Consider the following 72,089-nt stretch of genomic DNA (forward strand, 5'->3'; position numbering starts at 1 on the left):
TAAATATATCCAACTCTAAATCTTATTCTTTATATTCTTCTAAAATCTTTATATTCTTCTAGAATAGCAGACAAAATGTAAGTAGATTCCTGAGATATATGCAAACGACAATAAAATAGCTGCTTGTGTGTAATAAGTGATAGAAATGTTGCTATTGATAATATTTGAAATGAGGTTGGGCAAGCAAAGCATAAGGGTAAAACCAGAATCAGAAATTGATGACATAATTTGTTATTACTCTACTATACTTCCCATTTAATGGAGATGCATGCTACATTACAGAAGAGTGATAAGACAAATGCCTTTTCCTGAGATGCTCACAGAGATTTGTCCCACATGACAAATACTAAGATTTTGGAGCTGGTAATCTTGTTGTCTCTATGACCACTATAAAGTAATCTTGTTGTCCATATGCCCATTATAAAATATTTGAACTAGATGTGAAATTTAACTTTAGAGGTGATAAGTTGTGGTGAAATTCTCACATGCTTTTTAGAGAAAGGTTTGAAGTAAAAAAGCAGAAATGATTGCTGCTCAAAACACAACACAAGGAGCTATGGTATACCCAAATAGATACATAGAAAAAATATGTTTAGAGACAACACACGTGTATTTTCAGGAATGCAGTGCTGGAGTTTATGTTAAAATATAGAATAATCTTACATGCGGGTATGTTTTCTTCTAAGATGAGATCAAGCCTCTGAGTTCCCAGTTTTCACTAGGAAAAAAATAACTCCCTGAGGAACAGCTGGGCTGAGGAACAAAAGAAGAGGCCACATTTAAAAGATGCGATGATGTTAGAAAGTCAGAACTACCAATTCCCCTCTGCTTACTTTACTACTAGGAATAATGTGATTTGGTGTACAGGGTGATAAAATCAAACACACTGTCAGTCAAAGCATCTGACATACTTGCACAGTGAATTTGCTTCATAGTGAGAAATGTTTATGCTATTCTTCCTTGAGGAAAGGGAAGGCTGGAACAACTAAATACATTTAAAGGTTAAGAAGGTTAATGAGAAGAATTTAAATTCCAATCTGCATTCCAATATAGGAGAGGAAGAGGGCTCAAAGTCATTAAATAGATTTTACAGGACTGCAAAATATAATGCAAATAAAGCTGTAAATGAAATGGAATGTAGCAGAAATACAAGATCTTATCTAACATCCTTGCTGCGCACTTTGAGACTGTTACACTTCCAGAACTCTTTTGGGGCTGGATTTTGTACAGAAGGTAAGAAAAAGCAACCTTACAGACGCAAGGCTCAGCTCTGAGCTTTCCAAATTGAAAATGGAAGTACAAAAATCGAGGTTGCTTGGTTTTGGAAACTGAGCTGCTTCTCAGAGGATGCTGGCTGCAGACAAGGACGCTGCTGTTCTCCACGCTGTTAGTGGGAAATGTCATAATAGTAGTTACGTAATCTCATCTCGACTGCAACAAATCCTGGTCGGTCGTCAACGCTGTGGAAAGATGACAAGTATCACTGCATAGGAAGGACAGAACTGTCAAGGTTCATCAGCCTTACAGCCCTCCAAACTCCATCTCAGTGACAGGTCACCTAAAGATGCTCACAATATTTTAAGGCTACAAAAATGACACTACAAAATTAATACCAAGTGACAAATACTACTACAGAGCATCCAGTCCATGGATTTACTACCATGCCTTTTACTTTGTGGTTGGTGAATGTACTAGAAGAAAGAAATGGTAAATCAGCTCCATTTCATTTTCTACTTCATTTCCCTCAGTAATAATCTGGAGAAAATAATATTTGCCATGCAATATCTGCCTTATAATGGGTAGTACCATCACACAGAGTGGTTAGAAGCATGGAGAGGAGCCTACCCACACACCATATGACTGTACCATCTTTCTTTTATATCTGCAATTGTTTCTTTATTTGGAGAACACAATTAAACCAACAACAATCCCTTACAATTTTACATTATATATTGAGATAGTTACTCTTCCTAACCTGAACCTTCTTTTTAAAATTGATTTTCTTTCTAATAATAAAGATATTTTAGTACAAAAAAAGAGAAATCAGCATGCTTTATGATATGTTTGTTAATAATAACAAGAACTGATCCCTTTCACTGTAGAACTACTACAGCATTCCTTGAGTCAAACCAAAAGGCAGGAATTACTTTTTGGTTGCACATTCTTTCTAGAGTATGAGGTTTAATAAAGCTAACAAAGAAGCAAGGTACCTAAAATGAAGTACCAGTGCTCCTTAATGTAGAACTTTTGGACAAATTTATTCTCCAGATGGTGAAATGGAAGAATAAATGATATTACAGTTATTTTGGGTCCTTTCTGGAGACTTTCTACAGTTAAAAGTAACTTCAGCGGAAGAGTTTACAACAATAAATCATAAAAGAGTTTTAATATACTTTTGCAATATACTAATTAAAAAAACAGGAAAGCTTTCTTTTTTTTTCTATATTTCATAATTCTAATTTCTAAATGGTTATGAAACAGAAAAAAAAATGTTTCTGATGTATCAGGTATGACCTGAAAAGATGGTTTGCCTCTCACTGATAAGATGTCAGTGTCGGATCCAATTTGAATATATTGGAGATAAACAGATCAAAACAATTAAATATTGAGAAATAGAACAAACATTTTGGCAATATGAGTTTGAAATTTCAGTAAAGCTAAAGCCTTAGAATTGAAAATTAAACTAATCACAATTCAAAATGAAACAAATATTTGCTTACTTTCAAATATTGTTTTCAAAATGTATTAGACTGACCTTTTTGTGTGTTTATTTTTTATGCTACCCTGTATTTTGTATATAACTGTTCCGGCAAACTCTGTTCTACAAAATTGGCTTTTTGTAGTATACTCTCTAACTCAGATAATTTTCACCTGAAAGTTCAATTGACTTCTGAGCTTGAAGTACAGTTGTAAGCTAAACTCCAGCTGAAAAGATGTATTTTGAAGTAACCCCTACTCACCCCCTTTCTGGCTGTTAATCATGTAAATTAAAATGCACTTCTATCAAAAGAGCATCCCATCACACTCACTTGTATGTCCAACACAATTTCATAAGACTATAGACTTCTGTTGGGCAGACTTCAGGACGTTCCATTCGTTCTCCTCTTTCAATCATCTGTGCAACTTCACCACCTTTCATTCCCTGGAACAGAGTGACCCGAACAGTCATCCAAGTTGCAAATGATTACAGCACACATGATGGCATAAATTGAACAGAGGTCTGGAACTGATTTTTGGGCTATCCTTTGACTCATTTGTTGCAGCAAGTCTTTTTAATTAGGAAAAGATATTGGTTCAAATTTGCTCTGAATTTTTAAATAAAAACCATGGCCAAATAAAACCACTCACCTTATATGGTTTTTGTCCATAAGAGAAAGCTTCCCACATTAAAACCCCAAAGCTCCATACATCACTTTTGCTAGAAAATTTGTAGAAATTCATGCATTCTGGAGCATACCATTTGACCGGCCATTTTCCATGACTTTGTGCCTAAAATATGTCATAACGGAAAGGAAAAAAAGCAGACTAGATACAATGATAAGTAGTAAACAACATCTGAATGCACATAATTAACGTTAACTTAGATCTACACACATTTGCACTAAGTACCATAACATTTCTGATGAAGTTAGCAATAGACAAAATGGATAACAGCTTCTTCAAAAGTGTTACAAAATTTTTCTAATTTTCCACGTTCAAAATAATGCATTGAAATGAAATCTGTGGTGAAAAAAAGCATGGCTAAATGACTTTGAGTCAAGCTTTTAGTGGCGTTTATTTTAAAGTTGCTCTTTAGAATAATTTTTTTCCATTTGGATCTCACAAAGGCTCGGAGACATGTCAGGATGGTTGAAGTGGGTGCTCTATTTGAAAGCACAGTGACTTTCTTGTGGCAAAATGCAGTTTACATAAATTATGCCATAATACTGCTTTATGACCATTCAGCTGTCAAGCTATACCAGCACAGTGCTAGATCTAGTGACAGGACCCTACTGCATCCTGTGGAGTTGTAAAGAAAATCAACTTTGATACTAATTCTTGAGGCCCAGAGACTGGGATTGACAAGGTAGGCTAGGCTACTGGCAGTGATTTAAGATGCCTTTTCTGGCAGCAGTGACTACTGTTCCTACACAGGAAGGTCATCACAAGGGAGCATGGGCTTGCTTCTACTCTGCAGTGTTTCAGGGGTTGGATTATTAGTTTCAAATAGGTGATAAGAGGGAATAAGCAGAAGGAAGAAGTAATTTGAATCGCAAGAGTGATATATCAGGAAAACAAATACAGACATGATAGCAGCCTTTGTCTCCCACCTTTTACATTATTAGATGTTGCAATGATTTTAATCACTTCAGGTGTACAGAGGTCCAAAGAATTTAAAACCCAAATAAACAAATTTTACTTAGGTTAATTTATTATTTAATAATGGCATTCTTTCAAAAATCTCCCCTAATTCTGTTCTTTAAGACAGTGTATTAGTGCTAGCCTACATGCTAGCATACTTGGATATGAGGAGAACTGTTTTGCAACAAAAATATTTTCCCCCATGTATATAAGGTAGTATCTCATTTCCACAATAAGTTTCAATCTTCTAATGACAAGACTATCAAAAGTAAATAAAAGGAGACAACTAAAAGGAGGGACAAGCTTTTTCTTCCCTACATGTCTCTTAATGTTGATCACATATTTTAAATTTGGTAATCTAATATCAGATTATAAAATAATGAATGGTACATAAAATTTCTAATTTTCAACTGCATTTCAACTGAAAATACCCTTATTAAGCTATGATACTACACAATTTTCATGTTGTGCTCAGACCTTACCTTGTAATAATTTTCATCAGCACTAAGAGCTTTAGAAAGTCCAAAGTCACTAATTTTGGCATAATGTTGGGTGACTAACAGCACATTTCTTGCAGCCAGATCCCTATGAACAAAATTATTCTCCTCCAGGTATTTCATCCCCATGGAAACCTGATGCACCAGCTCTGTTATATTCTTCTCTGTGACATGTCTGAAAATTGAAATCGAAAATTTCAATTGAATTTTATAGAGGTCAGTAGTTCATTTTCACGACTTTTCATGGAGTTCAGATACAAATCTTTACTCTAAACTTGTCCACATTACACTGGAAATCTGATTCACTTACATTTAGCTAAGCTTCAATTTGAAATGGCAATCTAGGCTCTTGTCCTGGGAAGATGATGTGTGATCACATCAATAAAGAGAAGTTGAAGGATATGAGAAAAGTCTTTCATTTATTCAAAATACTTTATTTTGGCAGAAATATTTGACAGTTTGGAGACATGTTCCAGTGAAGAATAACTACAATCATTAATTATTACATCAACAACATATCAATTATAATTGTCCTTAAAGAAAAAAATAAAAGAAAGGAACTTTTCCATTCCTATGGAATGGAGTCAAAGTTTACATACCTATTTTTTTGCAAAAATTTGTTCAATGGCCCAAGTTCAGCCATTTCCATTACTAACATCCAGGCCTCAGCTTCACATATACCTATCATTCGGACAATATATGGGTTATCCAGTTGCTGCATTACATTTGCTTCTCTCAGTAACTCATCCTTTATGGCTGGATCATTACTCTCATTCTTCAGAATTTTTACAGCAACAGGCTTGGCACCCCTGCAAAAGAGAATCCAGTTCTGGAACTAGTTGCTGAAAAATCTGTGCACCAATGCACACAGTCTTCAATAGATATTTCCATTCACATAATACAAATTGTGACAAAAGACAGAATTGACACTCAGAGAAGAAAAAACCAGCCATAACAGGAACATCTCTCTATCAAATGCTCAGAAGACAGCTAAGCAAAAGAGTGAGAATGAAAAGAACCTGAGAAAATTACAGATTGTCATAACAATGCCTAAAGAAGCCTGAAAAAAAAAATACTGGACAAAATTTTCTTGTCCACTCTGTCTAGGATAGCATAAAGCTCTTCTGGCAAGAAAAGCTATAAAGAGCTTTCTAAGCACTGGGGTGTTTAGAGGGGTGAGACTGGAACATGCAGCACTGCCAGGTACCAAGGCAGGGCTCTGAAACCCTGAGAATTTAAGCCTGCTTCTGCAACCTTCCATTCATACAGCAAACTGACAGAGTGACTGATGAGATCAACATAGCTCAAGTGTGAAACACGATTAAAATATACACAAGTTGAGACCAGAGCCCTTCAAATTCCTACATCCTCTATTGGAAAAATAGAAATACTTTCTGCCTCTGAAGACGTCAGTTAAAGAAATGCCTCCAACTTCAAGAGATGAGAGTGTGTACATAATCAGTCCATGCACATATAGCATACTGACAACATTTCACAATGAAAATGCATGAAAAGTCAAGTATAAACGGGGTCTGTTCCTACTGAAATGACGTGATGGAAAATGTCACAACATGTTCTGTCGTCTTGAAAATCAACATTCCAGCTTCAGGAAACTAGTATTTATCACACTTCAGGTAAAACTCTCTTTGCTATAGTTAAACTGTCCATGGCATTCTCCATGTTTTCTGACACAGATGCTGTGCAGATGGGAAATACTGTGTAGCATTAGTACTTTTGCAAACTGTGCAGCAAGGCAGTGGGATTCCTACTCTACTAACCCCATCAGGGGAGAAAATAGTCATAAACAGTACTTTCCCACTTCACTACAAAAATGAGTGCCTAAGTGTACATACAAGGAGAGAAACTGGTGAATTTAGCTCAAATTAGTTACAGTCTGTCACCCCAAATGACACACAAAAATAACTGCTACTCAAAAAGGTAAACGCTAGAGCTTTTACATATTGGATTCCATGCAAACAGAAGGCAACACTCACTTTTTCATCTTATAGAACCCTTTCTTTACAGTACCAAAGTTGCCAGAGCCAAGTTCACCTTCCTCCAAAGTCAACAACTTCCTGTCAAGAGTGACATTTTTTGGTTTAATTTCATCTGGATCGGCATATGGACTTTCATAGACCTCGGTATCCATGGGTAAGGCCTCTCTCTGATCACCTGTAGTTCAAACAATGAAAAAATTAGATATGATTTCAGACATTTTTGCTGACACAGCTAATATATTCACCTTTTCTATGTTCAAGACCATCAGTGTGTGTGACTTGCAAGTGCGTTATAAAGAAACCGTATGCAAAATAAATATCTATATCTACATGCATCTATATGCATTTTAGAGCAGACCAAAAGGCAGTGGCCTCCCCCTGGTGATGTGCTGTAACTATTGAACGTTTGTGCAGGGTGAAACCAGGAGGTTCCTTGACAAAAGGAGGGTTAAAGTTTGGCCCTTCTCCTTGGTACTTCCCATTAGTTACCTCACACAATTCTTCACTCAGAATGCTGCCTTATATGTACTTCATTCTTAGGCATCCAACTTGTGACTGTCAAGTAACTGCACTGTGGATTGGCACTGTGGATGCAAGAGGGCACAATTCTTTTTGTGACATGTAAGGATTTAGTTTTTAGAGTCCAGGAAATAATACTCCAATTCAAAATGGGAAAAGGGGTTTCTGCTAAATGATTTTTGTTGTAGATGGTGACATCTGGTATCTTCAGCTACCAGGCTTCAGTTACAATAGTGGCTATGCCAATGCATAACAGAATGAGAAATATATGCAAGAAAAAAGAAATAAGGATTGAGAAAGAGCTCTGCCATAAGGAAGAAAATTGCATTAATGATATATATTACTCTGCCTACCTCTTTCAGCTCCTGCAAGACCTCTGTTCCTTTGCAACACATATGGATTAAAAGGTGCTTCTTCTGGTGGGTGGCCAATAGTTGACTGAAGCTGTAGCACACAAATACATTTTTTCTGTTTAACAATGCTTAGGTAAGTTAAAAGCACTTTCCCCCACTCAAGAATTTTGGCACAATGTTTGCAAGAGACACACAGGTGAGAATCAGAAAGAAAGGGATCCAAAAGAGGTTATTTCATTCTGGAGGTTATTGTTGGAGCAGGCCAAAAGTACAAAAAGATATTACAAATATTTCAGAGCATTAGATAAGAGAGAATTAACTGTAGTGGGTCATGCACAAATCTTATTCTGCAGATATTAAATTTACATGCTCTTTTCAAATTTGCCATGTAACACAAGTACTCAGAAGGATTTCTCTTTAATCTGTTCTTCCTCCTTCTTCAAGTTATTTCTCCCACTATCTAGGCCATAGAGAAATTACTTGCACAAATGAAAACAAAAAACAATTTCTTGTTTCTCTTGTGGATATTACAGAGGGGCTCTATTTTAAAGAAGTGGAAACAACTGTAGTAAAAAGTTATTACTTTAATAGGCTTGTGTAACATCGGGGACAAACATCATGAACCAGATATTAGGCTTGTCTCTCTGCTCTGAGGAGGGAAAAGATTAGTTAATTAAACATCTGGTTCAAATACAATTCCTCTGCCTTTACTCTTGACAGAGAAATAATATGGTGTACACAAACCATCTCACCCATTGTGTCTTCTGGAGCTCCTTACCTGGCACAATAAAGTATAGATGAGAGAAAAAAATAATCTGGTCACTTCTGTTTGTGAGCTGTTGGGAACATGGAATTACAGAATCTATTTCTGCAGCTTAGTTTCTTTTCAAGCAAAGAGAAACAAAGCTCTAGCAGAAGCTGTCCCTGACCACGCCAAAGGGATTGTAACAAAATAACCTTTAAGGTCCTTTCCAACACAAACTGTTCTATGATTCTGTGAAGTTTCCTATAGTCAGCATCCTATAGGATGTAATAGAAGTTTTATCATTTGAAAACTGCATTTAGTAGGGGAAACACCTGACCTGGGAACTACCCACTTTGAAATAATTTTGAAGTTATCTGCCCAATTTGATGAAATAGAAAAGGCTTCACTACATAGATTTTACTGCAAACCACGTGTAGGAAGCGAGTTTTCAGCAATATTCTGTCCTAGTATTATGAGCACATTGACATCAGGCACATTAAGGGTAATATTTCTGACTTGGAACAGTGTTAAAAGGCCATTTGCTGTCAAGGCAAGCCACAAAACCCCAAGACAGTTCTGGGATATGTCAAGGAACAAACTGAGTGATCTACCATTCTCAAGGCAAATGAAGGTATAAAACAAGATCCTTAGCTCTAGTTTTGTTTTTCTAGACTGATTCACCCTGACAGCTTTCAAAGACTTGTGTCACTCTATTTCACACAAGCAATTCACTAGCCCCAAACCCCTATTAAGACTAGAAGTCAATTGGCGTACTTTGAACTGGCCAAATGTAATTAATGTACACCAAATATTGCACACCTTAAGAATCCATACACCAGTGCAGAACAGATGGTAAAAACATAGCTCTGTCCACGACATAGCTGAGTCCTCAAATTAGACACACGAGATATTACTTTTCTTTGCAATTCAAGAACAAAAACAAAAACAAAACCAAAAACAAACAAAAAAACCACAAAAAAAATCCAAAAGGATCGTATGCACCTGCTCTGCATTAAAAAAAAAAAAATGCATCACTTCCATTCTTGTAAATAAAGCTCTGCAGCTGTGAACTGAAAAACACACAGTGACACCAGATATAACAAAGTTGGTTTGCTTTCTCAGAGAGCTGCTCATGTTTAAGAAGAATCATAGTGTCTTATTTATCATTACTTAGCTTGATTAATACATATAGAATTATTTCTAATTGTTGCAGATTGATTAAATAAATATGGCTTCTATGTTAATATTCCTACTTTCCTTTTTATTTAAATATCATTTAAATGCAGAGTCCTTTCTGCCTTATCCTTTTAAAACAGCAAGTACAATTCTGCAGATCTTTTTTGGACAAAAGGATTTTTGTCTTAATACATCTAAGGTATAGGATAACTGATTACTTCTTGTATTCTTACAAGAAACAGAGAATGGGAGAGATGACCATGGATTTATTCAACCAATAAAAAGGACTACAAGAAAAAAGTCCTCTAAAGGAGCCTTTTAAAAATGTGACATATGAATGAAATGGCTCCAAATACTCTAAATCTGACTTTTACAGTGACCATTATAGTTTTACAGTAAATAGCATAGTAAGATTTTCATGAAGGCAAGTTGTACAGCAAGTGCAATATTCTTTCAGGTTAATAAATTTGGTTTGAAAAAAAGGCATAGAGTCATCTTGTTTTATTAAAAACTAATGGCTAAATACTGCACGACAAACATCTCATTAGCCATGAGAGGAGAGGAGCTTTGGCCACGGCATCTCAGTTGCCACGAGGTGGCAGGATTTCACTTAAATTGTCCAAATTGACAATTTTACACTGGTAAAAACAGACTGAAAATTTTTTGCTCTGGATCTGAAAGTGTAATGCAAATAGTGCATTTGTGAAAAAAAAAATCCCAAAAGTGAGTAAATATAACATAAAAAATAAAATAAATATGTTTTTTATGGTTTACTGTCTGAAAGTTTTTGACATAGAAGTAATTGTGTAATTAACCAGATCTAAAGTAAACTGTGCTTATTTGGGTTAATGAATAGTAAATCTTTGAATAGTTCAGAGCACAACTTTCGTCTAGAGTCTAAAGTCTGGCAGTATGGTGTGGGTCTGAGTAGTCCAGGTAAAGTACATGTAAATGGTGATCAAATCAGGTTTCTGAAATTATTTTCCTAAATGTTTGGTTTTACTCTGCCAATATGCTTTAGTCTCTACTCTTGTATGTTGTCCAGAAGGCAGGAAATAGGTATTTGACAGCAGAAAGTGACCAGAGCAAGACACAGGTTTTACCAGGTTAACAGACAGCAGTGCGACCAAAAACATGTCTACAGAGTTTAGACCCCACACCCATTTTTCTGAATCAACCCAAAATGTGTAATAGTTTGGCATTGTATTTCAGATGGTTGAGAGCCGATTGTGAGACTGTGTCTCTATTTGTCTATGACAAACACACATTGAAAAAGAGGCATGGGTCCTGTAGCTGACAACTGCTGTTGGTACTTCAGCATAAAAAAGAAGTGAAACTCTAGGAAAATAATATTTGTTATTTATCTGGTTTATAAAATACAGTATATACCAAACACAGCTTTTCACTCTGAACAGTAGCATACCTCTAGGGCTTTTCATGCCTGCTCATTTTTGTTGAAGAGCCACTGGAAATAAATCAATAAACATACAGACTTATGGATTGAATAGGGGCATACATATTATTCTCAGTATGCAAACAAACTCACAGCTGCATGCTTCAGAACTACATCAATTACTGGACAGCACCATTTTCTGGCCATGCAAAAGCATTTTCACTAGCACAGGGCAGGGCTCCCCTTGGCTCCCTGGCATCTTGCCAATTTTCCCATTCTGCTTGGTCTTGTGACATCTTATACTTGCCTAAATGTTAGTGAATGCATAAGAAGATTTGTGCGCATAAGTTGTGTAAGTATGTATTTTGTTGTTTTTATTGTTCCCTAAATGTGTTCAGTAATAGCATAATTGTGTAAACAAGACAATTTTCTGATTAGACAGGAAAGTAGAAATATAATTTTGTTCTGAGTGGTTTTGAAAAACTATTTTATCACATTTCATTTGCAGAAATATTGAGATCTGCATTATTTTGGTATGCCAGAAATAAAACAAAAGAGTCCCTCTATTTTTAAAACCCCTTCAAACCCATTGCTTCAGTTATAAAATCAAAGCCCATAATTATGCAGATTATTAGGATAGATGCAGAAACTTACAAAATCTTAACAATCTAATTGTTAGTAGTCAAGACAGCAAGCGAAAAGAGGGAAGAAGAGAGTGAAATTAGTCATTTAAGTATTTTTAGCTCAGTCAAAAACCTAAAAAAAGTATATGAGGCACCTTTTTGCTGCCAGCCTTTGGGAAGGTGTACGATTTGAGTCTTGAGATAATTCCACCTCCTGCCCAACTCTAGAAACCACAATGTCAAAGAGGAACAGTAAATGTGTCATGAAAATAGCTAAAGGTATTTCACAAAACAAAAACACTCTAAAATAAGAAAACACTCCCAAACTTTCTGTTGCTTGTGCCTTCAAGTACACACATATGACGCATCAAAAAAACGTAGTACAGGAAATCTTAGTACTAAATTTTATTTCGTCTATATTACTGTCAAACCATCCTGAATCTGTAGACATACCTTAAGGCAGTTTTTAAATTCAAATTCACTACCCTTTGTTCAGATCTTTATTTATAGAGTATGTTGTAAGTTTCTCCTGCCTCTGTCACTGAACTTTAGTCCCCCTCCCCCAACCCCCAAGTGTATTTAGAAACGAGTGGATAGCTTTCATGTCTGGAAGTGTGACTAATGTATCAAGCAAAATTTGAAGCACACCTTGGTCATACAACAGTGTGATTAATAAAGCAGAAAGCATGCTAGGTAATATTAATTCCAAACAAAAAGGAACAGGCTTTACATTTTACACACACACTTATGTTCTGTGTAGAGGTGCCTTTAAAGGATATGCAAATATATTTTACAAGAACACATTAACTTAATTATATGTGACAAATTAGCATTTTTAGGGGTCACTGAAAGATCATACATGACTGTTAAAAACTGAGATGGAGCACTTATTGTTCAAACATTTAGTCTGATGCTGAGGCTAAAACAACAATCTGAACCACATTCTCAGTCACTTTAAACAGCCTTTGAACTTAGATATTCTGAACTTTTTAATAAGAAGCCCATTTGGACTTCTTATTTTCTGAAAAGGTATATTTTTTAATTGATAGGATTGATATATTCCCTAGTTTTCTTTTAAAATAAAATGTCTGATTTCATATTAAAAAGGTGTCTTTTGTTTCAAGACACCAAGGACAGCCATGTGGTCCCTATTGCTGCTGGAGAAACAGAAATATTTTTGATGCTTGACATTCTTCATAGCTGTGATGCATAAAAATTCAGTATACTGCATATTAGAAAAGGTTACGGAGTCAGCTATTTTCTTTTACTTCATGAAATTTTCTTTCCATATTGGGAATAAATGAAACCTGAAGTACTACTTAGTTACAGTTTTGCAATAGATAAATTCTCTAAGAGGTCAAGGGCTCCTTTGCACAAGCTGAGCATGGTTCTCAGTATACTTTTTCAACAAGAGTATCTCCCAGCACTTGGGAAAGCAACCACCTGTAGTTATGGTAATACTGCTTAACTCACATATTTTTATTAGGCCTACAAATGCATGTTGAGATGAATACCTCATGAAGCACAGCAACTAGTTACAGTTCAGCTGTACTCATAAAGTTTAGATCTCTTATTACCACCTAAAAGACTGTGACTAAACAAAATACTGAGAAAGGTTAAGAGGAGAATTTGGGAAATGGCCAGAATTTGGCAGTTTCACTATAATGTCATCAGCTGGAGAACTGAACTAAAGACTCATCTCAAAAGTTCCTCTGCTGGTTTAAATGTATATTGGGATGAAATTGATTGAAGGGAGAAAAAAGTAATTTGCAAAATGAAAGGGGTCAAAATCACCCTAAATCTAGCCATGGAGCCTCATGTGAAAGGCAAGAAACATCCCAGTCCATGCATGTTCTGGGAGAAGCAAGAAGAAGCATCTCTCCATATTCTGCATGGAAATTATCTTCAATACAGACATTTAGCATAAAGTCCTTTCTTTTGCAGAGGAAGCATATTAGTAGCACTAAAAAGGAGATGTCCATATTACATTAAACTTAAGCATTTTGTTACTCCAAATTTGTCCATGGAACAACAGCAAATATTAGACAAATCTGATGTAGATTTATGTCCCTGATGTAAATTTTACTCCAAGCTCTTATAACCAGCATTTTACAGATAAATCATTTGGACAGTCTGCCTTGCATATCATCCAGCAGTTGTTTCTACATTTCATTCATGTACCTTCTTAAATTCAAAATAACTTCAGATTTGGGCATTCTATTCCACTAAGACTTTGGAATAGCATCACTGTATTTTGGGCTGCAATATATAAATGAAAAAGATTTTGAAAAATTGGTCTGGATGGGAGCACTAGTATTAGACTGTTTGCTTAGAAATGGCCATTGTGTTTTGTTCCTCTACTTTCTCTCTTTTGCTTCTTTATTATAATTCTTTCTCACAAGTCATGATCATCCCTGTTGTCTTGCTCTGGATTATCTCCTGCCAGACAACATTCTTCTGTGCAGTGTCAAAAACAGGTGAAAGTCTTTCAGATGAGACCCTGCCAGACTCGAACAAGATGGAAACACATTGATGGTTCCCTTTCCTCTACCAGCATGGTGGTTGCTCATTCTTGTTCCCATCCTGATTCACTGCAGGCATAACATCCTCTGAAAAGCTGTGTCTGCTTGCTATTCTGTGATTAATATATGATTATTAAAAGTGCAGTATCTTTCACTAGTTTCTACCGAGCCTCACCCTTTTTATTTTTTTCCAGGACATTTCCCTAATTCATCACAATTATTTTTATACCCAATTCAAAAATTTACTATTCCAACTTACATACTTTGGCAATAATTTTCACAGATAAAAAGCCCCATGCAGTATACTAGAAATTTCAGAAACTCCTAAATGTTAATTATCATGATGTAAATAATATGAGATAGATTGCACATCTTCCACATAAGATTCTGTTTGTATTGTGTATGTTGGTGATTGTATTCCTTCTCTTCTAGCTGGTTTTATTTTTGATTTTATGTAATCTGAATAATTGTATTTCAGGCATATTAAAAATCTTCATGAGTTACTGCTTTTGCACACAAGTATTAATGCGTGAGAACCTGGAAATATTAAGTGAAATCTTTGAGCTCCATAAGCAGTATTAGTTATTTAAATTTTTCCATTTTCTATATTTATATAACAAGAAAGTAATTTAGCATGCTCATTTTTAAAAAGTCCCAAAGAAAACACAAAATTCAGATTTCAATTTTGAGAAATTCAAAATATCAAATATAGTGAAGATCAAAACAATGTTTAGTACACTCTTTGCAAAATATGCACTTTTACTTAGCTTTGGTGACTTTCTTTTTAGCTATAATGACAATTCTTAAACAGTAGAAGTTAAATTTACACTTATATTGTGAATTTTTCTGTGGATATTATGAAACGTACACAGTATCATCACACTGAACGTGCCTGCCCTATCTCTACAACTGCATGTATACCAGATGATACACATGTGGTCTTGTGAGCTTAAACTTCATGGACATTCTTGTAAATGGCACAGATCCAAACCTCAAGGCAGTATTTTTATATTTAATTATTTTAATTAAAATATTATTATTAATAATAAGTAATAGATTTTAAAATATTTTAAATTAAAAAGGGACTGACTTTGGTTGCTTAATTTCCAATTCTTTATAAAGGTACATGATTTTCAGAAGTGAAGATATGAGAGTAGCTGCTCACAGGCCTGCTAGGAGTCAATTTTATTGAAATAGAGGTAATTGCTTAATTGAATAAACTTTTTTTCTATAATATGGGACTGCATCAATATAATGATCTAAATGATCAAGTTATGCAGGGAAATGACTGAAATTAACTCCCTATTTCAGATGAAATCAACTACCTTGAACAAGACAGTATTATGTGATTCTGTGGATGTATCACACCTCAGATGGCTTTTGCAGTCAGTGGACTTTGAGAACTTAGGTAATTATAGTAACAGGTGGACTTGCTCCCCCTTCATGGAGTGGATGAAAGAATCACCCCTAAAGCAGTGCATAAGAAATGAAACGCTTGTGCAAAGTCTGATGTTAACTGCACAGAACAAATATGAAAATAAATTGAATTTCCATTTCCGCTTCAGTCAGCAGATTCTCAAAGTGAACAATGCAAGCAATGTGGTATCTTCTCCCCCGAGTGTTGATACAACATTATAGAATATGACCATCAATGAGGCATCTTGCCTATGGAAAATACTGTTTTATCACATACATTATATGTGTAAAAGAGGTTCACAAAATTAAATTATGATTAGCACACCCAAAACACTGATGAAAGCAATACCATGATAGCATATATTTTAAGTTTCTTTTCAAATCACTGTTTATAACCCAAGAAAAATAAACTAACAGATTAAATAATACCCAAGAATTAGAATTCCCAGAACAGTATGGGACTGTAATCCTCCTCAAATGAATGCTATTGCTATACCACCACATTCACTTACCTTAGGAAGCGTTCCAGAAGAAGGATGAGTATTAAAACCAAGATTATCTGCAAAAGAATCAAATGTAAAATGATACCGAGCAAGGTGAGAAATTTGTGTAAGAACACACAATTTTACAGAGGGAACCAACTGTGCAGTTTTTAGATCACATTACAGTGTTTCTCTTGGACTATCTTCTTTGCTTTTGTCTCTTATGTGCAGCAGACTCTGGTACTTCTGGCCACAGAGACAAAAGTAAGTGCAGAGCCTAAATGATTCAAAGGAGAAAGAAAATAATGGTGGAAAAAAAGCATGTAGTGATTCAAAGGATGGAAAAAATAAAAACTTCAGGTATGGACTTGATGATCTTAGTGTCTTTTCTAACCTAAATGGTTCTATGATTATATTTTATTATTCTATATCCTCTCACCATGGCACTGGCATCCAGTTAGAATTAAAGAAAGTGGCCTTAGAGAGAGAAAACCAGCTCTGGAAGAGCACAAGTTGGACATAGATCAGTCAGATGCATCTCTTTTCTCTTTTCAGACAGGGCAAGAGGGAGGACAACATCTCTTCAGTGTGACATGACATTAAAGAAGAAACAGGATAAAAATCACACTGACACTTTCCCTCACCTCTTCTCCTTTCCCACAAGTTATCAAGGAATACCTCTCTGACCCCATTTTCAGTGTTGGGTGCAGCCAGTGCCTTGTTCTGCCCTGCTCCCCCCAGCACGGGAACTCACCTGCTGGGTGCACAACTCACTGCACCCATCCTAATTCCTGCAGCAGCACTGCTGCTGTGCCTGCTTCAGCTTGGAGTAAGGACCACTGGAGCAGAGCTGGGAAGATCACCTTGTTCATGTTTGTGGTCCAAGTAACACACACTGCCACTTTGAGCAGCAAAGCACATTTCTGATCTAACAATAATTTAGACCCAGCAGTAATTTGCTTTGGTAGCCCTAAGCTACAGGATCTGCCTCCATCATGCACAGTCTGGCAGATATTACCTTATTTGAAAATGTGGAAAATCTGCACCCACCTATATGACAAGTCGAAAAAATTCACACATTTTTATCATAATTATCATGTCTTTTAACACATATAAAAATAATAGGAATAACTCACCATTTTCTGAGCAATGTTGTGGACAAGGAATGGTAAGAACCCTTAATAATCCATCTGGTTTGTATGAATAATGCTCAACTAACTAGCAGAATGAGAGAGGAGGGAAAAAAAGAAATAATGAAAGAAAAAGATATGAAAATATGAGGGTGGTATCATTAAATATATTGTCTCTTTAGAAATCTGTGCATACGTACAATAGTTGATATATATTACAACAAATGAGCTTGGAATACAGCAGATCTTTACTGCACATGTTCTTTATTTCTATTTAGCAGGGGCGCATGTTTCTGAAGTAACCTTGTGGATAAATGTGCAACGTGATCCAGGAATGGGATTTATAAGGCAGAGTATTCCCCACCCCCGGTTCTGCTACTAAACACCTTTGCAGCTCTGAGCAAAAAACTTATTTCTATGTCTCTGAATTCCCACTTTCTCTCTCTTTTTTTTTCATTTTTGGAGATAATTACAGTGCAAGAATTGCCCTAATATGTAATGCTTTCTGTGGACCTCAGAATTGCAATGGGATGTGCACAGTTAATAAAAGTACCACCAGCAGTTGTGGCTATATGTACTCCTGGATTGTCCTCTCCACATCATTTTTTACAGGTTTGTTACTGCTATTTTCCATTTGGGTATAAAAGAGAAGGTCTGTGAGTGTAAGAGTTGCAGACATGTTCACAAAAAATTTAAGATAGCAGAGCTGCTTTTAAAATTCCAGTGCCATCAGGAAAGAAATACAAAAATTCTAAGAATTAATATATGCAAGCGTAGATTCATATTTTAGATCTGTGACTCACGTAACTAATTTTAATAGATTTTTAAACAAGAGGACATAAGACATTTCTGCAGGGATTTCAATTCCCTTAGTAATTTCAATTTACACAGTCATTTCACCAGTATTCAGTTTTAGTATCTACTATGGCATAGTCAGCTATGGACTTCTTCATTGCTTAATCTTTACCAGAGTTCAGACATATTTTGGTGGTAAGCCTCAGCAAGCCATGCTTTAACAGACTTAAAGGTAGAGAATTTCAAAGCTTAAGACTGCATTATGTGGATATGCTGGTTGCCATCATAAAGGACATTAGCAAAAGACTAAACCAAGCATATCCATTATTTAAAATGGCTACTTGCAAATACGAACAGACTTTCATTCTAGACAATGTTCAGCTAATAATATAATAATTAATAATAATCACAGTTTTGAACTCGGCCAAGCTGCAACTTCACATTTAAAAATGATTAAACTCTCTACACTAACATAGCTTTCTACATTAACATGTATTTTCTTCATGTACAGAAACCACACAATGTTGGAAACATATGACAAACAACCTCTCAAAACATGTTGGTTTTAGCCAAAGACTATTGTCACAAGGCAAAATAAAACAACATTGGTCAGTTGGTCAGTTATATGGAAATGTGATGACAGATATCCATGTGACATGAATATAACAGACCTGCCAAAGGGTGTCAAATCTTTTTCCATCTGGTATGGAGAGTTTTCCTGTCTTATCTCTGTCAATACGATAGTGCAATACTTTTCCATCATTCAGCAGGCACAGGGCATAGGAACCATTGCTGTCCCTTTCTCGGATACTGTAGAAGTAAGAAAGACTTTCAGGATTTACCAGGAATGAACATTCATTTTTAATCACTCTTTCCTTAAAGCTTTTGAATTAAAACCAAAACAAAATCAGTACTGCAACTTCTGAAAACATTTTGTTAAGCCTTTCATTTACTTCTTAGTGTAATTAACTTTCAGGTAAATTGACTAAAGTTTCTCTTTTTTTTCTTCCAAAAAGGCAACAGATGAAAACAAAAAAAGACAATGATGTAAGGCACTGTTAGGCAGCTACAGAACACTGTACACTGCATAAAGCACTCTTTGTGCAAATATGCATTTTAAAGATTGTGCAGTACTGGCTTACCTCTCTTGTGTATTTCATTTTACAATAAAGAAATGACAGTAAGAACAGAAGATTTAATACTAAAAGAATGTAATGTGAAAAGCAAAATTTTTGTGTTTGAAATAGCTTGCTGTGTGGCTGGGAATTTAAAGAAAATAATATATTTCTGTAAGCATTAATTATTCTAATTTCAGGAAAGACATTAATATTTTGTTGCAGTTTTCACATAAAATTTATATGAAACTTCACATGGTACTGAAGTGTACATATCTCATGTAATCATCACCATGGAGAGATCGCCGAATGTAATATAAAAACTTAGTCTAAAATTCATAGGTAGGATGATCTCCTCCTTCCAGGAGACCTGCGAGTGCCCTCTGAGAGGCCCGTAAAGCGTGACAGAGATGTTATACGTGTACTCAGGGCTAGCTGACACTGAGATTAGGATATTCTGATTACTGGACTCAGAGTAGATGGGAATTTGTTACTAGCTCCATCATAGTTGATGCAACATTTCTGAGTTTAGGAAGAAGGCTTTTTCTTCCAGTCGGGTTCCCATGCTCACTGGCAGCTGACAGTGTGACAGCAATAGAGTTAGAATAAAATTGATTGGCTTTTTTTCTTTTTTTAATGAAAATCCTAGATTCTGGAGCACGAAAACATTTCTTGTTCTGGTGTGCACAGAAGTCTACTTACTCTCCCTCCAATTTTTGAACAGCCTTGAAAAGAAATATAGCAGTAAATTCTCACTAAGGTATTAAGGAACTTTGCTGGTGCAACACTGGCATTTGCTATTGTATCTCAGGAGATTTCAAAGGCAAGTATTAAATTATTCTCCTCAGCTGACTCTTTCAAGGCTGAAGTAAAACTGTGTTTTGTCTGAATTATTTTTGCACCTTTTTCTTTCAAGTAGCATGATTCTTGTTGCCTAAGATGTGAACAGGACGCTGGCTAAAAGAAAAGGGAAGTAGGGTCAGTTTTTTGTTTTCTGAAACAAAAGTAACTTGTGTAAGCCCCTGTGGTTTCTTCATGGCATATAGGTGTTTTCTCAGCATGCTGATTTCCTGTGCTGACTGACCAGTGAAGAGTATCAGGCTCTGCTAAAATGAAGAGTGACTTTTACTTTGTCTTCTTCTGACCTGCTCAAAGCAAATAAAGCTTAGAAAAATATTTTCAGAGTAGAGGACATTGTTTCTAAAATGCAAACAAATGGCATTTCATTACAATCAGGCTTCCGTTCAGAATAGCACAAATAAGATAATAAAAATGCAATGAATTGTTTCTCAGTAACAAATATCCTTCATGTTTCACAGGAAGAAATGGATGAATGAATACAATTAAATTCTACTGAAACTGGTTCTCATTTGCAAGAGTTGTTACTCTCACGAGAGGCATTGCAAACATTTATTCAGAGCACAGGTACCCATAGGAGGGGAGAGTCCTGATTTCTGAAGACTGTGGCACAGACTCAAACAGCTCTATCATTCTTCAGTGCAGGATTTAGGTGGAGTTCAGGTTTATATGGTTGGAAATGCATTTTGGAGCTTTTCCCTTCCCTAATCAACAGCTACACAGCTCTGGAGCCATCTGCAACTCACAGCTATGTCAACTTCTGTCAGACATCTCTATCACTGCACATCCTGAAAACACTTCCATTCCATGATCAATCAGGGTCCAGCAGGACCATTTTTCCCTTAGGGTTATGGAGCAGGTGGGTTTTAAACTGCAGTCAATCAACTCCAGCACAACCTAGATCTCTATAAAAGACAAAAACAGGAGGTACACAACCTGGATCCCCACAAAACATGAAACCAGAAGATGCTACCATCTTTCAAAATATGTCTGAAATGCAGAAGTATCAAGGACATTGAACTGGCAGTGGAAGTCTTAGTTTTGGCAAACTAAACCCTTACTGGGTGACATGGATTGCCCCAAGCCACATTTCACAATTTCACTTTGGTTTTGCAGACTGTGATAATGGCTGTCTCGGTTAGGCTAAGCATCCAGAACTGCAGCTGGATAACAGTATCCAGTTTTATGTCAACAGTTGCTGTAAAAAATAGAATGAAAGGCAAATGCTATTCAAACAAAAAGGTTGTAAATTGAAACCTCTTTGAATGGACAGAAAAGTTTCACATCTTCTTGATGGTGCTGCCTGTGTTACCCAGAGCCTTAACATCAGATCTGGCAGCTCTCTTCATGTATGGAACTTTCCTTGTATGGAAAGTAACAATTTTTAAAATGTTGAGAAAAAAATTCAAATATCCAAATGCACTCTCTGCTTTAAAGTGCTCTGAAATTAAACACAATATTTACTGTTCTTCAATAAAAACTGCTAAATAAAAAGGTCTTAATTGTAAAATTTTGGCAAGGAAGGAAGCTGGCAGTGAGGTATCACCTGGTCTTCCATTTCAAGCTATTGCAGAGAATTGTACAGAAGAAAAACATAAAGATAATAAACACCTGTAAATAAACAACACTGTTGTTTCATCCACTGAATTAATCACAAATATGAACAACTTCACTGAGAACAGATTTGAGTACATGGCTATATTAGAGAAGTGCCAAGGTATCTAGAATTTTTTGTGACATACATCTTTAAAACAGCAGAATAGGGAATGTAGAAATTAAAATTGTTACCTGGTGCAATGCAGAGAATATTTAGGCACTGATATTATATTTCGTGCAATGTGTGTTTGAGTACTTTTTGTGGTTTTGAGAGTGCAACCTAGACAACAACCATTAACAATTTGGACCACTATTACAGACAGTAGAAAGAGCTATGATTTCCTTCCTTTGGTATTTTCAAAAAGAACAATGTCCCATTTTTTTATGTTTCCATCTGAAAACCAAAATTATCCTTCTCCTTCTAAAGAAAAATATCCCTGAGGGTCAAAGAAATAAATTGCTATTAGAATATGCCTCATTGACTGTGTAGAAGAAAACAGAATTAGGCATTCTGCAGTGGAGAATTATAAAGAAAATAAACAAGCAAGATGCTTGCTTTAGGAATGGTGTGAAATTATTCTTGCTTCTGAATCCAAAGGCATGCTAAATTTTATTCTTGGCATTGCTTTGCCTTCTCAGCAATTACAGCTCTGTTGGTATCAGAGATATTGACGCTCCCCATGATGGAGTTCCCCATGATGACGTTCCTCCTGATGGAGGTCCAGCCATTCCCTGCTTGTCTTGCCCTCTCTCTTCATGAGCATCTCTCTGGTAATGCTATTAACAACATGGCTACTCATTATTACTTCAAAGATCTGCGGCACATTGCATATGTTCCAAGTTTGCAGGTAATAAGAAATGAACTTGGTGCTATCTGTAAAAGGATTATATAAAGGACAAAATGGATTGACTGCTGTCTTGATTTGCACCATTTCTTCTCCCCTGTTCACTAACACATCCAAAGCTGTTTTAGAAATGTCAGAACACTACAGAATTTAGGAGACATCTCAGCTTCACACCACTGCTATCTACAATGGAACCTAAAAATTCATCTCCTAGTAAGTCTGCTCCACAGTTACAAAATACTTTTGTGAGAATGATTGCATCAAATTAGTCTATTTAGATGACTTCACCCTGGCAGCAAAATACAGCATGCTCCACCAAACCCCTAACAAACAGCTCTGCAGTAAAACTGTACCTGAAATAAGGGATCTTCTCAGTACCGCTATCTCATTAGGTCGCAGCTTTTCTTCACAGCTCAGACTCACTCTGCTGCTGAAGCACCCAGTGCAGAACCCGTTTTGAGAGGCCACAGCCCTGCTGCACTGGTCTGCAAGTGGCACCTAACACGTACCTAACAGAAGATCAGTAAAAAGCTCTCCCAAAGCATCATAGGCATCATCGAGGCTGCTGTGGAGAGGAAGACAGCACCTCCAGAAACACAGTTCGTTGTCTGTGTAATATCATTTACCTTGAAAAACTTTTATGGTCATCTAAGTCTAGCACTCCTTGACACTTTCAAGAGGACCTTCATCATTAATTAATATCCCTGAATTAAGGTCACATTTAATAGGACTGTTTTCATCTTCTATCCTGTCAACAATGTCCAGTCCCTTTTATGGATAGAAACTTAATACTGATAGAATTTTCTAAAGAATTCTCTACATGGTCCGAAAAATGACCTAGCTCAGTATGCAGTCTGGTAGCAGCAAACTCCTAGAAGGAGGCAGCAATATTAATGTAAATATATACTGCTACATATACAAGAAACATAAATTTTTGGCCAGACAAAAGACAAGAATATTCTTACAGATGAATTCACTTCAAAGTTTATTACTTTGAAATACTGTTACTAGTATTAAATATTGTGACATTTGAGACAGTTTCGTTTCTAGTTGTCGTGGCCACAATGTGGCATATTACTGCGACTCATTAAAATTGTCTAAACTAGATTAGTCCTCTTTAATATTCTCATTATGAACTGAAGACACTCATGTGACACCAAAATAGTTTTCTATTTTTCTTTTAAACAACTGTTCATATTTTATGTGAACTACATACAGCTATGAACAAATGTAAAAAGTTTATATAGACTAAACTGCTAATTTGCAATGCCTTCACTCACAATTTCCCTAATATTGAATTTTTAAGTTTAACACTATATCTGAATAGTCTTTATTCTCCTCCAACTTAAGAACACTTGGTTTTTAACACAAGATCACATGCTTGTTTTAACTTAAGTGGTCATTACTGATGGCAAGATATGCCAACCCTTACCACATACCAGAGGTGTTTCTTATGTGAAACTACAGAGGAAACTAACTTTTCTGCTGTTTGCTTTTAGCAAAGTTATAATTTATTTTTCAATTCTTCCACACATCCATGCATGAACTCACATAGATATCAACAATATTATAAATATTTAATGATGCATTATTAATAAAAATATTATTAAAACATTAATAAAAGTATTACCAATATTACCAGTTTGATTTATGATCAATGTTTCTTACCAGGCAAAATGCAATAAACCCCAGAAGGTTGGTCAAGAACCATCACCCAATAGAGAATGTAAAAATGTTAGTGTAGTTAAGTGGGGCTGCAGATATAAAGTGGGGCTTCAGTTCATGCCTAGAGTGGCAATCTTACATAAACATTCTTCATGGAATAGGTAGAAAATACTTCTCATTTCATGTCATGGTTTCTGTGTTTGGTTTTGAAAAGTAACTCTCTAGCATCCACATACATACTTTACTGACTTTTAAGCCATGAAAGAAACTTTTAAAATATCTTTGAAAATGCCCTGGTAAAACATCTACATTTAGCTCAGAATTTTTCCTTGGATGCATTGTAGTATTATTTTTATGGCGCTATTAATGATATTTTGAACTGCAGTCAGGAAGATTTTCTACTATTTCCACATTTAAACCATTAAAATAATTCTAGATTGGATAGTCTTGTATTGCTGCACAGCAGTGCTAAAGAAATCTACATGTTAGTTGTAGTATTACACAGACTGCTGTACTGGATTTTGTTTTAAGGTAGGTAGCTCAGATGGATAGCAAATTTCTGGTGTAATGAAGTTTTGGAAAGCCTTGTTAAAAATATATTGAAATATTATATCCTTCTAATATTTATTATTTTCTCCATAATAAACAGTATGGTTCACTTGTGCACTTGTTAAATAACCTCAGAAGTACCTAATCTCTTTAAAAATCTAGCTCCTCTCTTTGTTCCCAGGTTCCAATCCTATCTCAACAGACAGACATCTTTTAGACTTACATGTCTGAAAGTTTTACTTTCTAGTCAGCTACTGGGCTTGATCACCTTGACCAGTGTTAGAAAAACACAAATTCACAGTCACAACTTCAAACCTTCAATCCACAGAAGTACAGAATATTCTGACAAGCACTGCTGCTAGGTAGGTAGAACTATGTGATGTCTGTGCCTGAAATGTAAAACACTGCACCACACTCACACTCAACAGTTTTGGTGCTTCTGCTTCAGTTAGACAGAAATGAGTGGTTTATTTCTCAACACCTGCTGAGCAAGTCCATGTTAGGCAAGCCACTGCAGAAAGCAATAAACCTCTCTGAATTAGACAGTTCTTTTCTTATTTGTGATGAGCCTCTAAGTCTATGGGTCTGAGAGCTAGAATGGCTCAGGAATGTAGAATAACTGATTTCAACACAAATTAACAACCCATTATTTCTCTTGCTGCACTGGCTACTGAACTGTGAGGTAGATGAAGTTCTCTCCCTGTGTCTTCCCTGAGAACATAGGAGCAAATGGCAGCTGGGTGGCTACTACATTCTAAAATGGCCAGATAGGAAGTCTGTGCAAGAACAATTAATACATCAGAAAGCATCCTACAGATGCAGAAGTAAACAGTCTTGTCCTTAATAAGAGGTACCCAAGATCAATATACTAGCAGTTCATATTATTTAAGCTCCAGTGGAAGTTCTCATGGTTTAAACAGAGCCTTAAAATTAGCATTTTCTCCTCTATGAGTTTCTCTTCCCGATATGAAAGTAGCCACCCGAGTTCCATCAAAACTATGTAAAATATGGATCCATTGACATATCCAGTCCTGTGGGATAAGGTCTGAATGCTCCCCCACAACTTGTTGAGCATGTCACTACAAAGAGCATCAGAAATGCCTCCTAGGTAATCTTCAAGGAACACAGGAAAATTCTGGGAAAATATTTCCAGTCAAAGCAGTAGGACTGCTTACAGAATATTAAAAAGAGACCAGTGTTTATAATAGAGGCAGAAAATGTCAAGTTTCTTAACAAATTTCACTCCCTTACTCCAAAACCTATCCCTGTTGTTAAGAAATGCTAGCTAGTGGATCCTTTTCCTTGAAGAAAACCTAGATTCCTTCCCCCTGTGTCCCCCCTCCCCTCCTTGCCCCAAAGAGAAGTATTTTGGCCACAGAGTTTGGGCCTGAGGCAAACTGGAAAAGCTGCCAGTTTTAATATGTGATCAACATCATGACTCAGCTAATACAAAGTTGGTTTGGTAAGGTGATAAAACAGAAAGCAAAAAAGCAATATATTTTTAGGTATAATATTTTCCTTAAAAGAAAGGATTGCTTTTTGTTTCAATTACTGGACCTTCTGTTTAAAAAGTAGAAAAAGAAACTAGCAAAATCACAGGGTAAGAAAAAGGAGAGGTTGTGTGGCAATGCTGGGCTGGTAATTGGTAACAGCAACTATGTTCATCAAATCCTCTAAACTCCTATGCAGCAGAAAGAAATATATCTGGCTCCACAAATTTTTGTAACTTTAGTAACAGTTTTTTTTTATTACAACTTCAACAAAATATGTGACAAGCTTATTACAAGTTTTGTTACACATGGCAACAAAAGCAACTGGGTAAGCGCCCCTCTGGATGTGGTCCGCACCAATAGGGAATATGAGGCTGAAAATAGGCATGTATGGCTACTTGGGTGAGAGTGCCTATGAAACACAAGAAATTCAATTACTGAGGGAAGAAAAGAGAGTTCAAGAAATGAGATGTCACTACACTCAAAGTGTTTGTGGACCTCATAGGAATTCACTCCACCGGGAATAGGATTTAAAAGAGTTACTGGTTCCTTTCAACTTAGACTGAAACATGGAAATAAATGAGGGTTGCACTCACATTAGCAGCTAGTATGGCACAATTACAGAAAATCAGTAAAGTGAAAGAATTGGTACTGGAGAACCATATCCTTCCTGCACTCGCTTGTGGGGTTTCACTTTGGACTGCCTCTAAAAAAAGCCTGAGAATGCTGAGTGCTAAAGAAAACTACATAGGTAGCTGATGAAATTTCCCTCAGAAATTATCCAATTCTAAGTGATCCTTACTTGGCCTTGACTTTTAAACCTAATTTTTCAAATTTTTTATCATTATATAAATACGTTCTGGGTGGGGGTGGGAGTGACAAAAGACAGCTCTGTTAAGACATTGGTATTTTTCAAATGAGGATTCTCCGAACAAACCCCTGGCTCTAGTCCATGATGGCTGTCAGTCACTATCCTAATGCCACATTTGTGCTCAGAAAACAAAAGATCATTAGGCTTGGTAAATGCAGAGGGTAAGAAGCAGACACAAAATAGTGCTGTCAAGGTAGAAGCGATCATTTTATTGCTAACTACAAAACAAAGCACTCCCAACTGTCCCTGGGAGACTTGACAGATACAGATCCCAACAGCTGCTAACATAGCGAGTTTGTCTCTAATTGTACTAGTTTAATAAGCCTGTGTATTGGGTGCAGGTGGTCAGGCTTTGACAGTGGGGCTGCAAAGGCCAGGGGGTGCCCTAGGCTGGTCACAACTGGTGCCAGCAGGCCCTAGTGGACACCTCTGCAGGTGTTCTAGGCTTTTGTTATAGTTTTCCATCTTTAGTTAAGTGAGGGCAGGAGACATCATGTAAATTATGCTGAACTGGGTGCCCTCACTGTGGATGAACCACGTTTTAGGGCATAGTCTCATTTGACATTATTCAAAAGAGCTGTACAGTAACACTGGAGGCAAATAGCAATACCACAGAAAAAGAAACTCACAGAAATTTTCCATTGTTTCTTGACCCGATGAGGATACGGTGTTCTGACTCCTCCCGAGAGATCCTCCCATGGAACCATGGCATCTTCTCATGGGCTGTAGTGGCAATCAGCTTTTCCAGCTGAGGCTTCTGACTAATGATAGCTTGTTCAAGAGCATGCCCCTAGAGAGCAGTATAAAACACGGTGAAACAGTCAAACTATCTTCTGCAACAGAAAGATGACAGGAAGACTCAGTCTTTGGGACTGCTTTTGGGACATCCAAAATCTGCACATATTTGTTGTGTGTGAAGGCCTGGTTCCTATAAAGATTTTAAACCAGAAACTAACATATGGTAATCTAAACATCACAAAACTAGGGTTCTCCCTTTACCTCTGAGAAAAAGAAGGAAAATTAACAAGTAAATAAAACCACTGATATATCAGTATTTAATCTTGAAATAAAGTCATACTGTTATGCTAATGAAGTTAGTGTCAGTCTGCGATTTCAAACGTACCTACAAATTACATATCCTATGGCAGTGTACTAAAATAAACTAAATGTGCTTTGCACTGTTGCAGCATGTCTATGTCAAAGACATCAATGCAAATTTTCCCAGACAGAACTGTCCCCATTTTAGAGTGAATTATTCAGAGTAATATTAGACATTAGACATTTCTAACCTTGTCTACAACCTACCACTTCTAAATTGGGCTCAGAATCTGAGGGCAACCCCCACTAGTTTCACCAGCGTTTAACCAGAGTTCATCAACTTCCCTCTAGATTGAGCTCGGACTCATTAGAAAAGACACTGTGAAACTCAACAGTTATAGAAAATGTTGTGTAAGTTTCAGGTTTTCCCAGTTTGGGGGTTGCTCCACATATTTTACAGAGCAAAATTCATAGGGTTACTTGCTAGCAGCAAAAGAGATTAGAAACCCTGAGTACCTTCATGGGTTCAGAAAGGTAACTCATGACATCTCAAGGTGAAATGATATTCCCTTTGCAGCCTCCTACACTAGTATTTCCATGTTAAGACTGGCTTCTTCATAGTCATTCCCAGGAAAAAAATCGAAGATCTTGTCCTCCACATGGAGAATTCCTGCTTGACCCCTGCAGCACTGAAGATGTATAGGCAGTGCTCTGCAGTGCAGAAACTGTTCTCTTTCAGGAACAATTTCTGTTTTGGACATAACTTAAATTAGCATCACAGAGACAAGGCAAACTAAGAGAGTAAGATGTAAAAAAACATCATGTCACCATGCCTGCCTGCATATCAATCAATAAAAATCAGAATTAAAAGCAATGAGACAAACCATTTCTGTATCTTGTTCACTACATGTAGTAGTTTTTGGTCCAAGTCTGATGACATATGTTAGTGCAGAGACAGATAAGATTATGCTAGACCAGAACATTATAGAAATTCTAAGGGCTTAAATTTCAGGAAAACTACACTTATCACCAAGTTACTGCATGTACTGGGGAGAAAAACCCCTCACTGTTAAATCTCAAACAGCTATGATTTCATTGTAAAAAAATTCTACCTAGCAGCAGCAACAGCTGGAAACAAACGCTGCAATCTCTTTTTCTCCTAGCTCAAAGATTACTTTATGGCGAGATCAGTCTGGTTTTACCTGCAAATTCCAAGTCTGCTTGACATACTCTCTGATGAGGTTCTCTTTCAAATCTTCGAAGGGTCCTGTTTTGGGTTCAACGCCTGGTGGCCGGTTGAAAGGTTTTCTCAGTAGACAGATAAGGCCATCCGCTTCCCCTGAGTGATAGTTAATGAGTTCAGCAGGACTGGCATGCGACTTGCCTCCTGCAATAGCATAGGAGCCACTCAGCTCCCTCTCAATTGTATAGTGGTGAACCTTCCTTCCATGGGCCAAGGATAGGGCAAAGCCCCCCAGGTAATTCCGGCTTTGGCGGAGCAAGTATAGTCCATCACTTGCTCCTCCCTGCATTAGATACTCCTCAGCATCTTCACGTGTGATATTACCAAAGAAGTAAGGCAAATGGTTAGCAGGGTTTGATGTGTTGGAAGCCATGATTTTTTCTTTTTCAAGTAGCAAACGTAGAATACTGTATCTGAAAATACAAAGACAGAGACATGAATGTCAGTAGAATAAAGAGGATAAACCAGTAAGACGGCAGTTCACCTGCACTATGTTTGCAGAATCACAGAATGATTTAGGCTGGAATACACCTCTAAAATCATTGAGTCCAAACTTGAACCAATCACCACCTTGTCAACAAGACCATGGCACTGAGTGCTCTGTCCACTTGTTTCTTGAACACCTCCAGGGATGGTGACTCCATCACCTCCCTTGGCAGAGCATTCTGATGTTTAACAGCCCTTTCTGTGAAGAAATTCACCTGACATCCAACCTGAAAATCACCTAAAGCTATGCCCCCTTGCATAGCTTGAGGTAATTTTAGTAATGCATTTGTTAGTGATACATATGTTGACAATTAAAAAAAATATTTTAAAGTGAAGATCACATTTTCATCTTGTTAGAAGTTTTTCTAAATTCCAGCAGCTCTCTTTTCCTGTTTCTCAGAACCTTGGCTAGAAGTGGACAAAGTGATCAGAAGTTCAGTTTCTGTTTCTATCATTGTGAAGCACATAGGAGTTAAAATATGAGCTCTTCACAATAAAATGAAGCATCATTTTCGGGAAGCCATGCAGCAATCTGTGGAATCAGCATTAAACAGTTCAGGCTACATGGGAACAGGGTTAATACCACATTTGTCTTGTAGCTGGCCAAAGTGTGCAACCAAGATACATGAAGAAAAGTGCAGAAGACTTTATGGATAACTATGTAAAGAGGGAGAGTCCCTAATGCAAAGGTGTAACTGAGGAATGGGAGTCTTAATGTGGGGCCTTTTAGCACACAGCACTTCAGAATGACACCTTCCTTGGCAGTCCTGAAGCAGTCAGAGCTGTTTGTGCCTACTGCTTAATTCATATTTGATCCATCAGTGCTGATTTGCTCTCCCTTGTGCCCATGTCGAAAAACAGTAGAGAAATACCTGTGCTATGCTGTGAATATGTAAAGGGTTGATGTGGGGAAGGAAAGAGAGGAACACAAAGTCAAATCAACAAGGCTCACACAGTATAGAAAACTAGACAGGGCACAGTCATGTAAAACCACATGCTGTGCAGATCTTCTGGTCTTCTCCCACCATCCCAAATAAGGGAGATCTCAAAGCTGTAAAGACATTGCATCTACAAAATAGTGTTTTGTGCAGCTCTATTTTGAATAATATTATTTATTATTCTTGTGATCTGCAACTAAAAGTTACTGGTTTAAGTTCCCATACTAATCTAATAACATAACTTTTGCTTGTTAATTGCAACAAAGAAAAGTTATAACTGAAGAAACAGAAGGCAGTCCTTAGTTAGTCACCGCCAAACATTTATTCTGTATGCAAAATGACCATTCTGACTGTACCAGACAAAGCTTTCTTCAAATGGAATAGATTCATTCAGTAACTTAATGCAAGGTCAGAGGATTGCGATCAGCAATACAATGACCATTTGAAGGCCAGTTAATAGTATTGTAAACCAGGGTCAGGACTGGGGTCAATATTATTTAAGATTTTCATTGAGCTGGTGGACAGCAGGGAGAGCACAGCCCCAGCAAATTCAAAAATAATACAAAACGGCACAGTGGCTAAACACCACAGGGCTGTGATACAATTCAAAGAGACCAGGAAAGGCTAAGGAATTTGAATGAAAGTAATTTAATGAAGCTCAACAAAGGGAAACATCCTGCGAAGCAGACTTTGCCCCTTTTGAAGCATCTGCCTTTCTGGTTAGGTGGTGTCTCACACCCTTGTGATGTCACCATGGAAGGAAGGTCTGTGACCAGGATGTTTTTCAGCAGGGTCTGTCTACCCACAGTTTGTCCAGGACCCCTGTAGGCGCACACACAAGGCATGCAGGCTCTATCAGAACTCTTGGCTTGCTCTGCCAGCTTTGGCATAGGGGACAGCAGCAGGTCTGGGCACTGCACAAGGGCAGCCACTGCCGGTGCTTCCCTTCCCCTGCCCATCTGCACAGTCCTGCGGGTTTCACAGGAGCCTGTCCTGGGACAGTGGGTGCAAGAATGCCAGTGCATTGGTAGCAGGGAACACTCCCAGAAAATTCTTCTTTCTTCCCTAACCACCTCCCCGAGGTACACTGTGCTAAGCTGGTGGTGGCTGGGGGAGGGTATGGGGGCTTAGGGTCGTGGATATACAAGCTCTTTTCCCAAGCCCTCCTGACATCTTACCAGAGCCTATCATATGCAACATAGATCTCAGCCTGAGCACTTTGGAGATGTGGAGAAGATCAGGGCTTTCTTCCTGCTCTCCATCCCTGCTATCTCTCCCTGCCCTCCAGTGGGGTGCAGAGATAGGGGCACAGACCAGCTGAGTCCCACATCTCACCGCCCTGTCCCAGGGCTCAGCTGCTGCTTTCAAGCCTTCAAGGAGAGCCAGCAGGAGGCTCTTTCATCATCTCCCCTCTCCAACATGCCTTTTGATGCCCCCCTGACTTTTCTACTCCTAGCACAAAGCAAGCCCCATCACTTTGTATGTCTCTCGTGGTAGAACATGGCATTGGGCACCTAGGAAGGCGCAGGGGAGAACAACTCTGCTGCAAAGGACAGTGGCACGGGGCAGACAACCCAGGTACAGCTGGAGTCAGTCTCTTCCTATGCATGAGATGATGAGAGGAAAAGGCCTTGTGTAGTACTGAGGAGGTTTAAATTGAATAGCAGCAAATATTTCTTCATTGAGGAAGTTATCAAGTATTGGAACAGGCTGCCCAGGGAAGTGTTTAAATCACCATCCCTGAAGGGATTTAAAGACCTACAGAATGGTGGTTAGGGTCATGGTTTTGTAGTGGATTGGGTAGTGATAGGTTTACCATTGAACTTGATAATCTTAAGGACCTTTTCCAACCTGAATATTTCTATAACTCTTTGATTCTATTATTCCGGAAGTCATTACAAATATGGATGTTTTGAATGTTCTAGTTCCTGTTTCCTACACTCTGGCTTACTTGTTTCCTTCACACACACCCATGTCTTTTCTTTTTCTTTACTCCACTGTGCACCACACATTCTGGTGGTGAGGCCATGAATATACATCATCCAACTTCTAGGAAAATGGTGCTGGAATCAGGCTGTAACTCTTCAATGCCACTTTCAGGAAAGATGAAAGAAAACATATTTACTAGTAGGTTTTTAGTAAGGAAATAATTTGGATGCATGACTGATCAACAATGGCTCTTCACCAGCAATGTACAACGTGCAGAAAAAGCAGAAATAATCCCATAATGTGTCTCATGCCAAGAATGGTACTGCTCTGCAGTGCCTGCTCTAAACACCTCAGTAATATATCCTGAACAAATATCAAACAGAAAAATATCACCACTCTTCATCTGTAGAAATTTATTTTAATGAATGTATTTCATTAAAGTTAATTTTTGCCATACTTCTAGTTTCAGACTTAAAAAAGATAAAAAACTTTAGAATGAAAGTAACAGCTAATAAAATGAAAGTCGGGTGGGGGACAGGGTTAGAGGGGGTAAACACATCATCCCTGGCTACAAAAAACCTTTATGGTTACTGAAATTTAAATTCAATTTGACTATGATGTGTTTCAGATCAGGCTACTCTCCAGAGTATTGTTTTGTCTCTTATTAATCTCAGTGTTTTCTACATACTCTTCAGGATGATTTGCCCAGAAAAAAAGTTCTTAAAAGGCGGAGGGACGGGGGGGAATCCACTGGTTGCAATTTAGATGAAATATCAGTGATGGCACTGGTGAGGGACTGTCTTTTAAATCTTCAGAATGAGAAGGCCTGCTATGTAACAGGTTTCTAAAATATGAAGAATATTTCTCAGTCATGAAAAGAACAGCAGCAGAATTCTTATGATCTCTAATATTTCACAAATTATTTTTTTATATGTGTTTCAGAAAACAATGGCCTGATTTACTTTCACAAAATATGTTACTGTTAGTAAATTTCAGGCCAGGTTTCTTTACCCCACTTTCTAATATGTGAAGAATATTTAGTGTTTAGCAATGGTAGGAAATGTTTGGACTGATGCAGCATCTCCTGGGCATGCACAGAGACAAATAATCACAAAAAAACTTTAGATAATGATTAAAAACTACTTAACAATTTTGGAAGAATGTCTGAATTTGGGATGGGTGTTGTCTTTGTTTAGAATTTCAAAATCTTGCCTTCATTTTTGGAGTGTAATACCCTGCTGGGATCAGTAATGGAATAGAAGAAAATGCTTGAATTCAGAGTTTCCTCCTCCTCTAAATTTTTCCAGGTGCACAAACAGTGCAGCATTTTTCAAGCCAGTACAGTTACAAATGTGAAGCCGTGACATGGAGATTAGGTCCCCTAAGGCTGAATGCAAGGCTTTACCCTTATGAGTGCTGAAGGAAGTGTTGCTGGCTACCCAAGAGAGGCCCTTGAGCATAACAGCCATAGAGGGTCTTAAGTGCAACTCTCCCCTTAGTCTTTAAATATGACTTTTAAGGAAGCTACAAAAGCATGTAAATATCAGGCTTATCCTACATGAAAGAAAAAATATTACATAAACACATAAGAAAATTAAGTACCCACTTCCTCTCAGGCAGCTTCCTCATCAACTTTTCAGGGTACTTCTGACATAGCACAAGAGTTTAGTACCTCACACATTTCATGCATACTAGGAAGCAAAAAATTGTCTCAGAACAGATGAGCAAAACTAAGGAAAACTCACCTGGAAGTTGTTAGAAAAAATCTGTGCTTACCACACCGCTACACTTAGCTTAATTCTATTTCATCTCATATTTAGACAAGGATAAAGGGAGAATAATTGCTATATTGAAAAGTTTGCCTAGAATGCCTGTCCATTCTGACATTAAAAAAATATAAATAGGAATATGAATTTTTCTAAAAGGACCAAACAGTATCATGGTGAGAGTCTTAGGGATTTCTGATTGATTAGTTTACTCCTCCATGGGTAAAATGACTGAAATGTGACAAAGATCAAAAGCTGTGTAGTGGTGAAACAGTGTGACAAAAAATGTTCCATATTGAAGCAGTTATTTTTTCACCTTTTCTTGTTTTTCAAGGTAGTATTCTGTGAGCAGAGTGTGAAAATAAAGAAGTAAGGTTTAAAGCAAATGTCTTGCATGCATGCATACATATAAGGCACATTAGACAGTGTCAAATGATGAAAATATGCTTACTGAAACAATTTGCTCTAGAACTGGGTGATATTTTAAGCACACACAGAACATCAACAGTTCTCTAATTATACACAGGAAAACAATAATAAAAGAATAATATGAATGTGCATTTTTCTGAAGCTCCTCTTTTATTAGCATTCTAGGGATAAAGATGCGTGCCTCTGAGAAAAGCAGTACAAGTTTTTTTAAGATTCTTCTCCACATTTTCAACTTATGTAACACACCTGAAAGCTAGAAGAAATTCAGTATGCATAGAATTATAAATACATTTTTGATGGTGACTTGATATACTATATTAAATATTTTGGTACTTTCATGGTTTAAGGAGAACCTTAAAGGTATACTCCAAACTGATGTACACTCGGAAATAATTAGCATTGAGGTATTATAAATCCATTGTAACTACCTCACTTTTAAAGAAACTAAATTTTAAGAAGTTTAACAAAGAAAATGGATTTGAATTACTGTTCTATTCTTATTCTTGCACCTTTAAAATCACCTTACAATGTGTGTAGGCAGCTGAATGATGGTCTTAATTTGATCATCAGATTCCCTCTAAATGTCTCCTTTACCTTTTTGTATAAACGTGAAGATTTAATTTCTATCTACACCTTAGGAGAGGAGTTTTTATGAGCAAATTATGCAGAAACAAAGGAAGAACACAGCAAGTGTCTAAAAGGAAGTCCTCAGGGCAGGAAATGCAGCAGAATATAATTTTATCAAGTAATTCAAACAAACTAGAGTTTGATCAGGACACTAGAGTGAACTTACTGACCTACTGAAAAACATTTTAAATCCTGTGTAATTCAACTGGTAATGCCGGTGATTTTACAACTTTTGTAGACATCTTCAAACAATGTCCCACTCATCACACTGAAGGGGATGTACTGTAGTAGTGTCTAAAAGGGAAAAGTGACACTTACATTTCTTGGAGTTGCTGACCTTCCTCAGGGAAGTGCCCTTGCTTAGGTCAAGGGCACTTCAGGGAAGTACTGATGGTTAGGGCACTGTGTCTCAGTCTGCATGTACTGCGTCTCTAATCAGCTTACAGTCTACAGCAACATTTCCATCACTCATGATTGGGCCGCCTTCTCCATGCGTTTTCTCCAGCTTCTCCATGAGAAGTTTTCCTCGTACAACGAAACACTCATCTCTGAATTCTGCAACGTTTTACTGACAATCTAAACTATGCTGCTCTGTTTTTTGCCTTGTACTTCAGACTCTAAGAATGCCTTTTTCATCTGCAAAGACTTTCCTGTTATTCCACACATGCTTCTTGCCAATGCTAACAGATACACAAAGCATGTGTTAGTTTTTAACAAGTTTCATATTGCTATATGTTCATACTGTCAAGTCATATTGACAATAATTCTAGCAAGTTCATGTTGTCAAATTTTTATTATTTCTTCAACACTGGGCTCTTTCCTTAGCACTTCTATCCAGTAAAAATACTTGTCTTGGGTGTCAAGTTCTTGGGTGTCAGTTCGGTTTCAGAAACATTTTCTTTCTTTCAGATATTTTTGCTTTATTGTGATAATTTCAGGATAACAATGCTGTTTCTGCTAAGGTTTTTAAACACAGCAATGTACTCTTTACCAGAAACATAGCTTAATTAAAATCTGTCTGGGAAAAATAGGGAACATGGTAGCTTTGGCCCAGAAGACTTTTCTGATGGGGAATTCAAAACCTGGATCTAACAATATGATCAGTGAGCTTTGGGATTGTCGAATCTGTAACAGGTTCATGTTTTATCATTATTATGAAAGTTAGTGGCCTAGCTAGCCTCTTTCTCAGCTTAAGAGGAAACAGCTTTTGCCCTCATTCTTGTAAATCCTCAGCATTTTAGCCATATCAGAACAAACATGTACCTACTAAACAGATGGCATTGGTATTTCATCTACTAGGTTTAGGGAAAACACCATTTATCTCCTCTCCTGTATCAAGGAGTCATTTATAAAATGAACTAAAAAGGAATATCACAAACACACGTAAAATCCTCATGAGCTACAAAAACTTTTGATTATAAAAAATATTTTCCTATAGATTTACTTTCCTCATGAGCTACAAAAACTTGTGATTATAAAAAATATTTTCCTATAGATTTACTTTCTGGAGTCATCTTAATCAATACTGAGTACAGACAGATGATTTTTTTCTCCATTGAAACATGCCAGAAATGCCCTCATTTACTCTAAATTGCATCTGACATTCTGATATCATCAGACTACTCCAGGCACTCTAGCTGTTGAAATATTTCCTGAGGAAAAACTACTTGACCTGTCAACACAATTACTGCCCTATTACAAGGCAAACAGATGCTTAGAAAAAGTACCATAGCATTCATGTTCTATTCAGGGCTTTTATAGAAAAGCTTCTGAACTGAGCTCATGAAGGAGTATTCATCACTAAAAAAACATTCTTCACTGATGCTAGGAATCTCTCTAATACACCTTTCTTTTGGGATTCTCATGTCTTTGGTAATCTTTTCATATGACATAGTTTTCCTCTAATAAGGTCTTTCTGCTTTGATCTTTTATAAAGCTCAGAATGCTACTGTGAAAGAAGAAAAAAAAAAAACCCAACAGGTGTTTATGGATTACAGTACTTCTTTCCCTGGAAGTAAAAAATCCTATGATTTTCGTACATATTAAAAATAGAAACAAAGAACTAAAAAACCCAAAACAATTTTTTCTCCTTTTAGAAAGGAGAAAAGAAAAAACAAGACCACTTACACAAAAATGTGAGCACTTTCTTCTACATCTTTACCATGCTTTATCAGTCATTCCCTTACATCCATTTCCACTCTTACACTGTCACAAATACAAACACTGCCTCTCACTAAATAGATCTCTTGTCAAATCAAGAATTTCAGACTAAAAGTGGATGGCATCATTTGTATGGGGAAGCCTGCTCCCTTTTGGACAAAGTACTTGACTATGATTGGTCCCTATTAAACCACCCTATAAATAATGGAGCCACTGGGATGAGGTACAACTGCAGGAAAGCGTATCAGATACTGCGGGCAGACCCGTGTCTAATCTCCCATTTTCCTGCTGTGATAAGATGTGAGCAAACTTCTCTGGGCACAGACAGATCTTCACTAAGACCAGCTGTGCCTCTGTTGTGACTGCAGAATAGTACAGGTATAATTGTATCTTCCAAATGCTGGGGAGGCGGGGGAGGGGAAGAAAAAAAAAAGCCTGTGTTGGGGTGCAGTTACAAAAATCCTACTCGGGGACCCCCAACTATCTCCCTTCAGGAACTACTGAGGCATACATAAATGTATATACATGCACACACACACACACATATATATATGCATTGTTCCTTTATGGTTGTGTTTCAAACATGTATTTACTTCCCAGAACTACAGTAAAAAGTAAAACTCCTTTGCATACCATAGATCACACTATGATTGCACAGAGGGAGCTGTGAAATGAATGTATAAAGTCAGTGAAAATACATGAAGAGCAAAACAAAAAAATTATCCTCTTTCTTGCAAGAAATCAATGAAACCACTAAAAAGAGACTGAACTGCTTAGCCAACGGCCTGCATATTTTTAGGGTCAAAGTTACAGTGATATTAAATATTACAGTACAGCGTGTTGCCAAGAGGAATATATTTTTATTTTTACAGAAGAGTTTTTACAGAGACAGCAATAACAAAACTGTTATGGACAAGATAGTGATAGCACAGTAAAACAAAGACACAACTAACTATTTTTTCCCACAACTAAATTTTACCCCAGCCCCAAAATCTTCTTTCAAGGTTCACTATGGTCTATTGTTTCTCATAATTCAGAAAGAAGTTGCCAGAAAAAGATCTATCAGAGTGTTATGCCAAAAACATTGATTCAAAACATTATTCTTTTTCCAGGAAGTCAAAACCTGGAATATCTGTTCAATTTCCAAACACACACAAAAAAGTGCCTTGGACAGAGAGTTGATGATACTGTAAATTTTCATTACCGTAAGACCTAAGAAAGTCTGGCTTCTTCCAGAAGGATCAGGGTCCAAGTGCAGATGGATCCACAAGTCATAACTTTGTTTTTCCTTCCTTTTGACATTTTTAGCAAATTTGCTGCTAAGCAAGACATCTCAGAACTAAAGACCATGAATTCTAGAAGGAAGTTGCCACAACCAAACGGAAGGTGAATGAAAAGATTCATCCATTAAAAAAAAAAAAAAAAAAAATCCAGGAGAAATTCTACATTATTACAGCAGTTTCAAAGTTCTATAGCCTTACAGGATTAAGACAAAATGCCACATTTCATTCAAAGTTTCAGATAAAGATCACTGTGGTTCTACTAGGTAGCAGACCCACAAGATAGGTTATTTTACATTCCAGTAAGTGTCTTCATTTGACTTTTTAAAAATCAGTAGTTGTGGCAGGCTGGCATTTCCAAAGCTAATACGTGGGGATTAACTCCCCTTCGTTGTTCAGGTCTGTCTCTACTCAGTTCCAAGTCTAGAGGCTACAGTTGTATAAATTATGTCAGTTTCTCAGCCATGAATATTAGCCTTCACTTATTGTTAAGCAAGAACACTTGGACCCCATTATACTTCATTCCTTATCTGAAATTTATTGGTCTATCTTTAGAATTGCTAAAACCTTTGCTGAACGGATGGCTCAATGGACTGGCTCCATGAGTCAGAGTGGCAAAATGAGGCAGGTTCCTCTTTCAGACCAAGGTTATTTTGTCATCTGAAACAGTCTGCAGTATTCTGCTTTAAATATAAAGCACAGAAATTATTGCAGGAACAAAAACAACTTGCTTATCATACTCCTAGAATAGGCAAGCTTCTATAAAGCTGGCCAAGCCTTCCCAGTGCCACATTCTAGAGTCTATAAAAACCATGTCATGGTTTTTTTTTTTTTTTTTTTTTTTTTTTTTTTTTTTTTTTTTTTTGAAAAGCTTCTAGCTTCTGCTAGGAGCACAGACCAGGTAAATGTTTTGCTACAGACACACTGTAAGCACGATCTCTCAATGGAAATTACACTCACAAAGAATTGACACCCACAGAGGTATGGGAAAAAAGGTACACATTTCTGTTTTTTGAAAGGAAGATGTGATACTAGCTCACACAGCCAGGCTGACAACAGTAAGGATGACTTTCTTAAAATCTATCTAATAATTAGAAATATAGAAGCACAGCATTGTTCAGGTTAGAAGGCACCTTAAAGACCACTTACTTCCAAATCCCCTGTTATAGGCAGAAATACCTTTCCCCAGACCAAGTTGCTCAGAATCCCATCCAATATCACCTTGAAGACTGCCAGGGACATTTACAAGTTCTCTGGGCAACCAGTTCAAGTGCCTCAACACTCCCCAATAAAGCATTTTTAATTTAACAGCGTTTCTGTTAGGAAAGGAATGCTTCTCTTGAAAAATACTGTCATCCAATGATTGTCCCAGCTCTTCCTGACTATGTTTTATGAGGACACAGACATCATAAAAGATAGACTGCTTTGTAAAAGAGACTCTTCATCAGTGCATCAGCCATTCAGAAAATACTAAGTCTGTATCTCTCCCCATATCAGCCTTTATCATCAGAACAAGCAGCACAGATAAAACTTACTTCTCATTGGTATAAAGATAGAACAGTCTCTTAACAGGCAGGAACTAATTTTAACCAGCAAACAAACTGAAACCTAACCTCACCTCTCACATAAAACATAGAATGTTCCAGAAACACTACACAGAGAGAGAGAGGTATGACCCCACTCTTCCCATCCGGCAAAATAAGCCCATTAGCAACCCCTGGACCAACTAAATACTCTTGATAAGGCAAATTTATCACTCTGGGCAGAAAGAGGATGCACCTGGCCTCAGTGTGTTCTGGGCCAATAGGCAGTATTTCCCTATCTCTTGCATGACAAACTGCCAGGTTGGAAATAACAGCTGGTAGTCAGGCCTCTTTTTTGATGGTGTGCTGTTCTCTGCACAGCATCAACAGCTACATCTCTAAATGGTCCACTGGTAATTGTCACTATGGATCGTTGCTGTGTCAGGATAACAAAAAGCTACTTCCATTTGATGAAATTTGTCTCTTGAGAGCTGGAGGTAACTGGATTTCCCACTAGCAACATCATGGCCTCAACACACTGCTGCTTCCAAGTGAACACAGCTCTGTATCCTTTTCAGAAAACATGTTCCACTAGGTTTGAGTTTACTCATCCCATACTGGGGGGTTTCCCCTGCACTTTTGTGCATAGAAGTACCTGCAGAGCAGATCTTTGATGCCTTTACTGGATGATGACTGTCACACAGTTATTGCCTGCACCTGAGGCAGCATGAGATTTCTTGCCAGCTGCACTGATAACTGAGAATGGAAAAAATACCCAAAACCTCCCTTAATGACCACCTCAATTCTGGGGTGTCACAACTGTTCAGAGCAATGCTCTGGTACTTATCTTAAGTAAGTGATCATTTTCACTTCACAGCAGCAAGATGCTCGCTGATTTAAAAGATAGCTAATCTGGTTATCCAACTTGGAAAAATAATCTTTACTTAAACATCCTTGCTTGCTTTACTAACTCTTGAGCAAAACACTGTGGAATTCATATGAATTCTATGAAATGCAGCGGTGACATTTATAACTTTTTGCCAAATTTGACAATACTAGTGCTGCTTCCTTTGCTCAACATCCCACATATTTCAGATATTGAGCAACAGGGTTTAAAAAAAAGTATCCCTGCCCATGGTAGTGCAGTTGAAGATAAATTATCTTTAAGGTCCCTTCCAATCTAAACCTTTCTGTGATTCTATGGTATCAAAGATTGCCACCTTGACAAAATTTTAGGTTTGTGGTTTTTTGCATAGATTGATCTTCTTGATTCAAGTTATCAAATTTGGTCTCTTTCCCAGAGTAAGAACTTATCCATAAGCAACTGTTTATTACACACATATCAGCTACCTTTTCTATGTTCTCTCCAAACAAAATAACTAAAAGATTTTTTTTTCAGTTGAAGCTTTTCTGTAATGCACTTTACAAGAATTTTAGGGGGGGAAAGATTGTCTTTATAGCATATTTCTAACCTCAGGTTTTGAATGAAGAAAATCAACTTTTCAGGCAACCCTATAAAAAATCAAGAAATCAATTTTGTAAAACTCAGGTAGATTGTTTTAAACTGAGCCAATCTTGAAATTGACACTAGAACTTTTTAAAGCAGAACTACATACTCAGTGGTCAGCAACACACATTTTAGCATTTAGATCTAGCATACCACATGTTCTCAGTCACAGGGGCTTTAGCTAAAACACATACTGTCTCTATATGTTCTGGATTCTATTTCTTCTATGGTCTTAAAAGTTTTGTGGTTCCTTCCTCTTTTTTCCCCCACTCATTTACTTTGTTATTTTATAGAAACGGCGGGGGGTGGGGGGGTGGGGGGAAATAAGAGAATGTTCCTCCAAGATGGTAGGGATGGGCTGTGGGTGATGCATGAAATGGTGACACCTTACTCATTTTACTGAATCTGTTGTTTAAGATAAGGATTTATGACATTAAAATATTTGAGCAATTGTCTGATTCCTTGGTACATATCCTACTCTAACACTTCCTGAATGTGTTTTCTCTAGTTTCCTCCAATCATGATTGTGTTTCCTATCAATTTCAATGCCACCCCTAGCCTAGATACTGTCTCAGGGATTTACATGGCTGGACTTCCACACTACCATGCCAGAAGTCCTGCTTCTTTATCACAGCTTTTAGCACCTTATATCTTACTTCTGTTCAATGTCAGTGCTGAAAAATTCCTTCTGCTGCCTCTTTCAATTTTTAAAGAAGGCAAAGTTGTTGGAATTTTTAATCGACATTTTTTCCACTCAAGCACCTGGGAATCTGTATCTGTTTGGAGGAACACTATCTCAAAGCAAATGAGAGCAAAACTGGAGAAATGACAGAGTAATCCCACCTTGTCAAACAACATATTCTAACATCAGTTTACTACAAACTGAGTGATAGTGAAACTGGACAAACTATCCATAATCATACTCCTGTATCCTGGTTATTTAAGTTCTAATACATGTAAATTTTAAATTATTTGCTCTGGTACCTGGTACAAAGGGAAGCAGCATTTTGCATATCATGGAATCACAGGGTAGCTTGGGTTGGAGGGACCTTAAAGATCATCTAGATTCAATCCCCCTGTCACAGGCAGAAACACCTTTCACTGGACCAGGTTTTCTCAGAGCCCCATCCTGGGGGGCCAGCCCCGACCTGGCCTTGAACACTTGTGGGATGGGACATCCACAACTTCCCTGGGCAAACTGTTCCAGTACCTTACCACCCTCACTGTAAACAATTTCTTCCTAATATGTAATGTAAACCAACAGAGTTTTAAGCCATTCTGCCTTGTCCTGTCACTATATGCTCTTATAAAATGTCTATCTTTTTTCTGGGTTTCCTTCAGGTACTGCAAGGCTGCAATTAGGTAATCCGGAATGCTTCTCTTTTCCAGGCTGAGCAATCCCAACTATCTCAGACTTTCCTCATAGGAAAAGTGCTGCATCCCTCCAATCACCTTTGTGGCCTTCTCTGGACCCACTCCAGTAGTTCCACGTCCTCCCTGTGCTGGGACCCCAGATCTGGATGCACAATTCCAGGTGGGCTGTCTCCAGAGCAGAGCAGAGGGGCAGAATCCCCTCCCTCCCCTGCTGCCCACACTGCTTGGGATGCAGCCCAGGACAAATTTGGCTTTCTGGGCTGGGAGAGCCAATGGTTGGGTCATGTACAGCCTCTCCCCTACCAGCACCCCCAAATCCTTGTCCCCAGGGCTGGTCTCCATCTGCTCATCCCCCAGCCTGTGTTGGTACTGGGGATTGTCCTGACCCAGTGCAGCACCTTTAACCTTGTTAAATCTCCTCAGGTTCCTATGGCCTCACTTCTTGAGCTTATCCAGGTCCCTCTGAATGGTAGCCTATCTTTCAGGTGTGTCAACTGCACCTCTCAGCTCAGTGTTATCTAAAAATTTCTTGAGCATGCACTTGATCCCTTTATCTGTCATTAATGAAGGTATTAAATAACACCGGTCTCAATATAGATATACTGAAGTCACTTTATAACATTAGGATCCCTGTAAGTCTCAAAAGTATTTTTACCTTTGTGGCAAGCACATTTCTCTCTCTCTCAGGATTTTTATAAAGGTGCACAGAGAGAAGTGAAAGAGAAAACAATTTCTATTTCTGCTCCTTGTTTTTCTCTTGTGGAATGTGTTTGGAGATTGTTTACCTAGAGCGAATGCCTGGTTGGATCACAGTGGATTGTTTGGGCCTGATGGCCAATCGGATCCACCTGTGTCTGGACTCTGGCGAACAGGGTCACAAGTTGTGAGGGAGATAGATATGATAGAGAGAGTAGCATGTAATTTTTAGTATCCTCTTTTATATTGTATATTAATGTATCATAGCATAATTATAATAAAGAAATCATTCAGCCTTCTGAAATAAGTCAGACATCATCATTCTTCCCATTGGGTTCGCCGACATCTACAACATACCTTTTCTTTCATTTTCACAAGTGCAACACTTAAGAAGTATCATTAATCATCGTATGTAAAGGCACAGAAGACATAATCTAATCTCAAATTTGGAATGCATACACAAACTACAAAATTGTATTTTATTTCTTTGAGGCAGGCAATGTTTCTGTGTCAAACACAATTTTTATTTGTTAATTATCATTTGCTACAGCAAATCCTGGAAATTTTCTTTTTGGTTCAGGGTCATACAGGCTCCTTCACACTTCCTGCATTTGCAGTGCTGATGTTTTCCAATCACCCCAACAATGAAGAAGTCAGTGGGAAATGTTTTCTTCTGCTTAACTGTATGCCTTTACATTACCCTGTGTCATGAAATTAAAAGGTAAACAGTATCTGCTATGTACCCTTGCTACTGGAACCTTAAAATACAATGCAAATACTAAGCAAGAGCTTTGTGATCAAATGATTTTACCATGCCTTAAATAAATATTAATAATTGTGTATTGCACTATCCTACACCACACAAAAGACTGGGGAAGGATACTGCAAAGACCAAAGTTTCTTTTTTTTCATGAGAATGATTGAAAGGCTAAAATCCAACTGCAGAAATTAATAATGTTTTTCTGTAAAAGTAGTACAGATATTAAAAACCCTTTTTTCTAAAAGCATTTCTAGAAATGCCAGGTGAGACATCTAGTGAGCTGCCCTCTGCTCCTCCACCAAGATTTTCTTCTTTCATCAAATGCAAGCAAAACTACTGTTAAATAGAACTACAAAATTGTTTCTCTACAATGAATTGGGATTTTACTTTTTCTTAAATTAGAAATTAAGAAGATGATACTGTAAATCCTTGGAAGATGAGAAGTCTTCATTCTTATGGCTGAACCTTACTACTGACACCCACAAACACGTGCAAGTCCATCTTCAGCTTTGTAACAGATACCTTGAGTGGTACAAGCACTCTTGCCCCACTGGAACAACTCACTTAAGCACATGTTTACATTCAAGCAAAAAAACAGGTAGTTTTTAGAAGCAGCTAGTGGTTTATTTTGAGCACAACATAACAGATTAGAAGACTCATTTAGAATGATTTTTCTTTGACTATCACTCACATTTACAGATGACTCTTGTATTCTTTGTAATTATGATATAAACCCTGACAAGTTCCCCTTTTCAGCTGTGCTATTCTGGAGCTAAACACATGCAACTGAAGGCAGATTCTGTCACAGTTTGTGTAATGTGTACACAAAGGATCTTGGGGTACTGACCCAAAAGTCTGTAAAGCTGGAAAAAGGATAATACTACCTAGAATTTTCAGTAGATTCAGATGCAAACAGATTTCTTACACTTATAGTATTCAAATCAGCAATGGGATTGGACTCATTGTTTTCTGCTAAATATTGCATCTTGAAAAAGGATTAAGAAGGAAAAAAGAAGCGTAATTTGCAAAAAATGAGAAAATTATCATTGAGAGACCATGACTTATGAACACAACATACATTTCAGAACTGATTTCTCCTGCTTCCAATACTTCTTTCCTAATAGATTCAGAAGATAAGTTGGGAGACTAAAGAAATTACTCTGGATTTTTTTTTTTTGGCCATTGGTATCTTCAAACGTGCTTAAGACAAGCTTATAATTTCATCGACAGTCTTTGAAACTGTTATTTTGTACTCAACATAAACTGCTAGCTAATTCTAAAAATAAATTTGTTTTTGTCTTCCTGTGGGTTTGGATCAATTCTGCTCTTGTATCAGATTGCAACAATGTGCAAAAGGGAAAGCTGCACAGTGCACCCTTGCTTTGACAGAGTGCTAATGTTTTTTAACTGAAAAAAAACCTGAACATGTCAACTGTATTTATCATGGTATTTTGTAGTGATTTTAAGTGATTATGAAAACCAAAAGAATGATATACTTTTGTCTATTTCAGCCATTTTAAAAATAATTACATCTGATTTCAAACTCTTTAGTTAAAATATACATATCTATGACTATAATCTTTCTTGCTCATGAGATAACTGTCACAATATAAAGAACATTCAAACTTCCTTATTTATCTCTCAATGCTCAACAGAGGGATGCAGAAAAAAAAAAAAAAAAAAAAAAAAAAAGAAGAAGTCACAGTTCCTCTAAAGGGACTGCCTCAATCGACACCGCTACACTGCATGGCCTCCAAGCCTGTAAAAATACAGAGCTTTGCATGCTGAAACTACATGCATCTGTACCGGATGGCTGTGTCCATGGATTACTCCATGGATTCAACCCAAGGACTCAGGAGATCTACACTTCTGTGGATTAGAAATAAACCTAATGGAAAATAACATTTAAAAATCCTATAAACTGTTAATGCCTTAAAGATGAATAATTTAATTTTAAATTTACCTTAAATAATTGTTTTACAATATATCATGTAACTTGGCCAGACTCAGACTCTACTTGCCACTCTTCTAATGGATTTTTTTCATCTAACAAAAGTCTTGTTTTACTTTGTCCAAGAAAACATCAGATAACATTACTTCAAACTAATCTAGACAGCTACAACATAAAGTGCATGCAGTACAGTGCTAACAAAGATATCTGAATAATGCTGGCAGAACACAAAACTAAGAGAAATTTCTAGGGCACCCAGGCTCGTAGAATCGACTACTAGTGATACAATAACCACAGCTGTTTTCTTGGAAACAAAATAGGGAAGTTTGGTAAGAGAACCCGCTTTTTTAAAGATTTTTTTTTTCCAGGCATAAATCCTTCACAGACTATGCACCATTCAGATAGTCGCCCTACTTTTGTGTATACTTGGATCTGTTTAAAACCTGCCACCACAGTAACGTCTCGCAACAAAGCAAAATCAATTTTCTTTTGCACCTAAGTTTTAGATTTGAATTCCTGAGACGCTGGGCTAGTGGTATTTATTTTTCGAAGCACCGCAATAAAGGAAGGTTTCAGGCTGGTGGTGCGTTTCCAGCCGCCCGCTCCCAACGCGAATGCTCCAATCTGCCGCCTCTCCTTGGGACTGTGTCCCAGGTGCTTCAGCCTCCCTCCCCCTCGCTGCTCAGCGCTCCGGCTCTCCTTTCTGCCGGTGTCCCGGACACCTACAACCCCGCAGCGGGGACAGCAGCGCCGCCCGCTCCGGCTCCGTCCGCGTCCCTGGCCCTGGCCCCGGCCCCGGCCCCGGCCCCGGCCCTGTCCGCGTCCCTGGCCCCGTCTACGTCCCTGGCCCCGGCCCCGTCCGCGTCCCTGGCCCCGGCCCCGTCCGCGTCCCCGGCCCCGGCCCTGTCCGCGTCCCTGTCCCCGTCTACGTCCCTGGCCCCGGCCCCGTCCGCGTCCCCGGCCCCGGCCACGTCCCTGGCCCCGGCCCCGTCCGCGTCCCTGGCCCCGGCCCCGGCGGGGAAGGAGCGGTGGCGCCGGGCCGGTCGCCCTCCCGCTCCCTGTGCTGGCGGCCGGGAGCCGCTGCTCACCGCTGCCTCGGGGTCACTCGGCTCCGCGCCGCCGCCTCCTTTCGACAGGCAGCACTCGAGCGGGCGGCTCTGTTGTGCCGAGCCGTGCCGGGCTGCGGCCGGAGCGGGGCCGGACCCTCTCTTAGCGCCGCCGGATTCGCCGCTTCCTCGTTTTCGCTCGCAGCCGCGGCCGCTTCCTCAGAGCGGTGTGGGCTAGCGCTCCCTCCTCTCCAGCGGGCGCGGCCGCCGTACCCCGGACCCCTCTTTCGGGTGGCGGCCCCGGCGAAAGGGCCGGGCACCGCGCCGCTGCAGCCCCGGAACCGCCGGCGTCTCTTCTCCAGCGGGCTAGGCGCCGTCCTTCTCCTCCGGACCCCGCGGCACGGGCTGCTCGGGACCCCGACGTGCGTCCCTTGCTGCCCCCTGACGGGGCCGTCCTTGGGACCCCGCGGTGCCGGGTCTCCTTGGGACCCCTGGCTTGGGCTTCTTGTAGCGCCAGTGTCGCCTCGCGGGCATCTGACTTTGGAAGATGAACGCGTCGTTGCTCAGCACCACGCTGGGGACAGAGGATCCAAGTGTGTCAGTTGCAGCTTGTCGAGCGGGAAAAAACGAGTGTGTGCATATTGGTGCACATGCCAGTTGCCAATTGGTGAATTCTGGAACATTGAAGTTCTTTGGTGCTTTGTGTGTACGTCGCCGAGAAAAGGACTCTCTCAGAAGGTCTCCTTTTGGAGGAGCAAAGGGGCCTGCCATAGCATAGTATCACCCTTCCTGCTGTATTTCACACAAAAATTTCTCCCATATTTTGATCAAACATTTGTAGCAGCTCCAGGTGTGAAGGAGACTCCAGTGTCCCAGACACTTAGCTTGAAGGAAAAGCCCTCTTCAAGGCCTCCTCAACACCCTGTGTGATGGAATTAATTCCTGTTGGAAGCTGAGACCACACAGCCAAAAAGTGCCTCTATCCTTCAACCATAACTGCCCAGGGACAAACCACTCCTGATGCAGGTCACACAGGACTGGGTGGCGCGGGGGGCCTTTGGTGAGGGGAGAGTGGGCAGGTCTTCAGCGGTGACCGTGCTGCACGACACAATGTGGTGTCCCGTGATGGGAAGTCCTTGCAACAGGAAAAATCCACTTCCTTCTTCCCCATAATAAATCGGTGTTAGCACTGTTGTGGGGTACAAGCGTTATTTTCAGTCAAAACACTGTCTGTCTTTCCTTATTGCAAAATGGACTGTATACCCACCTGATATTCAATAGAGCTCCCGAAGTACTAATCTCTCATATTTTGTGCTATTTAAAAAGGTCTCTGGTTTTGGTTTGTTTCAGTGAGACTTTTGGCAATTGCTGTAATGGCAGTGCATTTCTTATTGGCATTATCTGCATGTTAGAAAAAAGAGAATAACTTAGAAAATTCTTAGACCTGTTTTCATGGTATTCTTTTCCTATCAACAACCAAGTGTAAGCAGATCTGCATGAAAAGCTTTTGGAAAGTCATTATTGGACTATGAACTGTTTTTTAAGGGGAAGTCTTACTTTCAGTTGGTGAAAAAAATCACCACTACTGCATAAGCAATTGTACTGGACCTTGCTGGGAAGGAATTAGCTTTCATTACAGCAGCCAATATGGTGCTGTATCTTTGATTTTGGCTAAAAGAGTACTGATACCACACTAATAGTTTGTCTGTCCCTGTACACTACTTGCACAATGTCAAGGCTTTCTCCACTTTACACTTTACCTCTGTCCCCAGTGTATAAGCTAGGGGTGCACAAGAAGTTGGGAAGGGACAGAGCTGGGACAGTTGCCTGCAAATGAACAAAGCCCTTATCATGATTAGCACTCAAAACTGGGTATAGATGAAGGAGGGTGGAAGGATGTGGGCTTCTTCCAAGGCGGCCACCAAGCTGATATTTGCTGGTTGTTTCTGTGCTCATGGGAGGTGATGGGCGACCAGCTCTGCATCATTTGGTGTGGTTGTGATCTTGTTGTTTTCCCCTTCACCTTTTAAATTATGTTTATCTTGACACATGGCTTTTTTTGATCTCCCTTCTCTGTCATCAGTCCTGCTGGGCAGGGGAACTGAGCATTTGGCTGTGTGGATGCTTGGCTGCTGGCCCAGGTCAGCTTATGGCACCAGTGGAGGGGAAACCCAGTAAGTGAAGCAAAGAATTTTTAGGCTGTTCATAGTTTACTTTTTCTTTCATTTCGTACGAGATTTAATACAAACAGCTGAGTTCTGTGATACTGATTTTTGGTAAGGTGTTCACAACAGTGGGGTACCTTATTTAATGTTGTACATGTAATGTTTTATATTAGCATATCCTAGCATATATATTGTCATTCTGAAGCTTTCCTGTGATGTGTGGCCAGCTCTGTTTAAGGCCAGCAACCAAAAAAGTAAAATAATTCCTTTTTTTTTCTGGAAATGTTTAATAAGTATGAATCTGGATTTTCTGGAAAGATTCAGTAAATGTGTGGATTTTCCTACCCAACATGAATATATACAGTAGAAATTAATAATTTTTATATGGCGTCCAAATAGTTGTGCAGTACAATAACTGCAACATTTAACTTTGTAATACTCAATACTTTTTGGGAGTATCTGAGAGAGTTTCAATGCTTTCACTATAGCATTATATTTAGAAAGACCTCTGCTTTCAGTGGCCATGACTGTTTGCTTAAATTATTTATTAGAATATTCTCAAACCTCATTTCTTTACTATATTGAGTCAAGGATCAGTAAAATTTATAAGAACAAATTACGCAATTGAGCCTCTCCAAAATTTGCAAATTTGAATTGTCTATTCTCTTGCTTTCCTGCTACATCTGTTGCCTTCCTTCTGTCTTCATTGTTACGGGGACTGGGTGGTTTGGAGAAAATACAGGTAGGAATGTTGGACTAAGACTTTCTTCAGTGAAGCTGCCATACTGAGGCATTATTTTTTATTTTGTTCTCCAAGAGGGAAGTTTTAGGTTGGTTTCTATCCTACAAGTGTAGACAACTTTTGCAGATACTGTTTGCCCTGCTAGAATTCTGCTCGAGCACAAGGGGTAGTACTGTGGCTTACCCTTTAGGTGATTACAGGCTGAAGGTGGGCATTTTCTGAAATACTATCTGCATTTCTATAGTAGGGAGTGCCTAAGTTAAACTGATGCTTTGTTGTCTGATTAAATGTGAAATTCCCTAAAATGCGTAGCAACAAGAGATGCAATGCCACAGACAGACAATTTTATTTGAGGTTCAAATTCTCAACACGTGACCATACCTACAGCTAAAAGTAAAGAGTCTCTATGATAGAAGAAATTAGTGTCAGTAAGATGGGACTGTACATCTCTACAAAAAGAATGCAGAAGTGATGCATTTTACTTAAGGCATATAAAATTTCTGCACAGATCATTGAATTCAGTCATGGTTTGAACAAAAAATATGTGCTATTTTAATTTTGATGGAAGCAGTGATTCCATGTTAGCACAATAGCAGGAAACAACATTTAGAGAAAATCAAGAGTCAATAGCCTGAAAGCAATGTTGTGACACAAAAGCAAATGCCATAGAATCATAGAATCATGGAATGGTTTGGATTGGAAATGACCTTAAAGATCATTTCAACACTGCCACAGGCAGAGCCACTTTTTACTACAGATGTCCTGTATTAGAGTCAGAAAAACTGAACTGGATCAGGAGCTTCAAAAAGTAAGGACCATCATCTCAAATATTTTGGCCTCCTTCTGTTATCCAAGGAGTTGCAAAGATCCCTCTTTTATGTAAAACCAGGTCTGAAATATTTCATAGCTTTTAAATACTAGGTATATGTGTTCCATACAATTTTCACTTACTTATAATTCAATTTAAGTGGAAAACACTAGTGGCAATCCCTAGGGGAAACTCAGAACACTTAAACAGAAATAAACTGGGGGAGATGTCCAACAAATTCATTTAATTGCCTGTTCATTGTAAGAATCTATAAATTATGACTGTTTTGGTTACATACTAATTTACTGCTTTGACCAGAAATGTAAGTAGCAATACTTTTTGCTATATGAAATCAAGAGTAAATTCAGGGCTGTGAAGGGAAGGTATTTTCTTTATCAGTTCATAGTAATTATATCTGTGTTATTTTATATCTTTATAAATATAACTATTTTAATAATATATTTAAAAATATAATAAAAAATAATATATTTTTGCATGCAATAGCAATATCTATCACCCTTCCCCTCTATTTTTACCTCAAAATAAGAACTGTGTCACACTTTAAAGTGTTCATAGTTTTGCTTACCAGTGAGTCAGAGTAGTTGTAGGATGTACTTTTTACAAATTAAAGACTGTGATATGAAGAGGTATGATGTCTAAATTTAAAATTTTATGTGGGGCAATGCCAGCTAAGATTGTAGGTTAGTTGAGAAAAGATGTGTTTTGAGCCTAGATGGCTTTACAAAATATGTACTTACATGGAAACGAAGATTTAGACCAGTCTGGTCTTTATGACTTCCTCTGCTGCTTGCCCATGACTTTTTCAGGTTTTGTTTTTTATAGAAATTATGTGTCTAAATGAATTAAAATGAATATTAAAGAATGGTGCATTGCATGAAAACACTGGCTGAAAGAAGGAAAAGCATATACAATAGCAAGTTATGACTGGACAAAAAAAATGGGGTTTTTTTAAAAGTAAATCTTTCTGTAAAATAATTACCTAATTGTAGCACAGAAAATAACTGTGGGCAACAAGGAGATGATAAACTGATTTTTAAGAGGATTTGAGCAAAATTCTTAAGAAGAATTTATTAGCATTAGCAATCTCTGATTTGAATGAAAACCACCCTGAAGGTGAAAAAAAAAAGAGGGAGGGTACTTAATAATCTTTTAACTGTCAGAAGACTGAATAACTATGGGGGGATTCTGTTTCAGCACCATTTCCAAGGCACTCCAGTCTGTAAAATGCTGGATATGTCCATAGCCTCTGACAACCATCTTGGACTGTCACAGTTAGCAAAAATGACAGTGTTGGGAGCCCTAGGGTCAGAGCTGATGACTGCATTGACATCAACAGAAGCATTTTTTTTCATCATCGGTTTTGTACATAGAGCATGGAGAGCACATTTTCTGCATCCTGTTCTATTTGTGATTCCCCCTGGCTGCAGCATCAGTTAATGGATGGGGTAATCCACCTTTCCTCCTCTTGCGTACTGTGATGATTAACACCTAGGTGGGCATTCCTCTGCTGCCATCTTAGAAATGCAAAAACGAGCAGTACTGGATGGAAACATGCCGTAAGAGGGAACTGCACTGGGCGAGATGTGCGGTATTATTAGCTATCACGCCTCCTGGTCATATGCATTGGCATTTCCAATTTCATTCTAAGGCTATTATACATTCATGTGGATAATAAAACACCTGCATTTATACTGAATCTAGACATAAGTAAATAGAGACAAATAGGTGAAATTTTCAGGTCCTTAAGAGATACAGAAATGAAAACACTAAAAAATATTCCCATTGTAAGCCTACAAGAGACACACAAAGCTCCTGATTTTTTAGTTTCAACTGAAACATGGTTGGACTAAGTATAACCTTTATAACTTTTAAATAGTACAAATTACTTCAATAGTTATATATATATATATATATATATATATATATATATATATATATATATATGCATACTTACAAATAGAAGCCAATTCAGTATAAACCCACTTATGGTACTTTCCTGTAATAGTTCTCCTAAATTTTCCTGACATGCCTTTGTCAATGATCCCCTCTATAATCTCAAGGAACAGTGAGGAGACATGAGGGAGAGAGACCCTGCAAGAATCAGCTAGGATGCAGCTGTAGCTTTGTTCCCTGTGTAACACTTATCAGCTGTTTCCTACAGAGCCAATCACTCAGTCTTTGCACTGTGGTCAAGGGTCTTGTATTTGCTTAAATGCAGTGTTGGCACACGCTGCATCTGTGCATTTATGCTTTAGTCTCTTAAACACTTCTAGAAAATGAATTAGCTGTCACCCATAATGCTCAGAACTAGTAATCTGAGATGGACCTACACTGCTTTCTGAAGAAGCAGAAAGACTATACCAAATAGCAAGAAATACTCCCCTTTGTGGAGACACACAACATGTCATTTTGTGAAGCCAGTTTATAATTGTCTCACTATCTGATTGATGCACAAAAGGCAGATGTACTGTTTCTGGACTGTGCCAACTCTGGAAGAGCTATGAAGCATTTCCACATCACTGCACCTGAACTAATGAGTCCTGCCAGATCTGAGCTGACCTTGTATCACACTCATAAATATCTTCTAGCTGAACAACATGGGCACCTTCAATCCAGCATTCACTGTCAAATGAATCAGGCTACAAAATATGATAAAATTATAATCAAAATATTAACTATCTGTTAACATGACCTAAATTCCTGCCTTTACAGTAATAAATATTTCGTTAATATCAGAGTGTCATGAATAATTTAATTTTAACTTTTTTGCTGCTGCAAGGTATCTGGGGTCTTCATGCTGAGATGATGTAGTCTAAGGAATGTCTTGAAGTTGCACAAATGGCACTTTTCAGTCTTCCATGATATTTTATTTTCTGAGACTTGATTTAGCAATGATGTAACTTTTCTACAGCCTATGTCTGAATAAAAACTACACTAAAGTGTGTTAAAAAAAAAATCTGAACTCTTCCAAAAGCTTTGAATACCACTATCTTATCCATGATCAAATTGATTTGGGAATCTTTGGATTGCAAGAATGTTAACATTGCTTTCAATGTACAGGAAGAGCAGAAGTTTTGCTATTTAAATGAATATGCCATTTATTCTGGTACTTGTTACCTAATTTTCTGTATACAAAAGAATTTTACCAGAAAGAAACTATACTTCTAACAGCTATAATAATGCATGTCATCAAGAAGACAGATTTTCTGCCAAAAAGCATAAGGGTTTCACAATCAGGGATTAATAATCCTGAAATTTTAGGATGATTTTCTAGTTTTTCTTTAGTCCAGATGATAAGAAAGAAATACCACTTGATCAGGTCTAATAACATGTTTATCCCTGTAGCTATACAAATACACACACACACACTTATTTTAAAATGTCTTTAAACAGTCTTCATTGTTCTATCTTGGACTAAATCAGTTAGAACATAAACATTACTTTAAAACACACTTGCTTATAGAATTATGCAGAGCCATCAGAAGGAATTAAATCAATGTAATTACTTTTTTCTTTTTTTCCCATTGTTACCCCACAGAAAAGGTGTAGGTGCTCTGGTCAAGAATGGAAGCATCACATGGCCATACAAAAGCTTTTGAGCTCTAGGGGACAAGACAGGAGCAATATCCATTTTAAATAAAACTGAGGCTTAAAAATACTTAGAACGGGTCATGAATATGGGAAACTGAAAGATCTCTTTTATCTTCCCCAAATAAGAACATAGGAAAAATAATCTTAACCAAATTTCTTTCAAAGTTCACCCAAGTGCACACACAAAAGCATTTGTAGCTCCTTGTGAACTGAAACCATTTGAGATCTCATAGTTTTGAAATAGAAAGCAGAAGTTACCTTGATTTTAATCTTATTTACATTGATGTTATACAACAGTGACTTCTCTATGTCTGGTAGACTTCTTAATGCTGTCAAAATTTTCTTTATGCCTATATTATATGTTGTTTCCAGATATTTTCATAGTTAAACAAAATTCTTAAGAAGCTGCACAGAGAAATGGAAAGAACAAACCTTGTATGAAAAAGAACATTTTTCTAAATTATTTTTCCAATGTAGACATGTGCTTGTGACAAAGAGAAAAAAACAATAGTTAGAAAACCAGCACTTGGGGTGCTTAGTCAGACACTGTACCGTAGGTATCACTCATTGGGGTGGAAGTAGAAGCACTAAACTATGCCTTTCAACATTAATCACATATGAATAATGTCCTTCCAAAAGAGTTACAATCATTAATCACATATGAATAATGTCCTTCCAAAAGAGTTACAATCACAGCACCTATAACAGCAAGTGACGGCTAAAGAAATAAGGCATGCTATATGTGAAGCATCAAAAGCTTTTTTTTTCAGTTTCTTTTCTTATTTTTTTTAATGTATGTCTAAATGTGTGATTCAGCAGGCAAAAATAATTCAAATAAAACAGTTTGAAATTTGGAGTTATTTAAAACAATGGGTTTCCTTTGGCTCTCTGCGTCTGAAGCAAGACGGGGTGGTTTTGTCAGGGTTTTTTTATTGAGCAAAAAATGTCTTTTCTGTATGCAAAATTTTCCAAATGCAAATCATGAAGGTCCATGTGTGAATGCTGTATATATTGCCATGTTATAATGGGGAAAATCAGACTTTGTGTTTGAAAACAGGTACACTATGGGAAAAGTTTGAAGGGAGATATGTTCAAAAGACATATCTCCAGATGGCTCCAGACACCCAAATAACACTTGGATCTGGTCTGGAGTGTTGGAGTTGCACTAAAATACATGGAGAGCTAATGCTTGTTTCCTACTCCCTACCTAGCCTGATTCATTTCTTGCAAGTCATACAAGAGATTGGTTTGCCAAACCAATCTGTGTATCTGACCCCTACATGCTGCGTTTGCAAGGATGGGAGACATGCACCATGGAAAACAGAAATAATTGCATTTCACCAAGATTTTAGAAAGCACTGTAAATGGATACCATTGCCCTAGATTGTATTCAGTTATTCTTCCATCTTGCAGTCTTCCAAATAATTTAAAGGCAGCTCCACAGTGGTTGCACTTTTTATCAATTTCACTAGTGATACAAGAAAAAAGTTTATAAAAAGATGCTGATGGATGAAGGAGATTGTAAGAGTATAGTTTAGAGAAATATTTATACTGTAACAACTTTCCTTGGATTCTAGCTTGAAGAGGCATTTCCATTGCATTTGTGAGATGTACTGTATTCTTGTTGGGGACCGTGCACTTTTTCAGACCTCACTTTTAGGCCTTCCAAAATCCATCTAGAAGAACATTCTGGTTACTTTCCTCTCCCCATCACTTATTTTTACAGAATACCACTTTATCTTAATTAATTATTTGCTTCTCTTTGTGGGCTGCAGTAGTTACAACCAAAGTGTAATTGCTTTCCCAACTTATTCATACACTTTTTATAGCTTGAAAAATGGATCAATAGAAACTGAGACAGGTGGTCCTAGTTGGCTTTTGCATCTCAGGAGCCAAATAGGTTTTGATTCCATTAGTTGGGTATTTCAGGGAATTCAGGGCATCCGGAAGGCACCTCCCGGGTTCTCCATTAAATGTGTTAAGAGAAACAGTGAGCTATTGAGGTGACTTTGATTACATGGAATAAGCATTTTTTATGAGAGATTTTAGTCAACTTTGAGGCTGATCCTGTGTTCATATTTTTTAAAGTTGCTATTGCAATAGTTTACAACATTTATATTATTACAATTTTTATTTTCTATGTTGCTGTTAATATATCTTGTCTTATTTGTGTTTCAAAGCTTAGAAATCTGTGATGAGCATTGTTTTGAACTTACTAGGATCTCAGCTGTGTGTATCTATATTAGTATAAGGCAGTGGTAGATCCATGACCATAGGGAGAGAACATTTACTCTCTGTGATTCCCTACATCTACTCATGGACCTGTGTAGGTTTGGAGTTCCCAGCATGCTTCTCTCTCTCTCTGTCTCTTTCTCTCTTCTAGTCTCTCCACAACATATATTCTTTTTTTATCACGTTTGTGCTCTTGTAAGATGAACAATTTTTTTTCAGTAAAGTAAATGTCAGTGAAAGGGCAGCAAACTTTGAACAATTTGGCCATATATAAATGCAGGCTGCAAGTATTACTACCTTTGAATTTCTATCTCCTTTGTAGCACTGTATGCTGCATTAGACCAACTAATGCAATATAATTTTGTATTGAATACAATAAATTACAGAAAAATATTATATCAGAGCATTATTTTTAATTGTACCAAGTCAATAAATATCTGTGTAAGTCAACACAGGCAGGCAGCACAAAACCATGGCTGAAATGCAAAGAGTATGTTTATTTCATTACCTCGCTGGTGGGAGGATCCTGCAGTAACACCAGGTGTTGAGAGACACTCAAGCAGGAACAGAGGCACTGTCGGGCTCAGCCCACCCTAATGAACTTGTTTGTGCCCATTTATAATGGACTCATGCACCTGTAGTTTACCACCCTGCTGTCACCTCCCTTGTACTTTTTTATGGTCACTTTTTGGAGCTTTGATCTTCTCTTTCCCAAGACAGGCAGCTGAAGCATGTTAATGAGGGTGCCTCCAAATCTCACCAAACACCAATGTTATCTCTACACGGAAATTCTACTTCTCAAAACAGACAAAGTAGACATAAAATATGGCATTTTCCACACTATTATTTTCCAGGCTTTGGCATTCCCAGCTGCAAGGTTACTTGAGATAATATGCCATCCTCCTCACCATTCTTTTGCTTTCAACCCCTTCTTCCCAACAACATCTTATTCAGAAGTTCAGCAATACTTCATAGTGGGACTCCACAAAGTAAGTTTCTGGTTTCTTTTTTCCATTTATTATAACTGATATAACATCATGGAAGTACATGACAAGTCAGGGATTTATAAGTCAAATCTCCAGCCCTGGGGATGTAAAAACAAACATGACAAATAATAATATTTTGTGTAGATAGAAATAATACAAAAATAAAAAGAAAAAAGGCAAGATATTTGGCCTAAGGAACAGTATGCATTGACATGCATATAGAAATAATACAATAAAAGACCACTGAGGTCACAAAATTAAATATTTGAAGGTAAGAAATGTAGAATTGAAGATCCTAGGCAGTGTTTTAAGTCATTCTGCTTGACTACATCTGTCTTCTGGAATTGCATGGCCCTTAAGCTGTCTTTTCCAGGACCCCTGACTCATATCATAGATAGGGTAGACTTGCTCGGGTGGCGAATCAGGTTGGATAGACATAAATTTTGCTAATGAAATTCATATGGTTTTTTTTTTTAGCTGGACTGGGCATTATTTGATGAATGAGGATTTTGTGTGTGAAAGAAGTGCTAAACATTAAATACACGTAGACTTTTAAAGGACAGTAATTCTGCATTGAGTCTTCTCTGTGGTAACTCTTCACTACAGCTGAGAGTGTCTTTCTGTGTGTTAGTTTACTGCTCTTTCAGAGAGGAAGGCCCTTCCTCCATCTGCCTCTCCTCCTCCCTCCCTGTGCTGGGGGCTGTTAGTGACTGCCTACACAAGGGGGTTAGGAACACAGCTGATGTCATGTCAGCCTGGATTATAGCCTACTGCACTGCACATTTTGATGGTAGATGAGCATTAATAAAAAATCCAAAATACTGGCTTCTGGAATAACTGCCAATGCCCTCATGAAGTGAATGAAGCAGGGGTTCTGCAAAAAAATTGTGTTTATACAACTAGGGATCATGTACTATACAGCATGCACATAGTGAATTTATAGTAGGTTACATGTGTCTTTATTCTTGAATCTTATCTTTTGAGATCCTAGCTTTGTAACTGTAATGCATAACTTAGCCAGACTAATATGAGAAAACCATTAAATTTCTCACAAAATATCCCATAACATTTATTGGATCCTAATTTCACTGTACAAAATACTACAATTCATCACTGAAGAGCTGAATAGCAAAAAAAAACTTTATTCTAGCATTCTGAGGGAAAAAAAAAAAGCACTGCTTCTGATACAGTTTAAATGAAATTATGAAAGATCCAATTTTATGCAGACAATGAAGCATGCAAAAAATCATTTTTAAAGGCCGTGGTCTGATGGAGTTATAAACAACTGACATCAGAGCTTTCTGGAAAGGTCAGGAACCTCAGTGCTATACAGTGCTACAACTTCATCTACAGCATTTACCTTTTTCTGTGTTTTGTTTATATTGTTTTTTCCCAGTGGGTAAAAATATTCAGAGGTTATTTCAGGACTTGAATGTGAGAAGGAGGACAAACTAAGTAAGTCTTTTATATGACTTTTTTTCATATGTTCTTTTATGTTTCACAAATGTTCTTGAAATCTCTCCTTGTAAATTTAAGGGCCTACAAGAAAATTTGTGAACCATGTGATCAGCTGAACTGTGTCTTCCCAGGAGTTCAAACTGAAGAGAGGCAATATATACATCAGGTAAATAAGAGTAACATGAAATGGATGGCTGATGACTGATGGTTTATATAGAAGTCTTTGTCTACTTGAAAAATCTACAGTGTCTGCAGAAATCTTTACCTTCACAGAGGGTATTTAACTGATACCCCCTTTGTTAGTTTTGAAGAAAATGGAGAATGATGGATAGAGGGATCTGCATATACTGGACACTAACAGCAATTGAGCTGAGTTTTACCAGGGGCACGTTTTTTGAATATGCTGAATATTCAAGTATAATTTGCTGAATATGCTGAATGTAAGCTGAAAAGATGCCTGTTCTGTGAATCAGTTAAGTGTCTTTATCCTATACTGTCAGTTGCTAGTAGTAACTGCTATGTCTGTCCACAGTTTCTCTCCTTTTGATTTGTTTTTGTAATGCATGGCAGTGCTTCATCACTTAATAGGTACTTGGATGTTGAATGGCAAAAAAGTGGATGAAATAGACCTTGGGGTCTAAAACTACTTTTGGAATGCGCACATCAGTCAATATGAGATGGCTGCATATAATATTTAGTTATGCAAATGACTAAGTAGTAACTAAATAACTAAAAATAATTTATTAATTTAGAAAAAGCAAATATCAATGAAGAAAAGTTAACTGGTGTGGTGAGTAGGACTCCCCTAATGTCATCTTGACCTCACCATAAGCATTTCTTAGTCACTGAAGGAGACAATAATATCAATCTGCCTTCTCAAGGTGCATGTATTCCTCAACTAAACTCTGGTGTGACAAAAGGATCACCTTGAAAATGCAAGTGAGGCAGAGAGCTATTGCATCGTGGTTTGGGGTTTAGGTTAGGGGTTCTGATCTGTTAGCTAGCTGTGTTCTGTGTATCCCCGCGCACCCCCTGTATTTGTTTCCCTTTCCCCCCACACTGCGGTGTTTCACTCCTGGTCCCTGGCTGTTAGAGCTTCCGCTATGACCACTCCCCGACCTGCCCGGAGGGTTCAGTGCCCCTCACTCCAATTCCCATCCCCCGTCTGCCCCAGAGCCTGGGGTCCACCCCGGCCATGTCTCCGTTGGGTGCCATGGCCCACATCATTGCCATGGTGCCTGCCCCCATTGGACGGGAGGGTTTTTGCTCTCCTCGCTCTCTCCCTGGTATAATCCCGCACCTCGGAGTGCCCGATGCCGTTTTCCTCACACGCAAGCTGGGAGCGGGTCACGGTGCCTCTGCACAGCTCCCCGCGACAATAAAGGACTTTCAGCCTTCCACGCGTGGGGAATCCAGGTGTTCCTTCACTCTTTACTGGTATCTCTCGCTCGTAGTGGCAAGGAATCCGCTGGCACCCCTGCCCGGACATTGGCACGGAGCCGAGTCTGGAAATACGCAGCGATCTCGGGTCCTGAAGAGAGGCGGCGCCGCTCTAGGTGCCGGAGCTGCCCAGGGACCGAAAAAACACAGCAAGACGCCGTGGAGAGCTGTATGACACAGCAGTGCAATACATCACAATAAATCTCTGCTGCTGTTTTATCTTTAAAATATGGCAGCTGAGATAAAGTAGTTCAGACAAAAAAGAACACAAAAAGCCATAGGGTGGTTCGAGCTTCCCTAATAGCAGTGACAACTTCTACAGTCCTCATCTCATATACTTAGAGAGGTCTGGTTGAGTGTCTTGGTTTGAAAAGACAGGAGTCTGTGAAGGAAGGCAAGAGTCTCCCATGAAATGGAAAAGGTAAACCCCTCTCCCTCTGAATTACCACAATGTCAAAATAAAAAGGCTCTCAGGCAAAGATATGGGAATGGGAATAACAGTTCTTTACTAGGAAAAAAACTAAATAATAATAACAATAAAAAAATGTAATTAGTACAAACAAAACTACTTATGGAGTCAGAAACCTGACACCCTGAGTAGTCAGGGTGTTAGTGATAGTCCAGTTAAGTGGTGGCTGCTCCTCCTAGAGTGGCAGATGAAATGCTGCTGAAGCGGTGGTCCTGTAGAAGGGTGTAGTTTTCTCTGAAGGTCTGGTGATAGAGTAGATGGGCCTGGTCTTCCTCTGGGAATCCAGTGGAGAAGAAGCTGCTCCTTTGGGAATCCAGCAAAGAGGCTGAGATCATGTCCCAAAAAATGCTGATTTTATGCAGGTAGGGATGCTTGGCTCCTCCCTCTGGGTGGAGCATCTCACAATGGGATGATGCAACCCCATCAGTCATACAGCGAGTCATTCAATGGCCCATTAACAGAAGATATCTCCCTGGAGGGAGACATTGTTCTTGGACGAGATAAGAAAGCTGCCCACCTTCAAAAGATGGCAAATAGAATATATGCTTATCTTACAAGTCAGGACATTGAGTACATAGTTACACAGAGCTTCAGGCTTTTGCTTACATAGCAATAGAGCTCTTGGCATTGTCATTTTTCTGCACAGAGTATTTATCCAGTTATGCCTGAATATGAATTGTGTTTACAAAAAATTGCAGGTGAAGTGAAACTGGAAGCCTGGAAAGGTTGGAAAACAGTATTAGATTTCAAAACATATAACAGATTGGAGAAAACAGTTTAGGAAAACTAATTCAATTTTTGACATAAAGAAATACCAGAAACTACATGTAGGAATGAGTATCAATGCCACAAATGGGGAAGAGTCAGCTAAAGATAAGTGTTGCTCTGAAAATGATCAAGATGTTACATTTTATAACAGCCTCAGCATGAGTTAAAAATATCATGATACTGCTAAACACATTGTACTGGAATTTATGAGAACAATCATCAAGGCATCTGGAATACTTCTACTCTTAACAGCATTACTACCACTGTGGCTGGAGTGCAATTTTCATTTGTGAGCATACTTATTTCCTGAAATACGTAAAGACACTGTCTAGAGCAAAGTGATTTAGAGGTAGTCCAGTCAACAGAATTTGCGAGAGATCCAGGAGCTGTGACCTGTGGGGCTATTAGCCGCGGCTGCTCTTTATTTTGTCTGCCCCGGTCAGCTCCCGAATGCCCAGCTTGGGCTTCTCAGCTTTTCGTCGGGGCCGGGGCTCGCCGCAGTTTCCGGGCGCTTTTGCTGTCGCGCTCCGGGTGGGCTGTTGGCCGCGCTTTGCCGTCGGCGCGAGGGAAGAAACAAAGAGGCAGGGAATTCGTCCAAATCCGTCCGCGTGGCGGCTGGATGCTTTATTGGCTGCGAGAGCTGCGATGGAAAGGCTGCAGCCGACCCCAGCTTCGCACGGACGCAAATGGCCTCGAGCATGCCGAGGAGTGGGATCAAATAGGGAAGGGACAGGGCGGACGGGGAGCCCTCCCGCCCAATGGGTACAGACATCGCGGTGATGACGTGTACTACAGCGACCAATGGGAACACGGCAGGGGCGGACACGAGACTTTGGGGTGAGTGGCACCACGAGACCGGGAACACAGGCACGGAAATCGCAGGAGTAGGGGAAAACCCGGGGGATGCACGAGGGTGCAGAGAACTGGAAAACTAACAAAGGAAAAACCCATGTGAACCTAAACCTGGGATGCAACAATTAGCATGAACAAAAGACTGAGCTAAAGACAATGACCTTTATGTAACAGAAGGAGTATGGAAAAGGAAAAGGAACAATCTATTCAGTCTGTCTGAAAAATAACTAGGCTGAGAAATAATAAGCTACAGCCAAAAATCTGCAGGATAGAAACAAGGAAAAACATTCTAATAAGGAGGTCCCAACGCCGGGAGTAACTGCAATAAATAATATAGGCAGGTTGTGGAATCACTGTCTCTTAAAGTTTACAGAACAATTTTCTCGCATATACCTCATCCAATCCTCCTCTGGAACAGAAGCCTGACATGGAAGACCTCCTGCTCTTCCCTCCAGGTTTCATTTTCTAGTATTAAGTTTTACTTCTGCGGTGAATTTAATAGAGATCCATAATAGATTTCATTTTGTTTCCAGCAGGCAGCTTATAGCACTCCTAGTTCCAGCCATAGGCAAATGTTCACAATCCTTAGTTGTTTCCTCAGGAAACTGCACATGCAGTAAGTTTTTGGCCTTTTCTGCTAAAGAGATGTAACATAAAAAATACTCTCAAGGTGATATTTTGGTATCTAGAAGTTACAAATTGCATAAAATAAACTGGAAAGTGTTCCAGCAAACTCTATACAGAATCACAGGTAACATAATTTTTTGCAGATTTCTTCTAGTACCATCATATCTTCCAGCAATAGTACTGGAATAAATGCACTGCTCCATCTTTTGGCATCTCATGCCTGGGTGAAATGTGAACCTGTTGGGACAAAATTCTGAGAGATAGAATGAGTGTGTCATCCTTGGAGGTGGCCTGCTCGAGCAGAATAATGTGTAACACGTTGTGATAGAAGTTTACAAATTCATATTCTGCATGAAGACCGTGTTAATCCACAGCACACAGAAAGGGTGAGAGTCATCCCATCGAATTCCAGACATCTTTCATTATCTAAATGGTATGTATATCTAGGAAAGACAAGTCATCTAGAAACCAACGAAGAAGAAATGCCATGCTGAAAGATGACCAATTACTTAACTGGAAAAACTCATCTTCTGCATACTTTATTCTTTCTCTCTTTAAAAACTGGAAACAAATGAGGCTCAATGTCTAACTTCTAAAAGGCTGAAATTATGTGAGCAGTAATTTCTTCTTCATTGCAACTGGATGAATGAAAGTCTAACTACAGGTTTACCTGTGGAGCCATCTCAGTTACAGCATTTAGGAAGGCAGATCACACTGTTAGAAGAATACCCTACTAAAGTTATTGGACATACATTTTGACACATGGGTTTCTCTTATTCATAGGCTTCTAAAATCATGTCCTAACTTACTTACATTTTTTATATAAATATTTGATGAAAGAGACCAAAATAGAGGAATAAATTAATTCTATTTAGATAGGAACTTGATTCAGATGACAAAACTGTAGCTTGCTTGAGTTAATGAGTTAATCTCTTTCAGTGAAATGTGGAACCATTCCCAATAATTAAATAAATTTGCATGTTCTGTCAACTCTGTAGAGTCCTGGAAGTGACTACAAACATTTAAATATTTATTTAAAGTTAAGGCATCAATTTATCTATAAATTAAGCATTGATACTGAATATTGTATGATAAAGTTTTCTTAGTATCAGCAGTGTGAAGACAAGAGTTCAACTACCACTTTAAACAAAGGAACATAATAATTTATTCAATGCTTGAGCTAATTTGTATTGATTAAAATAAAACACTAACTTCTTAGTATTCTGTAGACCAAAAATTGGGCTACAATTTTTGAAATCCAAAAGAAAGTCAGTGTACTTATAAGAAAGTCAGATGGGTTTAGAGAGTTTATTTTGACACCACATCTGCTTTCTTGGATGTCTTAGCTAGGAGGTGTGTCAACAAAAATAGAGATTCAGAAGGCTCTGCAAGAATTAACTTGACAAGCTCTTATTCTCTCTCTATTTTGTTTTTTTTTTCTCTTAATGTTTATTTTCTAACATGAATAGGAGGATCACTCAGGCAGGACAGCTGGCATCAATTGAACAAATGGATATCCCACACCATGTATTCCCATGCTGACTAAGGAGGAGGTTGCCATGAAGGCTGCTGCTGCTCAGGGGCTGGCCAGCCTTTGGTTGGTTGGTGCTGAATAATTATTTTCAGTTGTATCACTTGTCTTGTTCAGCTTTTATCACTCTCTCTTTGTTATTTCCCTTTTCACTAAAATATTATTCGTATTAGCTTTAGTTTTTGTATTATTTCTATTATTATTTTATTTCCATTATTAAACTGTTTTTATCATAACTCACTGATTTTCTCACTTTTACCCTTTTGATTCTCTTTCCCCATCTCTTTTAGAGGGAATGACAGAGCAGATGAGCATGGGCTTAGTTGCCAGGTGGGGTTAAACTACGACACTGAGTATTGCTGTTTCTTATCTCAGGGAAAGATTCTTATTCAGAATATTGTCATAGACAACATGATAGCCAAAGTAATTTGAAATAATCAGCAAAGTGCCAGGTAAAGTGTAAGGTCGAAGGCAGTACTATGGAGTGTAATATCTTAGTGAATTAATAAGAAATACTTGCATATATTATCCATAGAAAATAATTGGGTAAAGAATCAAAATATCCTCAATTCTCATTTCCCAAGTGTAACCTCAGTTGCAGTTTCACCTCCTGGTTTACAACTCCTTTTATAATACTCACTTCTGCAAATTTATTTTTGTTCAGTTCATCCCTCTATCGTTACATGCCACAGCACCCACCAAGGTAATTTCCTTTATCTTAAGACCTACTGCTTCTGATGCAATATCTTAACTAGCATTTCACACTCTGAGGAATTAATACAATATCCAACTGAGACCTAGAAGGCAGCTTTTACAGACATAAAATTGTTGCTATTTAACTCTTGAATTAGTCCACTGCTTCATATTGTACTCCATTGTCCAAGATTGAGAAGCAGGATGTTTTCTATTGCCATCTGTGTAGCAGTTGTGTTCTGGGCAGTTTTCCTTATCTCCTGTAAATGGGCCCATCAATGTCTTGCCACATGATTCAGAGATAACTCCCTCCAGGAGCCGTTTCTGTTTAACCAGAGATCAAGGACCCACCACGTGACTCACAATGACATCAGCCCATTGTGAGATGCTCCGCCCAGGGGGGAGGAGCTAAGCATCCCCACCTAGATATATTCTGGGATTTTTGGACAGAAAGGCAGCCTTCTCACAGGTTTCCAAGAGGACACAGCTGGGGTTTCCACTGGATGACTACACCTTTTCTACAGGACCACTGCTCCAACAGAAACCACATCTGCCACTCCAGGAGGACTGCAGCCACTCCAATTTGGACTGCTACCAACACGCTGGCCAAAGGGATGTCAGGTTGTATTCTGACTTTGTCAGTGGTCTTCCTTTTGTATTATTGCATGTATTTTGTTTCTTTATCCTTTTTTCCAATAAATTGTGTTTCTGACTTGGAGTCTCTCACTGGTTTTGCTTTCAAACCAGAACATCCATAAATGATCTCCTCTGTGAGCATAGAGCATATTCTGCTGTATCCATTAGCCTTTTATCAACATTCCTTCAGGGAAATATGTTGATGGATGCTCTTCAGAAGAAGCTTGAAATGCGGACTAAAAATTCTCAGTTCTAAGGGTTATTTCTTGTTTCATCTGGGTTAAAATAATTTTATAATCAGATTCAAGTACTTTTATAATCAGATGTCTGTAACTGTTGCATGCATACATGCATTTTATAATACTGTCATCAATGAAGTACTACTGCATTTCCATCTTTCCTCACTCTCAGTGCAGAAGTATTTGCTTGAAATAATTTTTTGGTCCCTTTGTATAATTCCTTGTGGCAGGGTGAGCATAAGCTACTATTCAAGCAGGGGACACCATACTGAGATTTCTGTGGAAAAACTTCAGTGTATTACTTGCAGCATTTTTATCCAGTTACAGCATTTTGTAATGGCTGTATTCAGTCAAAATGTACCAATATTGCTATAAAGCACTGAAAATACAGTCCATTTACTTAATCCATGCCTTATCATTATGGGCTGGTCAAAAGGTAAATTAATTTGCTAACAAAAGCTCTATTCAGAGCACAATGATTTAGGTTCTAATGTCCAGAAAAGCAGAAGTAATCCTTTTAAAATAAAAAAAAATGCTTCTTAGCAAATTATATCTCAATGCTGAGCAAAACTTGGCAGGATGAACCCTTAGTAAGCTTTAGCAAGAGTAGGATATCAGACTGGATATCAATAAGGAACTTCCCATTCACTTTTAAAAGGCACAGGATTCCATTGCAAGACCTCTTCTCCTTCTCTGATCCATGTGTCTGCACTTTTCTTAGAAGCATCACAGAGACAGATTTTTTTCACTGTGTTTCCAATGTCCATTTGATATAATTAATGTGAAATCCTTTGATAGAATGGCTATAGAATCTGTTACTGCATTTGATGTCTTGCAGGAACAGCATTTTCCTCTGGTGCTTCAGAGGGATTATCAGAGATCTCAGCAATGTGCTGTTTGAATACATTGTTGTGGTTTGAGTGCTAGGTAGCAGTTTATATGGTGCCATACCTCCATTCTGCCGTGCCAGGTGCGAGCACTGGGAGATAGCTCACATGCTAAGCTCACAGGACTATTGCAACATGCTCTGTTTAGTGATGTTGGAGCTCAGTTCCTTACTCAGAGTTAGATAAATACAATACTAAATGAGAGGTAAGTAGTTTGTGATCTCACTATATGCAAGCCTCAACAGAGGAAACTTCCAATGCTCCAGACCTCACTGCCTCCAAATTGTTCCTGGTGCTGTAGGACTTAATAGCATGTTTAAAAGTTAATATTTCTCTCTTTTTTTTTTTTTTTTTTTTCTCAATTACAAGACTTCTGACATGTTCTTCTCATACCTCTTGATTTTGGCTCCAGTGCTGATGACATACAACCTGAAAAAGCTCAGCTTCACCTGATTAAGTGCAAGTGTACCCAGAGATCATCTCATATGCTCCTGAAATCCCGCTTCCTGGTGCACTGCTGTGACGTTCCACTGTGGGGAACTGCGAGACCTTTTAAAATTTCTGGAACAAAATTAGGTCAAGCAAGACAAACATTGTATCTGAGAACCACTTATTGGTAATGAAAAACAAAAAGGAGTTGCCCAAAACAAAGTGGGCTAAAAAAAAAGAAGACAGAAAAGAAGGAAGGAAATGGGAAGGGAATGGAGGTACAGACAACAGCCAGTGAGGGCAGGAGAGCCAAAAGCCAGGCTGGGGCTGAGGCCAAAAGACAAGTCTCAGAATGCCCCAATCACAAAGCCTCAAAAACCAGAAGCACAAAGCCAAAAAGCAAGTCTCAAAATTCCCCAGAGCTTGTGGTGCAACTCGTTTTATGCCACTTTGCCCCTCCCAAGGTCTGCCTGATGGGAGACCATTGGCCCAATCCAAGTCTCCATCAATGGACTGCAGTGGCAACTTGAAATTTGCCATCTGATTGCAGAGCCTTTCCAGAGGGTACTTGGTGTTCTTGGTTGTCTCCTGCTGTCTGCCTGTGCCATGTGAGATACAAAACGGCTGCCAGGCAAAGCCTCCCCAGAGACCAGGTTTCTTCTAGTTGCTTCCTGCATGTAGCACATGTGCACCTCTCCTCCACATACCTCTGACAACCAGTGTTGACACAAATCAAAACTAAATTGGCTTCTCACAACTGTGCAGTGAGATTATCTTGGGTTCTATAAATTGTCCCAGAGTACCACTATTCTGCTAACCAGTCTAGCAGTCTTCTTGTATTCACAGCAGCAGAAATCATGTTTAGTAAACCAGGCTGAAAAGCAATCTATAAAAATTTAATCTCTCACATTATCCTGCAGTTCACGTATCAGCAGGATCCTTTAGGATTCTGTTCCTGCTTGATTTTTTGACTTCTCTTCTTCAGTTACATGTCTAACAATGCAAAGTCTCTCTCAACCATTATTTAGATAGGTGATATAGAATATAGTCTGATCTGAATGTTAACATGGAGGAGAAAATGAGGTTTTCCAAAAGCCTGCATGATAGTCCCTGTAAATAGTACACCACAGTGGAGAACTACAATTTCATACTGAATATTGATATATACATTGAATATTCAAAATAAATATTAAAAGCAATAATTTTGTTTAAATTTTATAATTTGACACACTTTTTTTTTTCTTTGAAAAAGAAAAGAAGGCTTTTCTCCACTCTTACACACCAATTTTAGAAAAACTTTTTTTTCATAACCTCTATATATTGTGTTATAAAATTTATGTTCCACATTGGATCTATAATATAATTTTCTAATGTAGGTAGAGGAAGCTGTGTCTTATATTTTTGTTTTGGATTAATTCTCATTTTTATTTGGCTTTTCTGTAAAATTATTAGACTCTTGTTTCTGCATATGTTTAAGTCATCAAAATTATGTAAGGTAAATTTGCACATAGATGTTTATGTATGATCTACTTTTTAATTATATTTCTTGATTTTCATTTGCAAGATGAAACATATTTTTTAAAATTTTGGTTTGTTCATACCAGAAAGGAGATTCATGTTCTACATCAAGAGGTTTTTCTTTTTCAGAAAATTATTTACCAACCAGAGACTCACTGATAAAAAATAATTATTTTGTACAAGTAGTCTAGACTGTCTGTGCACTTCCACAATGCATGCATTGTGTGGGTGTGATTGCATCCTAAATCAGCTTCAAAAATTAGAAGAAAAATACTCCACAGTAGGAGTTCACATGGCTCTCTGGCTAGAAAATCAGAAGACAAAATAGGAAGAAACATGAAAAGTAGATTCTGAGGAAAATTTATTATGACATTTTCTCTCTGATGGTTACGTAGGTCAGGTAGGCAGGCAAGCACAGGCCTTATGATTTTGTTTATGCATTTCTGTATCACTTAAGGGGAAAAAAAAACTTTGGCTAAGAATAGTCTTGTGTTATATGATTGCAGAAAAACCTTCTATATTTCCACTTAACTGTCTTATGCTCGGTCCTTACTTTTCCGTTGATTTTGTACTTTAAATGCAGCTACTTACGCAATGAGAGCTACTACAGGGAAGGCTTCTATCCTGAAAGCAGTAACTAAGATAAAGGGGAAATCACTAAGCTCTTCAATCTAGCAAACAGTGTGACAGGAAAGATTTCACAGAGATCTATAAAAGATGAAGTTACCTAGAGTGAGTAAAGGCATCAGTTGAAGGTGAGAGGACATGCTCAAAACAAAGGCATTGTTCTTCACAAAGTGTGGTGGAACTTTGGAGGTACAGGAGAGTCTGATACATATTGCTGTAGACTTCAAAAAGTTGGTGCAAGATTAAGAGCAAAATGGCTATGCTTACAAAAGAGTATTCTCTGAAGCATTTTCAAGACAACAATCTTTCTATTTGAAGATACCATGTATGAATCAGGATGTCCCTGAGACTCAATTAGTTGACAGTCAAGAAACTTTCATCAGCAAGTTTACCCTTTTCAAAAAGCCCTTTTCTTTCCTTGTCATTTGTGTTTAGACATTGTTGTAATCAAGATTTTAAAATAGTGTCTGTGTTGTATTGTATATTCTTCTTTTTAAAAAATATAAACTGCTGTCTAAAATGTTTTTAATAACAGAGGGAAACCAGAAAGTCTCAGAATCATTTTATTCTAGAAGGAGAACTTGTGAATGATAAGGGAGCTTGTAAGTGAACATATACAGCCTGAGATTTTTTCAAAAACAGAAGAGAAATAAGAGAAATATGGCTTTTTCATAAAAGCCAGAGCTGCCTGCAGCACTCCAAGTGGGGACTCACCAGAACAGAAGGGCAGAATCCCCTCCCTCCCCTGCTGCCCACACTGCTTTGGATGCAGCCCAGGACACATTTGGCTTTCTGGGCTGGGAGTTTCTATGGCTGGGTCATGTCCATCCTCTCACTCACCAGCAGCCCCAAGTCCTTTCCCCCACGGCTGGTCTCCCTCAGCCTGGATTGATATTGAGGGTTGTCTTGTTGCAGGTGCAGCTCCTGGAACTGTTAAATTTCCTATGGTTCCCATGGCTAAATGAGCTTCATCCCTCTGGATGGCATCCAGACCTTCAGGTGTGTCCCCAAGCACCACTCAGCTTGGTGTCATCCAAAAGTTTTCTGAGGGTGTACTTGATCCCTCTGTCTATGTAATTGATGAGTTTATTAAATAACACTGGTCCAAATGAATTCCTGAGAAACACCATTTGTCTTTGATGTCTATTGGCTCAACTCTGAGCCATTGACCACTACCCTCTGGTTGCCACCTCCAACCATTTTTTAATCCATCTAACAGTCTATTCATCAAATCCATCTGCCTCCAGTTTAGAGATGGAGATGTTATGGAGGACTGTGTCAAAGTCTTTACAGAAGTCCAGATAAATGGCATCCGTAGTCATTCCTTTGACTACTGATGGAGTCATGCAATCACAGAAGGCCACTGGGTTTGTCAGTCAGGATTTGCCCTTGGTGAGGCCATGATGGCTGTCCTGAATCACCTCCCTGGCCTCCATGTGACACAGCTTCTAGAAGGATCCATCCATGGTCTTCCCAGGCATCGAGGTGAGGCTGATACTTTGGTAGTGTCCAAGGTTATCCTTTCTACCCTTTTAAAAACTATGTTTCCCCTTTTCAGGTTACCTGTAACTTTCCTGACTGCCAAGACTTTTCAAATTCCATGGAGAGTAGCTTAGCAACTACATCAGGTAGTTTTCTC

At 38.3% G+C, this 72,089-nt stretch overlaps 1 protein-coding gene across 4 annotated transcripts; it reads right to left on the reverse strand.

Annotated features, from left to right (window-relative positions):
* Positions 1-960: 960 nt before the first annotated feature.
* Positions 961-48,016, reverse strand: SYK (spleen associated tyrosine kinase). Of its 4 annotated transcripts, none has more exons than XM_068177467.1 (14): positions 47,774-48,016; positions 29,219-29,672; positions 27,608-27,768; positions 18,661-18,799; positions 17,201-17,282; positions 16,095-16,141; positions 11,800-11,868; positions 7,708-7,798; positions 6,833-7,010; positions 5,438-5,647; positions 4,824-5,013; positions 3,349-3,489; positions 3,030-3,142; positions 961-1,460 (listed from the first exon to the last, which is right to left on the reverse strand). In XM_068177467.1, exons 2-14 carry the CDS (start codon positions 29,630-29,632, stop codon positions 1,388-1,390), a joined length of 1,908 nt encoding a protein of 635 aa, XP_068033568.1. In that variant the 5' UTR covers positions 29,633-29,672; positions 47,774-48,016; the 3' UTR covers positions 961-1,387. The 4 variants fall into 4 exon arrangements, with proteins under 4 accessions (XP_068033568.1, XP_068033569.1, XP_068033570.1 ...); XM_068177468.1 differs by lacking the exon at positions 47,774-48,016 and adding an exon at positions 40,410-40,523; XM_068177469.1 differs by lacking the exon at positions 47,774-48,016 and adding an exon at positions 37,621-37,641.
* Between the last annotated feature and the right edge of the window lie 24,073 nt (positions 48,017-72,089).

This window comes from Anomalospiza imberbis, chromosome Z (assembly GCF_031753505.1).
Source record: "Anomalospiza imberbis isolate Cuckoo-Finch-1a 21T00152 chromosome Z, ASM3175350v1, whole genome shotgun sequence".
Taxonomy (NCBI): domain Eukaryota; kingdom Metazoa; phylum Chordata; class Aves; order Passeriformes; family Viduidae; genus Anomalospiza; species Anomalospiza imberbis.

What these genes read in the sequence shown, in the direction of transcription:
- SYK (XM_068177467.1), bottom strand. Translation starts at nt 29,632, where the DNA reads ATGGCTTCCAACACATCAAACCCTGCTAACCATTTGCCTTACTTCTTT. An exon ending in AGCAGACTTGGAATTTGCAG is followed by an intron (nt 27,769 to 29,218) that starts GTAAAACCAGAC and finishes ACTGCTCTCTAG; the next exon opens with GGGCATGCTCTTGAACAAGC. An exon ending in GGGTTCTATAAGATGAAAAA is followed by an intron (nt 5,648 to 6,832) that starts GTGAGTGTTGCC and finishes TCTCTTTTGCAG; the next exon opens with GGGTGCCAAGCCTGTTGCTG.